General features: G+C 40.5%; 1 protein-coding gene across 2 annotated transcripts; it reads left to right on the top strand.

The window, feature by feature from the left end:
• Positions 1-35,793: 35,793 nt before the first annotated feature.
• On the top strand, positions 35,794-70,059 carry SCAF11 (SR-related CTD associated factor 11). 2 transcript variants are annotated; one of them, XM_086610801.1, is made up of 14 exons: positions 35,794-35,860; positions 36,682-36,836; positions 45,045-45,122; positions 46,817-46,914; positions 47,998-48,065; positions 48,702-48,757; positions 51,146-51,252; positions 53,401-53,490; positions 55,322-55,425; positions 60,972-63,485; positions 65,302-65,645; positions 68,151-68,369; positions 68,816-68,935; positions 69,312-70,059. In XM_086610801.1, exons 1-14 carry the CDS (start codon positions 35,800-35,802, stop codon positions 69,438-69,440), a joined length of 4,143 nt encoding a protein of 1,380 aa, XP_086466927.1. In that variant the 5' UTR covers positions 35,794-35,799; the 3' UTR covers positions 69,441-70,059. The 2 variants fall into 2 exon arrangements, with proteins under 2 accessions (XP_086466927.1, XP_086466929.1); XM_086610803.1 differs by lacking the exons at positions 35,794-35,860; positions 36,682-36,836; positions 45,045-45,122; ... (1 more) ...; positions 47,998-48,065; positions 48,702-48,757 and having other exon boundaries at positions 51,150-51,252; positions 53,406-53,490.
• Positions 70,060-72,089: the final 2,030 nt, after the last annotated feature.

The raw sequence follows: 72,089 nt of genomic DNA, 5'->3' as shown, positions 1-72,089 counted from the left end.
TGCATGTGGGTCTGCAGCGTCCCAGAGACATGTCCTTCAGAGACACTGGGCCTCTGAGGTGCTCCAGGTGTTTGCCTTAAGAAAGCCGGAAGAGGCATTGCCTGGAATTGCTGTGGCTTCACCACTTCATGAGGTGGTTGCAGCATGGTCCTCTTGCTGCTCCCTCTGTCCCCTATGCCGGCCATCCTGCCCTTCCCCACACCTTGGATAGGTTGCAACTGCGAAAGCATCTGCGACAGTGTGAGCTGCCACATGGAAAGCCACCCACCGAGGACTCAGCTGGTACCTTCCCCACTGCTGGAAGGTGTCTGCCCCCTTTCCTTATTTAAAGAGTGAAAAAGGAGTTTTGTTTTTCATTGTTTTTTGTTTTGAGCTTGACAACCAGACTGTTCACAGGAACAGAGTTAGGTACACAGATTAATGTGTTTCTATCATCAGGACTAATGTCTGACTCCACAAAGTTATTTAAGCTCCTAATAATAAACACAAGCACCAGGCTTGCTCTATAATTTCCAATTGAAATGCCTCTGAAGATCTGAGTCTAAGTGGTCACATCAGTAAAACCATGAAACTAATTGTACACAGGAGGCTAATTAGCTAAAAAATAGAGATTGCTTTTGCTGATCGCTTTCATTAAAAATTATTTTGCTGTTATTGGTAATAACAGTTCAAAATATTTTTCTCCTGATGGGAGAACTTAAACATTCCAATGCAATGCTCGATACAAATACAGTGCACCAGTACTGTGCTTCTGCAAGAACTCCAGAAAGTAAAACTGACACAAAAATGAGAATTTTTTTTTCTAAACTAGTTCACTGTGATAAAACAAGCAAGCAAAGTACCTACAAATACTGAATTTTAAAAAGGGTTATTGCTTCACATAATCTACAATATTATTGTTTTAGCAATCTTACCTTCAAAGGTATAGACCCGTTTTTAAATACACAGGATCAGATAGTACACTGAGGTAAATAATAATTTCACTGATTTGATCAAAGTGGCTTTAATTTTTGTTAAGTGACAAACAGACCCAGTAGTATCTGTCAGCTCTATTTTTAGCTTTACTCCAGAACTCCACATTGTCCCTGGCAGAGTCGAATGACACCTTCCACAAAGACAAGAAATTCATTGACTTCATATTCTAAATAAGCCATTGTTAAAATAAATGGAAGTCTCTTAACTCTTAACAATAGCGAGTCAGATGGATCTGACCTCTGCGGGTGGGACTTAATTATGCCCACTATGTTTAAGAAAGTACAGTATTGTAATAATATTATTCATTGCATACCAAGAGTTCCATCAAAGTCTTGACAATCCCAGGAAATGATGCACATCCTCACAGTACTGCTAAAAGGCTAAATATGTCCGGTCATATAAAGCCTGATCCTGTGAAGTTTTGGCATCGCTGCTTAATATGAACTAACATCTCCAGCCGTCCCTTTCCCTAAGGGACTGTCATTGTGCTCAATCACTGCTTGCCACCTTTAGCCCTCTCTAAAAAAAGGATAACTGGGATAAAACTCTAACAAAACCAAGTGGTATTGCTGCTGTTCAATGAAGTGTTTGTGAGGGAAGGGAAGGAAGGGGCTGAAAAAACGGTTATCTGGAGGCGAAAGGGGAGGACAGGTAATTTATAGCCCGTAGACAGAAGGACTGCTGGAGGGAGGGAGGGAGGGAGGGAGGGAGGGAGGGAGGGAGATCTCAATGTGACGTAAAGCGGCGTATCTGCAGAGCCTGCGGTCCCTCCTAACCAGCTCGGTTACGAATTGGAGGTCCCAGCCACCAAACCGTCCTCTCGAAGGGTGACCTGCTGCCACCTACTGCTTCGGGGTACGATACAGAGCCGGGGGCAGCCCGACGGGCTCTCCTGCCCAGCTGGTGGAAAGACCTATTGGGAACGATAAATCCCAGCATCGCCTTCAAATGATGTGGCTAATCAATACCTGCTTGATAATTAATTTTGAATCTATTTCATAGCGGTGAACAGAAAAGTTATCTGAAAGGAGTTACTGCAGCAGACCTTTTTTTTTTTTTTTTTGTGAAAATACAGGATGCTGCTTCTCAGTTATACATCTCGTTCATGGCTAGTAGTGTTCATAGAAATAATCACAGGCTTATTCTGAGTCACAGGCTGTGGTTTAGATCCTGCTGGAATACTTTTTCAGGTGGAAATTAGCCATGATGTTCAAGCATCTATAAAATTAAACTTTTTTCCCTTATCTTAGGTTTTTGTTGCAGCAGTTGGACCTGTAGCTGGCTTCCCATGCCTGCTAGCATTCAACCCCACTATTTAGCTTTGCTGAACAGCTTGCTAAATCTCTTCCCTGTCGAGAACTGCCTTTTTTGTGTTTTCTCTCTATCTGAAGGTCTAGTGATCACTTTTGCCTGGAAGATACCAAGCAGGAAACTTGCCAGCAGTTTGGGAGGCAGCATCTCTTCTCCCAAAGCCAGGAGGACCATGTCTCGGGATGCCTTGACCTTCTTCTCCTCAAACTTAGCTCCACCATGTGGTCACTTCAGTTACTTTGCACCATCTGCAACTCCAGTCGTATAATTAGCTGCTCAGTGGCTGCTTTGCAGGAGCTGCCCCAGGAAGGTTGTCTGAAGAGAGTTGCCAACTGTTCATCCTGACTTTCATTTGGAGAAAAGGCCATATTCAAAGAGGATTTTGCATCTTTTCCAACAATTTTCTAATTGAAGCTTAAGAAAACGTGGGCAGTTGTAGCTATCATATACACAGGTTTTGTTTCCATTTAAAATTTTCAAGAATTATTAGCCAGTCCAGAATTGATTGAAAATCCACATTTTCCCTCTAAAAATTAGAAATCTACCTTACTAAAACTAGTGTAGAAATCCCCACAAACTACTGCCCCAGGCAGTGCTCCCAGGAGCCGGGCAAGGGGGCAGGGGAGGAGGTCATGTACAAGCTGGCTGAATGGAGTTGTTCCCCTGCCACATGCAAGCCTAAGGGCTCAACTCGCCCCAGGGCTACCTCAGGGACAGCCTCTCCAGAGAGCAAGCTGCACAGCTTTGAGGAGCAACATGAGAGGGCTGTCCACTTCTCCCATCACAAAAAAGGGAGCACTCAGAAGCCAGCAAGTGCCATCTGATAAATTCATTCCACCCTTGAAAAGGCTCCCTACCTTGAAATGGTTCCCTACCTCGAAATGGTTCCCTGCCTTGAAGACCTTTTGGAAAGAGGGTCAGCAAGCGGAGGGAGCAGAATAATTGCTACCATGGGCAGCAGTGCCCTCCAGGCCAACACACCACCAGCCCCCCATGTGAACTGCTATGTTGATGCTGTGATAGGGAAGATGGCATCAGGGAAATTGATTCTAATTAGGATTTGAGAAATAATATAAATTTAATGTTCAAGTCCTGTGTCTACTATTTTCTTACCGTAAAAGGAAAAAAGAAATTATTTTAAAAACACAAATTATTAGATTTCTAAGAGGCCTTCTGAAGCCATGGAACAGAACCGGAATATACTTTTTCTAATTTTTGCTGCACTCATGAACCTTCATGAGGCTTCAAGTGAGGGGGATACAATCTGAGACAATGCTCCCATTTCCAGCAGGGTCTACAGAAACAGTATCAGAAAAAAATGTTTCTACCAAACCCAAAAGGGCAGGTAAAGTGTCTGTAGTAATCATACTAGTCATCTCAAGACGTTTCTTATAGTATGCAGTGTCCTGGAGAATTCTGGGGGATCCAGCAGAGTTCCTGTGCAAGAACATATCAGCTGCTGCAGCTCCCTGTGGAAACTGGTAACCCCATTTTCAGGCTGTTAACACAACAAGACTCTGAGGGATTGTTCTGTGCCCAATAGCAGAATTGCAGGGCAATGATTGTCAGTTCAGCATCTGGCATACACCCAGATGCCTGAACTGTTGTACAGTTGAAGCCCGACAGCAAGACTGTTGTATTCCTCTCCCCGGCTGTTTCCAGTCTTGTCCCCAGCTTCTCCTGACTGGACCTCCTCAGCTCCCAGCTAGTTCTTCACAAAGCTGCCCCAAAAGATGATCCGAGGGCTGGAGCACCTCTGCTATGAAGGCAGGCTGAGAGAGTTGGGGCTGTTCAGCCTGGAGAAGAGAAGGCTCCGGGGTGATCTTATTGCAGCCTTCTAGTACTTAAAGGTGGTCTACAGGAAAGCTGGAGAAGAGAAGCCAGAGAAGTTTTAGATGCCCCATTCCTAGAAGTGTTCAAGGCCAGGCTGGATGAGGCTTTGGGCAACCTGGTGTAGTGGAGGGTTTCCCTGCCCTTGGCAGGGGGGTTGGAACTAGATGATCTTTGAGGTCCCTTCCAACTCTAACCATTCTATGATTCTATGATTCTATGAAATGCTGCCTTTGTAGGACTAAAAAATGTTCAACCTTTCCAACTTATTCTGAAGGGGATGGTTGAACACAGAACACCCATCACATCTCTGCTGGAGGCCTGCACTCTCAGTGGTGGATCTCATTTTTGTTAAAAGGGTACAATATGGTATTTGGAGTCTCTTTAGCACTTCTATTATAAATTTTAAAGCCGCTGGAAGAGGCTGGTAGGCAAAGATAAACACCCTTTTACTATGTGCTTAAAATGTTCCTTTTGAGCAGTGTACCCCAATACTTGAAACACAAGGTCTGTCACACCTCAGGCATGGACTCAGCCATACATTTAATGTCAAATTAAGCAGGTCACTACTGACTCCCCCGTAACAGCTTAGTGTTATTAGTAGCTACAAAATATATAATGCGCTCCCTCAGCAGAAATGTGGTTTTCTGTTTTATTAGAACTTCATAACATTTCCTTCTCACTAACCTGGGAGGATGGCATTTATATGAGCTACTCAGCTCTCTAGCCTACCAATGCAGAAACTTATAAAGCAGCTCATCTAATTTTATAGCATTTTCTTTTCTTTTTTTCCTGTACTTGCTCAAAAGCAGCTTAGCAGAAAAGGCCCTGGAGGTTCTAGTGGAAATCCAGTTGAATGTGAGGCAGCAAAGTGCCCTTGAAGCAAAGAAGGCGAATGGTACCCCGGGCTGCATTAGGCAAAGTATTGCCAGAAGGTTGAGAAAGAAGGGCTCCTTCCCCTCTGCTCAGCACTGGGGAGGCTACACCTGGAGTGATAGGTCCAGTTCTGGGCTCCCCAGTACAAGAGAGATATAGAGCTACTGGAGATAGTCCAGCAAAAGGCCACACAGATGATGAACTGAAGCACCTCATATATGAAGAGAGGGTGAGAGAGTAGGGACTGTTCAGCCTGGAGTAGAAGAGGCTCAGGGAAGATCTCATCAGTGTGTACAAACACCTGAAGGGAAGGTGCAAAGAGGACAGAGCCAGGCTCTTTTCAGTGGTGCCCAGAAACAGGACCAGAAGCAATGGGCACAAATTGAAACACGAGGTTCCCTCTGCACATCAGGAAACACTTCTTCACTGTGAGAGGTGACCAAGTACTGGCACAGGTTGCCCAGGGAGGCTATGGAGTCTCCATCCTTGGAAACATTCAAAAGCCATCTGGATATGGTCCTGGCTGTAGGTGGCCCTTCCTGAGCAAGGCAGGGTATGATCAGATGACCTCCAGAGGTCCCTTCCAACCTCAACCATTCTGTGATTCTGTGAATTCTGGCTGATGAGCAAATGGATACACAGCCATCCTATATGAGTCACAAGGATATATCCAGTGTGAAAAGCACACACAGATCGTGAAGGGCAATAGCTCACTATGGAGTTGCTGTGGGCAGCTACCGGCAGGCACTCCACCTAAACAGGTCCGTGGTAACAGCAAGGTGTTGGGGGAAAGAAGATAACTAAGACAGTTTTGGTTCCTTTGACAGATGGCTAATTGGATTTGATAGTTCAGATTCCTCCTGATTTTTGACACTACATGACAGTTGCAACCAAGTCACTCTTTTTATCTCCTGGGGCCATTGAAGAGATGGTGGCTTTCTTTTCAGACACTACTCCAAAACTTGCCTTCCACCTCTGAGTCTTGGGAGCCTAGCTTGGATGACAGGTTCATATTGTGGCAGTCCTGCTGTTCTGCCACGCAGAGCTGAGAGCAGCAGGGATGGAGACCCCCACAGCACATGGAGTGTCCCACAGCTTGGGGACCCCAGGACTGCAGCAGAGGGCGTGTCAGAAGGTGCCCAACTCACTGAATTCCTATTAAGAAGGTTACTTAACTACTTTTAGTTATTATTTACAGGTGTGAAGGTGCTTACAGCTTTGGTTAGATTTTATTTTAACATTTTAAATCCAAAGGACTAAGAAAAAGGTGGAAAAAGGTGGAAAAAGTCCCCCTGGAAAAAAACCTAGCTTAACTGCTGAAAATCCTTTTTTAGTGTAACCATAGGAGAACAAAACAAAACAAAACAGCCTAGAAAAACCCTGAGGCATGTGATGATGGACCTAGGAAATAATTACATAGGTGCTTAATTTTATATCCTGTGAGTAATCTCAGCGATTCAACAAAAGTCTCCCCCAGTCCAGTCCCATAAAGCTAAGCGCCTCCCCAGTCCATCCCGGACGCTGGCTGCATTAGCTTGAGCACTGTAACATTAACTAAACTCCTCCACCTAGCTGCCTTTTTCCATCATGTCAACCCAGGCAGCTGCTGACAAGCAGAGGCTCGTTGAAGTGTTATTTTGGGGGAAGTGCCAGAAATTATTTATTTCAACAGACTTTTGAACATACTGTACTGTTACACTTAGAGTGTATTAAGTGAGATGTACTTTTAGTAGTGCGGATGCTTAACTTTTGTTTTGGGTAAAAAGATTGTTTATTACGCACTAAAAATACACCAGCGGTATTATATATGATTAAGGGATGTTCTTTTTAGTGATGCCCTTACTAGCAAGTCTGCTATGAAAAACGTGTTTATTAGGTAAGAGCACTTCAGTTTGTATTGGACCATTAGCTAGCAACCTCATGGGTGACTCTACTGCTGTTTCTCGGTGATCAGCTATGGATTATTGCCTAGGGACTGTAATAACAAAGCCCAGTTTGGAGGCAGTAAATCACTAATGTCCAAATTGTGTTATCAACATAAAGTATTTGATAATAACACAAAGCTAAATGACTGTTTGGAAAAGCTGATGACAGTGGCGTTGGCGTTGATGTAGTTCATGTGAGCTATACAGCAAATAACCTGAAGTCTGAAATGACTTTTTTAGAAGTTATGGCCAACTTTTGTTCTTATTTTAGTCACTTGGATTATTGCCTGCTGTGCTTAGAACCTGACATTTGCTGAATGCATTTAAAGAAAGCATTTAAAGTAACGTACGTAACTCTAAAACTAGTTAATAGAAATTAATAGAAGAAATGACCTGAAAGTCCTCTGAGAAGGTGCCTGGCCCCTCAGAGCAACTCCTCTTTCCAGTTGTGTGACACCGAACCACATTTCTGTTGTCTGCCATCTCTGTGGAAAACCCGTGCAGCCAACACGAGGAATCAACAAACTTATTTGGCAGACTCAGGCTTACCAAAAAGATGAAATGAACCATCTCAAAAGAGAAGCAGTCGAGTAGAATTTTCTTTCCTTTTCACCAACTCCACCAGCACCATAAAAAGCAGGGACTAGATGATCATTGTAGGTTCATTCCAACTAAGCCATTCTGTTCTGTAAAAGTGAATGTGGATCATCTCCCGCCCCATCTGGGTACTTCCAGACAAGCTTGGCTGACTCATGTGGACCAATCAAAGAGGATATTACCACCTCTAGTTAGCTGCTTTTCCCTTTTGCTGATGGCTATCACCCCACAACAGGCAGCAGAATCAACGTTTCAAACTGCACAGCTCATCATCCTGCGTATTACTGTAAACTACCATTAGTTTGGGATCTGTTTGTTGGGTTTTTCTTGTGTTTGTTGTTGTTTTTTTTTTTTTCCTCCTGGAATAGAAACCTTCAGGAGAGGGACAGCTTAGACAAGAGTAGAAGGTAATGTCTCTTGGTATGAACAGACTGATGTTTTCTGGAGACACTGTTCTGCATCATGTTCTTTAACTTCTCTTGGATTATGACTAGATGGTAATGGTAAATCGGATTTCAGAGACTCCTATTCATAGTCCAGTTACTGTCATTGCTAAACCACAGAGATACGGATAGAGAGTTCCTCAACAGGGGGAACAGTAACTGCAGGAAATTTTGAGAAGTCTGGTGTATTCAAAACCTCAAGGAAGGGCAAATGATACTGCAAGATCCAAATGTTGGACAACTGAGGAAAAAAATATTTCAAGCCAGATTATTATTAATTTGTTTTTCTGAGCACCTTTGAGCTGTAGTGGTTAATCAATACTTTGGAAAAGGTAAGTCTGTGCTATAGATTCAGCATTTTGAATGAAACATATGGGGCTCTTCTATAGTAGAACCAGCAAAGGCCAAAGAGTGTTTCTAACCTCTCAAGGTTAAATAAGGAAGATTAGACAAATTGATCCACCCTTATTTGTCATGTAAAAAAAATCAACTAATAGGCCTTTTGCATCTGTTTAAAAAATAAAAATATTTTAGATATTCATATGAGTACAAAAATATTGATTCTCGTGAAATGAAGCTATTAAACTGCAGTGTTATAGTACTCTCCAGTACGGTTCAAACTGCATAAGCTCCTGATAGATTGAATGCTTTCATTCCTTAGGGTAAACAAAAAGAAGAAACAAGATAGGGAAGGAACACTGTTTTATAAGTTTATTGATGGAGGAGAGTGCTAGTATGCAACAGGAGCAGTACGTCCATCCATGGGGTCCAGCTGTACAGTACAAATTAGAAGTCGACATGTAAATAAAATACCAATCAATTCTCCTATGTGACAGGTCTCAGAACAGTCTAATTTCATAGGGTTCCTTCAGTTCCTCAATAACACGTAGGTACTCTTAATTTACTACTCATTTGTAATAAAGACATGAGCTAAAGAAGTCAAACTGATGAATTTGCAGTTAACAATTGCTTTAGCTGAAATATTGTAAAATAACCAGAAAGGTGCAGTTTACCCATCTCCTCATTAATCATGAATATTAATGGGTATATTCCTATGTCAAAAGGAAAGAAGAGACGAGACCTTACATGAAGTACATTAAGAATTAGTCATTTAAGAATTCAGCATATAATTTTAAATGTTCTTCTTCCTACTGCTACACAGGAAACATAAATTATTTTCATTTACATACTCTCTATATCAAGAGGATTACAGTAGAGTTTCCCAAGTAGATGGCTGAATCTACAGCAGGCACAGGCTGACACATTTCCAGTGCTGGCCGAGAAGGAGGTATAAAAAGTTGAGTCTTGTCAAGCTGCATATTTAGATAATATTAAATGATAAAGCTAAGACCACTGATCTATCTTAAAAACACTAATCAGCCACTATTTAAGTAAATAATATGCAGAGAGTAACGGAAAAAAAAATCAAGAAACGAGAAATATAAAACATAAACTAGTACTTTTAGAAAGACGAGTATCAAAAATCAGAAATGGATACTGGTTTTTGCCATTCCTCGGTCTTTTGAGACTGCAAAGTTTTTGAAGGAATGTCATACTCAGCTGCAATCACGTAGCACATCCTTGGGCAGTATCTGAAAGTAATCATAACCACAGTTAGATCCTGAAACACGCAATCCCTGGCCGTGGCTCATAGGGCCACCAGCTCCTAGTAAATGCCATACTTTCACAATGTACAGCTTGCGTGTGTGTTTCATGCTGGGGTTGTCCCAGGCATTGGTGAAGCACGTGTGTCTGGCTGACTCACATACATTATGCACCGTTATGCCACTTGATGGAAGCAGGTGGCTAGCAGTGCGGGACCCTCCAGCTCGGCCTGAGAAAAGGTTGACAGAGGAGTAAGGAATCTTTCGTCGTATTTTTCTTATTCTGGTTATTTGTGCAAATGTAAAAGACTCTGCTTCCCGAAATATTTCAGCTGTATTCTCAGTTTTTTCTTGGTGTTATCAGTTAACTCCGCTCCCTCCCATCGCCCTCTCACTCTGTCACATCCCCACCCCGTCCCCAGCAAAACCTCTCCACACAAAGAGTTCAAGTCTTCATATAGCTTTGATTCGAGTTTAACTTGGCTTTTACTTAACTATCTCCTATAGTTCTTCTAAGATGAAGGGCGGTAGTTACACCCAACGCTTTCAAGAATATTTATCACAACCTGTTACAGCAAGTTGGAGTGAAACCAGTAAGCCTGTTCAGGGTGGCAAAGAGGACCATTGCATAATGTGGTTCAGTTTAAGTCCAATGTGCTAAATTGGTTAGACAGGTCACCATCCCACAAATCAGAACACATAATTTGGAACAAGAAAAGAATGGGGGCTATTTTTGCTAAGGAGGGTACTGTTGGATTTTTGTTAGAAATCGCAAGGTATGCACATACTACATGCTGGTGTTAAAAGCTCCAAGCATTTTTTCATCTTGAGACTGTGAATAAACGTTGTTGGTCACAGCTGATTGGTAGAATATTTGTTAAATGTTCATGAGAACTCTTGGAATAACTAAAGAACAGTGTCTCCATGACAGGATAACACCCATCCTATTTCTTGCTGAGGAAACAATATGGTTATATACTATAAATTATGGGTAATTATCTCACATCCTGTTTCCTCATAGCCCTAAACACAGGAAGCCTTTTCTTTTTCATGATATTCAATCTTGCTGTTATTAACATCTTTCATTTCTACAGTGGGACATATTCCAGAGGATTCCAGCCTATCTCCACAGAGCACAGTCAAAGTGTGACCACGACCTGGCATGGCAAGAGGAAAATTCCAGCCAAGATCATTACAAAATTCCTCTGATCCTATATAAAAGGGTTGCTGCTATCCACAAAGAACTGAGAAAGTCTGATTTCCTAGGGTTTTGTCCAACATCTTCAGCTTCAGAGCCAGAACATTAATTGAACAGGAAACTCGCAGGAACTGACGCATGGTTCCTGGATATGGAAATACTGTGAATCTGAAATGTGTGCTGCCAAATTTTATCTGATCTGATCCCACCCATTGGATTCTTTTGAAGGTGAGTTTTGCCAAAGATTAAGCCTATGGGATTTTTGTGTTTAGTTTATGAAATGGTAAACGTGGCTGGTTCAAACATCAATAGTAGAACAAATAGAAGCTGATTGATCTCTTCTAATGAGTTAGAAGACCAAAAAAAACAACCAATCAAACAAGCAAATAAACAAAAATCCAATTAGAGGTTTGGTAACATTTAATAAATGCCCTTAGCCTTTATTATAACAAATACAAGGAAAAAAAAAAATAGAAAAGAAAAAGAAAAAAAAAAAGGAAAAGAAAAAAAACACACATTTGTCTATACTCTGACTGACCATACCTTCAAAAAAAGACATTTTTAGATGTTTATATCAACCTTTTGCATTCCCTTTGGCTAAAAAGCAGAAGTCTTGAATTCCTCATTAGTGTGTGTTAACTTATCCTGCGCACTTCTATGTATAGAGTATCATGCTATATTTCCAAACAATGATGCTTGCAAGCAGAAACATACTGCATGTAAATAAAACAAATATCTCAATCAAACAGATTTTTAAAACAAGGAAAGAATGAAAAGCTCTAACACTGAAACAATGTTCTCAGTGCAGCCAAGTATCCAAGGCATCTTGACATACAAAACAACCTACTTACTTGGATAGATATACATATGGCAGAACTCCAAAATTAAAAATTCCCTAAAAAGCAATGAGAACACAAGTACCAAAGACAGAGACTTCAGAATACTATGTTATTAGGTGACTGGTGACAGCCAACATGGCTTCAGTAAGTAAATCCTGCCTGAAAAATTTGGTGGCCTTCTATGACAAACTTGCGGTGTTGGCGGATAAGGGAAGAGAAACTGACATCATCTACTTGGACTTGTCCAAAGCATTTGATATTGTCCCACATGACATCCTTGTTTCTAAACTGGAGAGAAACGGATTTGATGGATGGACCACTCGGCAGATAAGGAATTGACTGGATGGTCGCACTCAAAGTGTTGTGGTCAACGGTTCAATGTCCAAGTGGAGACGAGTGACAAGTGGCATTCCTCAGGGGTTGGTATTGGGACCAGCGCTGTTTAACGTCTTTGTTGGTGACACGGACAGTAGGATTGAGTGCACTCTCTGCAAGGTTGCTGATGACACCAAGCTGTGTGGTGTGGTTGACATGCTGGAGGGAAGGGATGCCATCCAGAGAGGCCTTGACAGGCTGGAGAGTGGACCCATGCAAACCTCATGAAGTTCAACAAGGCCAAGTGCAAGGTCCTGCACATGGGTCAGGGCAATCCCAAGCACAAATCCAGGCTGGGTGGAGAATGGATTGAGAGCAGCATGGAGGAAAAGGACTTGGGGGTGTTGGTTGATGAGACGCTCAACAAGAGCTGGCAATGTGTGCTTGCAGCCCAGAAAGCCAACCATGTCCTGGGCTGCATCAAAAAAAGCGTGGCCAGCGAGTTGAGAGAGGTGATTCTGCCCCCCTACTCTGCTCTCGTGAGACCCCACCTGGAGTACTGCATTCATCTCTGGAGAACCCAACATAAGAAGAACATGGAGCTGTTGGAGCAGGTCCAGAGGAGGGACATAAAGATGATACGAGGGCTGGAGCACCTCTGCTATGAAGACAGGCTGAGACAGTTGGGGTTATTCAGCCCAGAGAAGAGAAGGCTCCAGGGAGACCTTCTAGCAGCCTTCCAGTCCTTAAAGGGGGCCTACAGGAAAGCTGGAGAGGGACTTTTTGCAAGGGCATGTAGTGATAGGACAAGGGGCAATGGCTTTAATCGGAAAGAAGGTAGATTTCTATTAGATCTAAGGAAGAAATTCTTCCCTCTGAGGGTAGTGAGTCACTGGAACAGGTTGCCCAGAGAAGTTGTGGATGCCCCATCCCTGGAAGTGTTCAAGGCCAGGTTGGATGAGGCTTTGAGCAACCTGGTGTAATGGAGGGTTTCCCTGCCCATGGCAGCGGGGTTGGAACTAAATGATCTTTGAGGTCCCTTCCAATCCAAACCATTCTATGATTCTACGATCAGAAAAATGAGCTAAGCCACTTAATTTATTGCCAGGTTTTGGGTTTCTTTGCATAATATATAAACACAGGCAAAAGTTGAATTTTAAATAAAAGCACTAATCAAAATTCATTGCTGGAAAGAGGGGGAGAGAGATCCCCAGAAGAAATCTGGAAAAATAATAAAGCAACTGATTTGTAAGTACTTCAAAGATGAGAAGATAAAGACCAGTACTAATTTTTCAAGAACAGCTGATGCCAAACCAATCTCATTTCCTTTTATAGCAGAGTAAGAGGTCCCTTTGACAGGACAGACTGAGCCGTTATTGTATATTTGATTTTAGTAGGCCTTTCAATGCTCTTTAACCTAAGAAGAAGATTGAGAAGGAATTTAAAAGGTTAAAAGCAGATAAAAATCTGTTGCAAAGAGAAAGTGGACAATCTGATCCCAATGTTCATAGTGGACAGGACCAAACGTACAGGCTTCTGATGCAGCAGGAAGGATCCCAGTTACGGATCAGAACAGCTTTGCAAAAGTATAAATTTTAAACCAGAGAAATAGACTGCTTGAGGAGGCTTTGGAAGAGAGTCCACCACCAGACATCTTGAAGAACAGACTGAAGGAAGGAGCAACATATGCATGACTGACCCTGCATGGGTGATTAAACTTTGAATAAACCCTCAGAGTTCAGACTTTTTTAATGCCGTTTGACTATATTTATGTTCTTTAAAAGCCCAGAATCCAAGAGCCAAATAGATGAATCATTCATTACTCAAACAAGCATCTGAAACCAGACAGCAAAAATATTATATCATCAGTGCTTCTTTTGTTCCCTGGGCATGGGATATTTTGGTGGCTTTAATCGATCACTCCCAACAGTGTCACGCTAAGAAGAACAACCCACTATGCTAAAATTTTTTCATCTTATCTCTTCCAGAGACAGAATGTAGCACTAGCAGCTTCAAGCCTCAAAAAATAACCCTTCAGGCTCATTCAGGTAATAATAATAAAGTCACTTGCCTGTGCCTTTGTTGCAATGTTGTGTAGACGGTAGATGGCACAGGATCGTTTCGATGGTGCAGGGTACTTCAGAGTTAAGAATTCAAATTCACAGCACAAAACCACAAGTATCTCAATCTCCCCCCCTGTCCTCTATGCCAAACCTAATTCCTGCATTCATGAACAACTACCATGTTGTCCTCCAGGAGTCCCACTCTGTACCATGTCCTGCCTCATACCTGCTTTCTTCTCCCACCACCTCTCCTTCTACAGTCTGTCTACCATATTATGATCAAAATTTATGGTCTGTCCTGCCATCATTTCCCCTCCCCTCCCCTCCACTCCCCTCTCCTCCCCCTAATACCACTTTTATTTCTAATGTCACACCCCCTGTTGCTTCCCTCTCCAACCAGCCATGTTCTCATTCACACCATTCTCCCCACACGTCTTCTACTTTCCTTCTGGCACATCTGGCTTCTGCTTGTCCTCACAGCTGGACCACAAGTACTGCTCTGCTTCTGCTTTCACACAACGCTGTCCTCTCGAAAGACACACAAGTCAGCAAGAGGCTCAGCTTCAGGGAAGTTACCAGTTCTCGTGGCTTTAGGGAAACTCTGAAAATGTGGGCAGAGTACGTCCCCCAAACAAAACATGGGGCACACAGAAAGGAACTTGAAAGCGCTGCTAAAAATCATCTGCCTCCTACAGCTTGAGGTTTACTCATGATCTTTTAAGTATAACATTCTGGAGCTAGCTGGAAAATGAAGAAACAGTCCTACTTACCCCTAGCTACAAAAGATAACAGGCAATTAACTGTCTTCATTAGTTCTTCATCTACAAAGGACTTATGGGTTGTGGTGTCCACCTTCACTCAGGACAACCTCTGCCATCCATCACTTTAAGAACATTTGAAGCTAAACACTTTAGAACAGGTAAAAACAGACTAAAGAAATGGTGGTTTTACCATCCTAAAGCATGAAAAAGAAAACTAAATGTCAAAAATCACAATCTTGGCTCTCAAATCGTAAGATTTTGGAAGTAAAAAAAGTTCTCTTGTCAGCAAACTGGCTGGTGCTCTCAGCTCCTCCACTAATCCAGAAATTGTAAACAAATTATTTCTGTAACCATTCACATCGACTTTGTCCCAGTTTAATACCTCTCTTCCTGTCATCTTCATCTCAATTCCGAATGATATTTCATCTATCTCTTCAGGCCAAACCGCTCTCCCTTCCCAATTTTTGAGAAAAATACTAATGGGTACCTGAACGCGTGGAGCCCGATAAATTTACGAATGTGCCTATATCATAGGGTTTGCAAAGGTTAGTAGAACATCAGAGTTCACGACCCACTACTTCTATATCCCTGTACAAAACCTGAACTCCTCATTCCTCCTTTCACCAGGCACACAGCAGACAGAAGAAGCTACATCTCATGCTGCCCTCCTCCTTTGACAGAACTGACCGACTGGTCATCCTTGACGGGCTGGTTCCAGGAGCAGACATCCAACTGGACAGCACTGCCCTTCAGCCCTGGTCAGACTGGCAACCTCTGAGGGCTGGAACTTCATGTACACACAGGAAAACTCAACACATATTTGCCAGAGCTGACAGCAGTGAAGTTGCAGGTTTCTCCCTCCATCATAAACAGTGTACAGTACATGCCCATCTCAAAAAGTGGATGAGAAAGGCCAAAAGCCGTTCTTCTGTTACTACATATCTTGAAGTTGTGTGAGTAGCTATAAAGGTCAGTGCTGGAATGGATGTAAGATGTACAATCAGAGGATCAAATGAAAGTACAGACAGCACCTCAGAAGTGATGAGTGTTTCTCTTTGAATTCTTCTCTCACAGACACCTCTCTTCAGCTTCCCTGGCTCCTCTGCACAACGCGATCTGTGCAGCATGACCGGATGACAGCAGTGCCTTCATGATTTGCGATAGAAACAGTCAACATCGAGGCTTTCTCTGCATCTGTGAGTCCCAAGTGACTCAGCAGTCATTTTAATTAAAAGATTCAACAGTAACAATAAAAACATAGCAGTTCTGTATAGTATGCCTTCCTTGCAACAAAACCTTACCTCTGAGTCCAGCTAGTCAAACATACAGCTGTTCTTCTGCTAACTTTCTCCCTTCTTAACTGCTTCAGTGTCTCATTCTAGGGTCATTCAAGATTTCAGTCTATTTAAAACACAGCACTGAAAGTCATCTTTCTTACTTTATAATAGGGCTTTCTTTAATCCCAGCCTTCAAAACAGCTTATTCCTTTCATTAGATGATGCCACTGAAGATTTGGGGAGTTCATTAATAACCTTAATAACATTAAAGTCAGACTTGACTTACCTTAAACATTTCATCTCCATTCTTAAGTCTGCGCTTTCCTACCTATGGCCATAGTGCTGCTTCTTACATTTCCCTGCAGCCTGCTAACGAATCCAGTCTCTTCCTTTCTTCCTGTAACTCCTTACACGCTCTCCCTACAGGCTGCTCTTACTCAATTCAAGTTCTTCTGAGTTAATCCTAAATTAATATTCTGTCGGTAACGGTGGCAACTTGTAAGGAATCATAATTCTTCACGGACTGACACTGACACACACCTCACTCCACTCAGGCCGTAACAACGTCATTCCGGCCGTGAGGAGACACGCCACCAAGCCCGCGTGCTCGGGGCAGCCGGTTACCCCTCCGCGTTCTCCGTTGCGATGGCAGGTGCGTTGCCCTGAGCGCTCGGCGGGGGTGCGACGCTCCACGGCTGCCCCCGGCTCCTCCCTGCCGCTGAGCTGGGGTGGAAGCGCTGCGGGCAGGCGCACGGAGCCCGGCGGTGCCGTGACCGAGAAGCGCAGGCAGGACGGGCCCGCAACAGGCGCTGCTGCGTCGAACGGCTTTTCCGTCTGCTGTAGCCGGGAGAGGTGACAACGCGGCAAACGGCTCTGGAAAAAAGAAAATGCTTGTACAAACACGTCAGGATTAAATCTCGCTACGTCTGTGAGGCCCACGAGAACGAGCCAGCACCCACGGCCACTGACCCCACCGGCAGCCGGCGGCACTCGGGGCGCTGGCGGCAGCGTCGCCGCCCCTTCCCGCGCAGCTGCGGGGCGGCACCCGCGCTGCCCCCCGGCCCCGCACCACGCACGGTGGTGCCGGGCGGGCATTCGGGGACACCGAGCTGGAAGCTCCACGTCTCTCCGCGAGAGCTGCCTCCCAGACCCCGCCTGCCCCGGCTGCTCACCCCACCGCCGCCAGCGCCCCATCGATCGTCAGCCCCCACTGCCTTATCAAGGCGGCCGCGCTCCTGCAGTCACAGGGCTCTGTTAACAGCTCCTTTTGGGCAATTTTATTAAAATAATAATAGAAGAAAAAAAAAAAAGGGCACTGACGCGCCCCGCGTCGCAGCCAGATGACGTTACGCCCACGCGTCCCTCGGCTGCGCCCCGCCGCCGCGACGCCACCAGGGGGCGCCCCCGCCCGCGACGCGCGGCCCTGCTCCCCCCCACAATCAACCCCGGCCCCGCGTGCCCGCCCGCCCTCATCCCATTGGCTCCTCGCCGCGGCGGGTCACGTGCCCTCCGCTTCCCGCCTACCTTCGGCCTCCGGCCACCCCCCCCCGACCCTCCCCCCGTCAAGAAGAACGCTGGAGGACCTATCCCACAATGCTCCCGCTGGCGGCGCGGGGCGGTTCGGAGGCGTCTCGCTGGCGGGCCGTGCCCCCCGCCCACCGCCACGCCACCGTCCTCCGCCCCGCCCCTCCGCTCCCCCTCCGTCCCCCCCGCGGCGGAAGGCGGCGGAGCAGCGCCCCCCCGCGGCCCCCGCCGGCGCTGCGCGCTCCTGGCCGCGCGCGGACATGTGGCCCGGCGGCCGCTGAGCCGGGCCCCCGCCGAGCCGAGCCCAGCCGAGCCCGCCCTCCCGCCGCGCCTCCCCTCCCGCCCGGGCGGACGCTCCTCGGCGGCAGCGGGCGCCTCTCCCGGAAGCCCCGAGGCTGCGGACGTGCGGGGAAGCGGAGCTTCTGCTTCATGCAGGTGGTGGCGGAGCGGTGACCGCGCGAGGGGACGCCGCGGCGCCAGGTGAGCACCGGCGGTTGGGGCTGGGGGGGGCGGCGGCGGGGCGGGCGCCTCCCTCGGGAGTTTCCGTGAGGAAGGTGCTCGGGGCTGTTCCCCGGCGTGGGGTGGCGGGCCGGGGCAGGGTGCCGGCAGGAGGGAGGGGAGGCGGGCGGTGCTGCCGTCCCGCTCTGGCCGGGGCCTTCGCCTCCGCTCGGAGCCCGCCGGGCACGGGTGCTCCCTCCCTCCCTCCCTCCGGTCGGCCGGCCGGGTAGAAGGCGGGGCTTGCTGCCGGCTCCGGCCGCGCGTTTTCCCCCTTTCCCTCCTCTTGCTGCCCACGTCGTGGCGCCGGCCGAGAGGCTTGACCGGTGCTGCCGCTCGGCCGCCGTGACAGGCCGCTGCGGGGCGAGGCGGCTGTCGGCCGCCCCCCTCGTCCCCTGGGGCGACAGGGGGAACAAAGGGGGGCGGCCGGGGCGATCCACCGCTCCCCGGAGACCGCTGGCCCGCTCCGCGCCCAAAGCTTTTGTGAAGGCACAACGGGAGGAGCAGCAGCCCTGCCCGGTGATCCGTGAGCGGGGCTGGCGCGGGGACCAACCCGCCCTGGCGCTGGCCTGAACAAAGATCCCGGTCTGGGGAGGCACCGCCGTCCCTTTTCTTCCCGGGAGCGGCGGGCTCGAGGCGGGCGCTGGACCGGCTGCCTGGAGTTGTAAATACCGGCAGCGTTTGCTGGAAGAGCGTCTTGCAGTAGCAGGAGTTACTGGAAGACTTCGCAGTCGTGGAGGAAATTGCACGGAGAGGCTCGACTTAAAGCCCAGCTCTGCTTTTGTGGAGTCGCGAGTGATTTAAACGTCAGGGAAGTTGCACAGAGTAACGCTGGAGCCTGGAGGTGATACAGTTACCAAGCCAGTGAGAGACTCTCCAGTTCTGCTTGTGGTTTAGAGTACACTGTGTCCTAATTTTTTTTTTCTCTTTGGTGACTGTTAAAGAATATTATTAGCCTGAGCCCCAAAGGCAACTCATCTTTGTTTGACAACCTATCTCCACGTTTGTAACTTGAAAACAATTTTGGCAGGACTGAAATTGGTCCCCTTCTGCTGACGGTGTTTTTATTTTAGACTACTAATTACTTTTAAATTTTTAGGAAGAATGAGATAACAGAGAGAAAGGTCCAGGTAGTTACTGTCTGTTTAGTATCAGTAACTAGGTACTGTTGGCAAAGAATCGTTTATTTAAAGTGTCAAGAGACTGTTAAAGCTGTTCACATCTAAGTAATAATTATCTAATGGGTGGAATGCCCCTGATTATTGAACAGCTATTTTAAGATCTTAATTTTATAGTTTTTTAGGGCTTTTATAACCTTAAAGGGAGATCTAGCTAACTTAGTGTCTGATGTTAATGTTTGTATATCACTAATGTGTTGGAGGCTTTTAATTCTCTTTCAGTGGATCACAGTTTTAAGTGAAGTGTAATCTAAATTAGAGTTTTACTGTGTGGGTATTCAGACTGTCTTACACATGGGAGAAGAGGAATGGGGGAAGTCTTTAGTCATTTTGTCATGGTTTCTTTCGATGTTAGAAACAAATAGTAGACTTCTTAAGTGTCAGTGACAAAAATTTGCTTTATTTGGTTGAGTTTATGTAGTAATCCATGTCTCTTCTCTTTTAACTGAAAAGCTGTATTTAGAGATTCACAAGGTTAAAAAAAATGGATAGCGTCCTCTTTAGTGACATGGGAAAGACTTGGAAATGATCCTGAGTACTTTTTGAAATGTTTCCTTTAAAATTTCTAGGAGTATAATGTTTGTTCTGTTTTCCTCAGATGAGAGGAGAAATAGTTGAGGGGGGAGGAGGCTATTTAGACTTTTATCCACAGTGTTAAATCTTTTGCAGCTTTCCCTTCAGTAGTTTACATTTGCTGATATGTCAGCTTCCAGAGTGATAAATGGCCCAAATAAGAAATACATCAATTTTCTTTCATGTTCCACTGCCTTAAAGTCTGCTTGTGAATAAGCAGAGTGGACAACAGCTTTGTGGCCCGGGGGGGAGTGTGTGTGTGTGTGTGTGGAATTTCTTTTCCAAAGGGTCTTGAAAGATAATGTTTTTCAGACCTTTAATAGCAGTAAAACTGGGTTCACTAGTTTATCTTGTATTCAGATTATCTTTAAGATTGGAAACACTTCTCCAGAAATTTGGTGAGTCTTTTGAATATGGATTTATAGTACTCAAACATAGTGTCTGAAGGCTGTTGAGTTTGACTCGACAGGGAGATGTTGGTTTTCTTATTCTCCAGTTATTCAGCTGTTGCTTTTGAAACATTGACATGATAAAGGGTTTCTTTGTGCTCTCGACTGACTGTAGTTTGATACAGTTGATGCATGACTTCTAGCCTCTGGTTTTATAAAACTTGTAGATGGTTCTGCTCGTGATACGTGATAGTTCTGCCCCGGTTACAAATATCTGTGGGGTGTTTTTTTTCCTGTTACAGGGATTCTTTGCAGAATCTTCTTCATTTTCCACTGTTCTGAGTATTAAAAAAAAACTGTGCAAAAAGTTTAAGTTATTTAACGTTGGCTCTATTTAACAATTATTTTAGCAGTGATTTTATTTCAATTAATGCTATGTTTAAACATACATTATATTAATGGGGAGGGGGGAAACACTGCTGGAAAAAGTTTGATGGTCTGACTTGCCATGCCAACACTAGAATTTTTGAAGCCTGGTCTTCTGTTTATCCACTGTTCAGCATTGGAATTTTCTTTGCCAGCAATCTAAGGTGAGGTAGAAAAGATGACCCTCCAGTTAATAGTAACGTACACATGTAGTCCAGTTTCTGCTGATAGCAAAACTGATTATTCAGTGCTGTCAACCATTGTTAGCAATTTGTCTGAATGAATTCTGAAATAGTTACAGGTAATATACTAAAACATTTAAAATTAAAGTAGATTTTGTAAGTCTCAATATGGCTTGGGGTTTTTTGCCTTTTTTTGGAAGTTGGAGATGTACAGTGTTAAACAGGTTTTTACCCTAACCTTACTTCTGTAGTCATAAATACCAAAGGTCTCTAACGTGCATATTCTGTAGAGTACTTCAAAACAAAGGCTACTTCGTGGCTTTTTAGCAGCGTAGGCACGTTTTGTTTCATCTCTGTGTACTAATGCATCTTGCCCTGAAGGGCAGTGACCTTCATCTGAGAGGATACCAGGACAGTGACATTGTATCTTCTGTTCCCTGCTTGTTTCATCCCTCTATGCTACAGTTGAGGATATCGGCGCAGTTTGCAAGCAGAAGGCTGTGCACTTTGTCTCTCTTGGATTTGAAAGTTGCTTGGGTTTGGTGCCCTGAACCACTTGAGTAGGGTGATTCTCTTGTGTGGGACTGTAGTCCCCTGTGCAGTCATGAAATAATAACTGGAGGACTGCAGCTGCTGGAAGATGGAAGGTGAATGCACATCTGCCTTTCTGTGCCCTAAAGCTGCACGCACATCTGCTGTCCTGAACAGTTGTGCATCACCCCTGTACATCTGGGTCTGGTGGGGCGCCAGAGGCAGGGTGACTGCATTGGAAGGGCTCTCAAAGGTTGAATATGCATATTCTGTACTTCAGTGGCCTACACCAGATTCAACAAGTAGTTTTTCTCTGTCAGGAATTTAAAAAAAAAAACCCAACACCAAAAAAACCCTGAAAAAACCCCAACCAAACATGCTAAGGAAGTTGCCTCCTGCTTTCAGAAACATTCTGCTTTCCTACAGCTTATTTTTGTGGCACATCAGGTGGTTTCTCCAACTAAAAGTCTAAAGGAAAGCTAATTAAATTTAACCAAATGTGGAAGTTATCGCTTGTAGGCTGGGAAAATTGTTAACAGACTTGATAAAAGATGTTCAAAATACTGCATTTAATTATGTATGGGTAGGCAAGATTAAAATAAACTTTGTATAAGATGCATTTATTCAGGTAACAAATTATATATACACACACACTTGTAGGCATGTATGCACCTATGCCTTACATTTGTGTATGTTGCGCTAAAATGAATATTTTCACCCATTAATTTTTTACCAAATAATGCTGTCTCACAAATTATCTTGATGAAACAGTCGAATTACTCATTCTTTTTTCTCTGTGAGTACATAAAGTTTGAGTTTTAACCAAAAAATACTCCATCACAGCGAACGTGGAAAAGTAACATTTTAATTTGATGGTTCTGTGGCCGGTGGTATTTCTTCTTAACTTTCTGAGATTATTTCATGTGCGGATACATTTTTAAAAAAAAGAATGGATATAGAGAGAATTGGGAAGAAGGAGAAATACGTCTTCCAGAAGCTATTTTCTACAATCTAATACTGTGGTAAATTGCAGTGTCTGATCACTTTTTCTGATAGACACTAATAATAATATCTGTCTTAATGCAGATTTTACTTAAGGATTGGTGAACTCCCATTAAAATGCAATCTTTGTTCCTCTGTTATTAGGTCTGTAAGTACTGCTTAACTGTGGTCTGCCTTCAAAGGTACAATCTGTGAGTAAACCTGAGTGATGCATTTAATGATGTTTGGAACTTTTCCAAGCTAGTATGAAGTTGCTTGGAAACATCAAGTGAGTTAACACTTGTCTCTCTACTTACTACCTGGCTTTTGTTAGACTGCCCGCAGTAATAAGGGACGTGAGATTCCTTGCAATCAGTGTCTGATAAAAGTCTTCATGTATGTCTATACCTTCAGTTAGCAACACAGGCCAAAACTGTGAACACAGGCCAAGGTGAAGACTTCTACCTTTCTTGGTGTGCCACAGGAGAGATGGAGACCTTTACATGAAATTGAGCTGTGCTGATACTCAAAACTTAAAACTCAGGGTAGAATCTGAGTGTAGATGATGGTGTTAGTTGGACCGCTTGCTATCTAGAGCAAATAAATTCAGCAATTCGGGACCTAGGAGGGACAATGAAATTCTTCTCCACTTTCTATACAGCCACTAAATAAGTATGCAGTTTTGCTTTTTTTAAACATTCTTAGTTTGTTACTTGTGATGCAACAGGTAGTGACTACTGTGAATAGATAGATGTAACGAAAAGTAATCGGAAGTAATCAACCATGAAACAGTTGGAGAAAAGCAGTGTGTTAGAACTACTTGGAGCTTATTGGAGTTTTGTTTTAGAGGTGTTTCCAAATAAAGATACCTATAACAACAAAGTATATCCTTCTCTCTGAATCCATGCAGTTGTGTTTTTTGAAATGTACTTGCCCAAGCAGGAAAGGCGACTTAACCGACTCTGAGATAAGTCGGTTGGTACCAGTAGTTACTTAGTGGTTGTTACTGTGGCAAGAAACTTTGAATGCAAATGAAGTTCATCATCGTAAGGAGCTTCTAGTCTTGTTGATGTGTGAAACCTAAGTTCTTTTTGAAGCTTTGCAGTGAAATAGAATAATCAATCATAACAGAAACTAGGTTGGTTACTTAAGAATTCACAGTGAAGTACTGTTTTGTTATAGGTGATCTCTTGATGCTGTCTATATGGTGAAAGTAACCCAAAATGATGATTAGCATGTTTTTCTGTTAGTAGACTGTTCTCACACATTGAAAGGAGAGGTGATGGAGTTCAGGTTATATTTTTCAAGATCAGGTCTGGCTTTTGTCTCTTGCATGGTTTATAGTTTCTACTACCTTTATGTGTTGCTGGTGGTGCTAAGGAAACCTTCTCTGATATACCTGTCTTCCATTCCTGGCCATGTTTTTCTAGCTTTATTTTAGCTGCCTTGAAAGCTGTTGCTGAGTAAGGACTGTGGAAGCAAGATCAACACTGATTGAAACTGCTTACTCCTCATCTATCTGCTACTTCTGAAGTGATGTCTAATGCATTGTTATTTTACAAATATTGTAGGACATTTTGTGCAAAATCAGTTGAGTTGTCACAAATGCTTTGCAAACTCTTTATTTTTTCACCATTTTCCAAAAACATAGCCTTTCTTTTTGTCTGAGATTTGTAAGAGGTTAGTCTAGGTCTTTGACCTGAGCTTATAAAATACTGTTATTCAAAGTCAAAAGGAGCTTCAGGGCCATGTTTTTGACACCATAGCTTTCATCTAGTGCTTTTTTAAAACAGTATGCCTCAGAGAAGCAAAATATACTTTTAAATAGCTGTGTTATTTTCTTTCTTTTGTCTTTGAATGAATGTCTGTATATTTTACGTGTAAGCTGAAATTACTTTTAATGGAAGACATTTTTCTTTTAATACCAAAATAATATGTTATAGCACTAAACTCTTGATTTGATCTCTAAAATGAAAGAACAGCGTGATTTTAATAGAGGACTCAAATTCAGTATATTTTTATCAAGCATGTGTATATGGTTCCATGCAATCTTCTGTACTGTGTTTTTCTATTTAAGTAAAACCATAAAATTATAGAGGAGCCTATACATTACATACATTTCATTAGAGGGATGCCTTCAGTTTGCAGGGTTTCAACATTCAAGAGCTGAGAAATAAGACTACTGTGATGTAGGTGAAAGAAAAAATAATGGTAGTCTTTAATTGGACAATTGCAGGCTATTTCTTCCTTTGCTGGATTCAGCCTGTTCTTCTTTGGCTCAGTATACTTTTCTAAACACCTACCACTTTGGTTTTGTTTCCCCATTAATTTTCTACCTTTTAAATATGCTTCTTTGCCATTGCTGCTGCCCCTGAGCTTTTCATTTGAGTTCGGTCTTACTCCATCAGTTTTACCCATTGTTTTTCCTTCCACTGTTAAAAGGTCTTAGCTTTTCCACTTCCGTTTTTGCAAGGTCTTTTGGTTCAAGTCCTGCATCCCCCTGGTGTTTAAGTCCAGCTATTTGGGCGTGTTTAGGATGGTATTAAGAAAAATAAAGATGGTCTTCCTAGTTTCTTTAGCATCAGAGAAATGATTGCAGCAAGTCCTGCTGTGTTGCCATAGTGCTGGCTGAAGTATGCTCATTCATCTTCTGGGAATGTTGCATGTGCAGTGTAGCAATGGGATAGGAACTTCAAATTATTAGTGTATGCTGAGCACAGATCAAGTTTATGGGAAAAAATTAAATGCAACAACTAGCAAAGATTTCTTAAGTGCAAACTTTGTTTTCCTAGATCTACGACATGGCTAGATTTGGAAGGGCTGCTTGTGTGGAAAGCATATTCTTGATCTCAGTGACCCACTGCCTAATATCTGTTCTTTGGTGGAAAGCATGAAAATACTAGTGCTTCCAAGGGACTAGAAAAAAGTCCTTTTTTTAAAAAAAAAAAAAACAAACACTGTTCTTGGAAATGGCTGAGCCATTTTTGCTGACTTTGGTATGTAACGCTATCCCTTCCAGCTGCAAAAGTATGCATGTGACTAAGGACCCTCAGCAACAGAAGGCAAGGTCATGAGTTTATGCTGATTTGACGTAGTTGCTTGAACCATGTGTACCATGACAATAGTACCTAATCCCTAATTAGTTCCTGTTATTTCTAAATCTCAATTTCACCCAGTTTAGTCGCAGACTGCTTAGAAGAAACACCTAAGTACTGAATTGTGCATTTTGTGAGAGAATGTTGTGTACACTATTTTCTTTTTCATGTTTCTTTGTATTATGTTAATCACTATGATACTTCAGTGTTTTGTCAGCAGTTTATGGAACAACAAGACTTAGCCCCTGGCATACATGCATGTTCTCCCTGCAGGAGTGGTTGTGGTATAGTGCTTCTTCTGTTGGGAGTCTCATCATACACATGCACGCGTGAAGCAACAGCACAAGTGCATGTTGCCTTCTATTGAAAATACTGTTTTGAAAAGCAAAATAGGGTGGTCTCTTATTTTCTGAGAAGATACACTTCATCATTTTATATCAGTCTTTAGAAGGTTCCATTCATTCTATCTTCTGAATGAAGCTTTTTTTTCTGGAGAGTTAACATGGCTCCAACAAGTGTTCCTTATGGCTGTCCTGGGCCCAGCTGTGAACTTCGGTAAAGATTAGGTCTGGGATTGTCTTGTATAATTCAGAACATCTTTGGGAAGCAGTGTTGAGTGGCAGCCTTACTGAGGAGCTACCCTGCAAAATCACTTTACTGCAGTACATAGGGAAACTGCACAGCTTTGTCCTTGCTGGCTTTGAATTGTTGATAGCTGGCGGAAGCTTGAGTAACCTAGTTTGTCCTCTGGCAGAGCAGAGGGAGTTTTCTCACAGACTTGAGAAATGTCACTAAAAAGCCAGTAGGGAGACAAGCATAGCTTTAAGTTACAGGTTAGTTTGATCGGCTATGAAATATATACTTTGAATCGAATGAGACTGCACTGTGACAACTAACTCCTCAAAGTGCGCTTTTTCCCTTGCTATGTGACAAGTTTAGCTTCATCTAGTTCTTGGTCTGCAAACTGAGTTCGCCTAAGCACTGGGCCGTCTTGGTTGTTGGTGGTAACCCTGAACATATACTGATAGTACAGAGCTGTCATTTTGCTGTGCTTCAGCGTGTAATTTCATGTGGTCTGATGAGCTGACCTCACAGCCACTGGCAGATACTGAAAACGTGTGATTTAGATTGACTCGTGGAGGGGATCTGCTGAGGTACAGTTTCTCATTGCTGCTTACTAAGTATGAGCCCTCAGTATGAGTTCAGGAGGCATCCTAAACTTCTACCACCTATACTAGTGGAACAAAGTGGTTTACGGTTGACAGGGCAGAAAGATGAGGAATGATACTTGTCTTCTGTAGATAATTACCCATCAGTGCCAGCATGGTAACTGTACTTCAGTACCAAACTCGAATTTGTCGTGTCTAAAAGCTGCTAACAGCTGCGCAAGCTTGTAATCAGTTTTCCTTCACCTTTCCATGAGCTTCCTCAGAAAATGAGGCTCAGCCTTGTGTGCTAGCACAGTGAGAAGTGACGGATACAGGGAGCTTTCTTCCGTGTGTTTTTTGACAAAGCATTAATATCCCTTTGATGCTTTAACTGTTTTGGTCAAACATCATATCTTTTCTGGCTTGTGGAAGTATGAGTCTTTGTGTGGATTGTCCCAGTAGTTATGTGGATGCTTATGATTCTGATGAGCAGATCAGCCCTTATGTATGTGTCATCTTTGCGAGGGGTGATGTAAGTGTTTCACAAACCTTGGTGCTTGTGTTGTCTTATCTACTATTTAAGCCTGGTAAAATGGGTTGCTCTTTTTCATGATTTCTCGGGATGAGATTTGGAATTTCACTGAAGACTATGATAGCTTTATTATCAGTTGAATTTTAGCACAAGACTTTTGAGTTTGTCGTTTTGTTAGTACTTCTTTTCCAGTGCTAATGGTTCTTCTGTAGCCCACATCCTTATTTTACTTTATTACTAGATAAGAACCAATGAGAACTGGTTACTTTGGGAAGGAAAGGAACATGAAGGCTGGTAGATCAGGAGGCCAGCTGCATGACTGGGATTCTGAGGTGAAGGGATGCTTGTTGCATGCACGAGTTTTCCCATTACAGAGAGAAAGAGATGGGAAGTTCCTTGATACATGCCTGTTGGTGATACTTACTTTGCTATTATCTTCAGTCTCTCGTATGTGTAGATCTGTTGAGTTTGGGGTTTCTTTTGACTTTGATAGCAACTCTTACTTAAGAGCATTAAATCTGTGCCCTGCTGTTGTTAGGGGTATTAACAGCAAAGTACAAGTTCCATGATGTAAGTATGTTGCCCTTTTCTTCAAGATGGTAGTCTGTCTGGTTTAGTTCTGCATTGTACTGAAGCTTTTTGGATAGTGACTTTTCTAAGTAGAGCTTGAACATGGTTTACACATGTGAATAACATATGGTGAGTAAAGTATTTTTTGGTTGCTGTTAGTAATTGTGGAATACTAAGGAAACTTGTGGATCAGCATGACTTGTCAAGGCACATAAACGTGAAATGGTACTGCTGATGTTGTTTGGCTACCTCCTTTTGCTGTCCAGTAAACTGAACTGTTTTAAATGGTAGGCAGCAGAGTTCAATCTGATTCGAAGCAGCACTTTAAACCCTAACATTCTGTGAAAGACATGGTGCGTCCCCCACCGTTCATAGATTTTCTCAAATTTGTGAGGTCTTATAAAATGACATCTTTCTTACTGCCCTGATGTTTTGCCTATGTCTTGCAGGTGGTCTTTTGTTAAAGTTCAGTGAGGAACACTGCCTACTCCCTTGACTTAACATGAAAAGGTCTGTATGGCAGGTTTTAAGCCAGTTATGATTATAAGCTTTATAAGGAAGGAGTTTACCTTGTGTGTGTGTGTGTGTCCACCATAAGGTTCTAAATCTTTCTGGAAACTCTTGGCTCTTCAGATATCGGACAGGTTACTAGAGGATAATCGCTGCATCTGAGCCACTGCAGCAGTTCCTCAAGCTATATTTGCACATTTCCATTGAGTTCTGTGTTCCTTCCTTGATTAGGAGGCAGTTATGATGCTGTCCTATACACTTCTGGGACTGCTGGCTGGATGAGTGAATGCCTGCAGCTGCTATTCGGTTTGTTATTGTTGGGATGGCTACAAAAACGAAAGCGTTGAATCTAGCAGGGATGTACCTGTAGCCACAGCATCTGCAACAGGTGTGCTTGTCAGTGTCTTGCTGCTAGACTGTGGAAAAAGAAATCCTGACGAGGATGTCCACTGCATTGTTTTGGGGTTGTTTTTCTGCTGTGCAAGGAAGGGGAAAGTCATCGGAAGGCGATGTGATGTTTAGGGTGGTATAATTCTAGCCGTTTGGCTTTGACAGTTTTCTCCTGTGACTTCACCTGGCATTTTCATGGACTTGGCATGTAATCTAAGTATTGCTATGCCCTTGAAAGGGAGGAAGTTTGACAACAAATTCCTAGCTATTCTAGCACCTTGCCACTGCCAAAAGGGGCAATCCTGTTTTATGTCTTCCCTCTGCTGTTCTGTCACTTGCAGTTTTTTTGGCACACGTGTGGCTCTTAGCTGAGCCTGTTCTGAGAAATAGAGCTGTTTCTTCTGGTGGCAGCAAGCTGTTAGATTAGATTAGCTCTCTTGGGTAATTGCATCCTTAGAAGGTCTGGAGTCTTTAAATCAGTGGTGTTTCCTTGCCTGAATAGCACTGATTCTTCCCAAGACACTGGATCTAAATGAATAGGCTTAAACCACCTATAGAAAAAGGTTTCTCTTTCTATTCCCCAAAGCATAGCACTGGTCTCTTTCTTTCTCTTCATCGGTGTTGGTTCCATGGCATTCCATTTGGGAAGAAAGACAAGGTGCAATTTGAGCATACAAAGAGTAAAGATCCTCTTTAAAAGCCCTCCTTTGAGTGTGCCTGTTGGTTCTATTCTCACTAATGTTCTGGGGCATGAGATTTTACTACACAAAGGAGCAAATCCAGGGTAAGTGCTTCCAGATCCTTGGTTTAGCCTTCATTTATTGGAAGGCAAACAACATTACTGAATTGTCACTTGAAACAAGTCTACCTTCCAGGCTCTTCAGACAAATTAAAAGTTTTTCCAAATAAAAAGAACTGTAAAGGTTCTTGACATACTGTTGCAAATAGCCAGTAGTGTCTTTTTTTTTTTTTTTTCTTGGAGTATGTGTTGCGTTAGATTTAGCCATACAAGTAAGTCAAAAGCTTTTCAAATGTTCTGTCAATGGAAATACTAAGTGTTTCCTCAGCCCATCTCCAAAATGGCACAGGACTTCTGGCAAAACTTGTAAACATTTCCAGCAGCAGCTGGACAATTGCCCAGTAATGGTGCAGAGGCTATGGTGAGCCCATATGGGGAGCTCCAGAGGACACTCCATGTTCTGCCATTAATTACTAAAAAATTACCTGTTTTTTCTAAATGTGGCTAATTGCTGAGATCTGTTTTCCTTAAAAACATGCTTGCTGAGGGACAGTCTTAAACCTCCTTCTGAGGTTTCTTAAAGACCGTCAAAACGCATAGGTCAAAATAAAGTCCTATTTATTGCTGCACAAATTTTTGATGGAAGTAAAGGATGTTATTGTTTTATTAAGCAAATAAACTCTGTACACTGAATATATGGCTGACCTGTTTCCGATTTGAAACTGTTTCTTGAGTTAGTAAAGAAATCAAAACACAACTAAGTGCCACAAATCCTTTTCAAAAGAAAATATTTTAGTAGAAACGGAACAGTCAAAGTAAGTTGCTACTATGAGTGTTGATGCAATGTGTATCTATGAAGTTGAAAGGTTAATTACAAATGTTTTCCTAAGTTAAGTCTGTTAAGGGAACTAGAATAAGCCAATCGTGGACATCATTTTGCACTTGCTTACTGGAGATCTTGTTGCATGTGTTCTTGGCTTCCATCCCCCTTTCCAATTGAGCAAGTGTGCTCCTGTGTAGACAGGTCTCTAGACGGTTTCTGTGTTGGAGGAGGAATGTATTTAGCTGTAGTGTTTTGTTTGCAAGGCATGAAGAATGCTTGTAAAGACTTTGTCTTGTAGTTAGTCAGAAAGGAGGCATATGCTAATTTCATGTGTCACTTTAAATTAGACTACAATGAATTTTCACTGGTGATATTTTTTTCTGCACCTGTTTAATTTTAAGACTTTAATGTAATAGATTTTAGTTAAGAAGTTCCATTGCATGACTTTGAACAGACCGAGTCTTTTCTTTCTGCATGCACAGTGAATTAGCGCTGAAATACATCTGTATTTTTAGGTTATGAATTGTATGAAGTAGTTTGTGTTAATATAAAAGGTAAATCATGCTTAGATTTTTGTGATATTGTCGTGGGTTAGGCCGATCCAGCAACTAAACTCCACGCAGCTCTCCCACTCCAGTAAAGTGGAGAGGAGAAAAATATAGTAAAAGAGCTGAGGGTCGAGACAGGAACAGAGCACCCACCAACCACGGTCACAGGCAAAAGAGGCTGTTTTCTTAAAGCAAAACAGTTTATTAACAGCTACCTACAAAGAGAAAAGCAAACAAAAATGGTTACTTGAGAGGATAACAAGAAAACAAGGCCAGATCTTAAAAAAAACAACACCACTCCCCCCCTTTGCCTTTTCTTCCCGGCTCTACCTCCTCCCCCCAGCAGCGCAGGGGACAGGGAATGGGGGAGTGCAGGTCAGTTCATTCCATGCTGTTACTGCCGCTTCTCTTAAAGGAGAAGGAGTCCTTACACCATTGTCCCTTGCTCCAGTGGATCCCCTACTCACGGGGAAAGCGTGAGGTCCTACCTGTGGGAGGCAAATCCTTACCCCATCGGATTGCCCCAAGTGCGGGCTTTACCACAGTCTCAGACTTTTAAGGATTTGTTGCCACTCGCTCTGGCATGGGTCATCATATCAACCTTAAATGCGTCTCCATACAGACTTTCAATGCATAAATGCTTAAATGCGCCCAGACTTAGATGCGTAAAGGCATAAATGCGCCTCGACCTGTGCCCATGATTCACAATAGTCTCAGGCTCAGGCATCTCCTTTAAACAAAACACCTCCGCATCGGCGGGGGTTGTCCCACGGACTTTAGATGCGTACCGTGCTTAGGCTCTGGCGTCTCTTCTCGACGTGGATCTTCCACGGGCTGCGAGTGGGTCTCTGCTTGCTCCACCGAGGAATGGTTGTAAAGGGGCCGCTTGTAAGGGGGACTCAGCTGCAGCACGCGTTGTTCCGTTCCATCTTCACTGACCTGGATGATCTGTGTGGCCATTTGTCTCAGATCTCAGTCTTTTCTGGGTGAACTCGGTCTGGTGGGCACCCTGGGAGCAGGTCTCTCCCCGAGTTCCCCAAGCGGCTCTGTCGCGGCCATCCCCAGCGGATGGCCCCAGCCCGGCCCGGGCCACCGGCCCGGCTGGGCACCGGGTAGCAGGGGCAGCACCCCCCTCCCTTCTCCTCGCTCCTGGGCAAGGGTACCCCTTTCTGGTTGCTTTGTCCCAACGTAAATAGGGCAATTCGCAGAGGCACCGATTGGCTCAGGCCCGAAGGGGGATGGGAGTCCGGTCTGATGGGCAGCTTCTGCCACCCGGACCTCCCGCCCCGACATCAAACCATGACAGATATAGAAAATTGCTTAGTGTGTAAATGACACTTGTATCAGTCTGCTTTATGGAGTTAAGTACATCATGAAGCTACATTTTGCAGACAGTGATGAATCTATTCCCACATTCTACAGTTAACTCAGTTTAAGCACTTTTGTTGGCAGATGTCTTTGGCATCCACATTCCATGAAGACAAGAACAAGAATTTCCTCTGAGGAATAACCTAAAATTTAAGTTTCTAAGTCATTTTAAAAATAGCGAGGGGATGGGGTGGTGATGTGTACTTGTGGTAATGCTCTTATTCACTGCTTTCGGTTTAATATACTAGAGTATTCTTGCCTTTATCTCAAATATGAAATTAAATAGGGTATTTATCTTACAAAGTAATTCCAGTGAAAATTTAGAAGCACCAGAAAAGTACCATCTTGGCTGTAATGCTATGCTGTCTTTAGACATTCTTAGAAAGTATTTTAACTGGAATGAGGGGACTTGACTTTGGTTTTCCCAGCACCAACATAGTATAATAGTGCTTGTTGCTGTCTTGAGTGCCTTGCATGTGTGGTGGGTTTTGGGGTATTTTCCAATATTTCACATCAACAACTGAATGATCATAACTAAAATGTGTTGGTCATGAGTCAATGGAATCTCATAGAAGCACTCTTTGGATATTTGCATTCTTCAAATACATATTAGCCAGATCGGACATGATTAGCCATGGATATGGACATGATAACGATCTTCACGTGAGCTCATACAATTTGGTAGCTGGCAGAATGACAGATTTATCTCGCTGCTTTCACTGTCTCCACCCCAGCCAAGACTACAGATTTCTTGTATGGCATGCAGCTGGAATAGCAAAGTCTGAGAAATACTTCCAAGTCTTCTTGAAGTTTAAAAGAATCTAAAGGAATATGTCACATTTTGTGACAAAGAAGAGTTCTGTTTTCTGTGCTATCTGCTCCTCCTAAGCCACTATGTTCTCTTTTCCTAACTCGTGGTTATAATTTTATAAATTTAACAACAGTATTTAGTGTTAACTCTTCCGCTATTCCAATGCCTGTGATGCCCCTTTTAAAGTAAGTAGCAGAGAAAGTAGTCTTTCCAAAGTTAATTTGTTAAATAGTGTGTAAATTTTGATGATGTCATTTATTTATAAATATTTATATTTCAGTAGTATTAAACACAGCTCTGCTGTGTTGTGCAAAATGTACAGTGTCAAGCTGACAAAAAGTTGTGCTGTGCAGAGTGATCTGTGAAATGCATTAGCAGCACTCAGTATCTGTTTAAATAATAAGATTGTGAGAAGAACGATGTAACACCAAATAAATGTTCTCAGTTGCTGCACATCTTGGATTTACTGATGTTCTGTCAAAATTTTAGGAGGTCTGTTTTTCTAATTATTAGAATCGTGCAAGAATTTCTAGGATGTCTTTGTGTCTAGAAAGAGTACAATGGAGAAAAGGTTTCTTTTTCTGGGATAAACAAATCTAAAGGGCTTCTATGGGTTCTATTTCTGCAATCTGCCTTAGCGAACTCAAGAACTCTGTTATAATAAGCATGAACTCTACACCTACTGCTTAAGTTACGATTTGGTATCTAAATTGTGTCTATTTAAAACTTGTTCTGTGGATGGATGCAGAGTGCAGAATTCTTAATGTCGTCTTTAAACTGTCTCAGCTGTGAAATGTCCTGGGACTTTCAGAGTTGAGAGAGGTCTGAGTGCAGTTTGTGGTTTTTTTTCTGCTTCTGTAAAGCATTGCTTGCTGAGGTTTTATTAAGACGTAGAGCAGAAGGAATGCCCTTATGTTTTATATATAAAGCATGTATACCACGCACCACCACATGATTTAAACTTTTTGGGACCAAAGCCACTGAAGTCCTTTTGCAAATCAGAGTGAAAACAACAGACCTCGATCTCATATTCTAAGTTCAAATGTGTTCTTGATGGCCTCACCTGTCCTGATTAGATGCAGATTTTGCTTGTTTAAGGCATTAAATTTTAAAGTAGTGGTTTGGCTTTTCTTGGATTTCATCTTGCCTAGCCTGCAAGGGATATAGGTGGTGGTCTGGTCAGCAGTGGTTCTGCTAACAACTTGCATACAACCTATGGCATTCACAGCAACACAGTCTGTATTAATATTAATGCTAGTAGCTGCTCTGCAGTTGATGGCATTTATCCTAATGATACCTCTTAGAGTCATATTTTGTATCAAAATAAGATAGCAGCGTAGGGGGAAAATTACCATATAACTAGGTGTTTGATTCCTTTTCCCTTCCCTTTCCCCCACCTTCAGTTGACTTAATTCACATGTTCCTTTTGAGGGATTAAAAAGTAGTTTCTAGTAGGAACATTGAAGCCATTTAGAATTCCAATTACATATTTCTAATTAGTTTCACAATTTTGACCATTTCTTTAATGAACTGTCTGTGTTCGAGACTCACAGATCAGAGTCCTGCTTCCTTGGATTCCCTAAGAAAGTGGGAAGTGTGTTTTATGATGGATATTTGTGGGAAAGTTTCTTTTCTTGGTAAAAATGAAATTATCATTAAAACACTTCCTGCTGCCAAGATTAAGCAGTAGAGACTTGATCAGAAGAAAAGTTTTGGGAGGCAAATTCTGTCTCTCCCCCTCCTGGATATCCAGGTGGTAAAGGGAAACTAGTGTAATTTGTAAGTGACAAAGTTTAAGAGGAAGTTTAGTTGAGTGTGATTGCGATGTTCTCAGCTCTGTCCTGCTGCTTTTTCTAGTAAAGGCATTGAAGAGTAAGGGGTTTGAAACCTCGGTTGGTTTACTTCAGGTTTGAATGCTTAAGTAGCAGATCTTGATAATTTCTGATTTCTTCAATCTCTTGGGAAGTTTTAATTTGTCCTTTTAAATAATAATTTTTAGAGCTTTATATAGTTCTGAAGAAAACTGCCAGTCCCTCTTGGGCTGTTGGGTTGGAGCTTTAGGTGCTTATACCATCTCTGCTGTGACTACAGGAGTTTGAAATGCAGGAGATTGTCCTTGATGTAGATAGTTGTTTTGTTTTGTTTTTTTTTCAAGTGTTTATCATTTTACATGTAAGTAGGTAAGCCTCCAAAGAGCATACACCTGCTGTTTCTTATGTGAGATCAAATAATTTCAAGCTATGTGATGTGGATCACAAGGATATTCTCTATGCATGTTATTCTTATTTCATACTTCTCTTTTGCAAAAGTTACAAGGTGCATCCTCCCCATTCGTGGTACTCCACTGCACCTGTGCTTGGGACCTGTCCATTGTTTGGTGATATAATTTTCCCCGCGTTTTTTTCTGAGTGCTAATAGTTCTAATTGTATGGCAAAAGCGATAAGCAAGTAAATGTAAGCTGCTCTCGTTTTTCTCACTTGCTACTACTATGATGGTGCTAGGTGTGGAAAGCAACTGACTCTTCTGGTGCTTGTGTGTTTGACTTTGTTGCTTCAACCATTTGTGAAGGGCGATTTGCAGATGTTAATTACTGCAGTGTTAGGTGGGGTGGTTTGCATATGAATTAGCAACGCGTTTAACTTTTAAAAATAAAAGCACCATTGGTGATCTTAAAAAAAAAAAAAAAAAACCACTGCAAAAACTTTTCATTTGTTGAATGAAAACAATTTTCAAGTTGGAAGTATCTGTTACTAGACAACACTCATGATGCTTGTAAATTGCAAACAGATTGTAAATTATCTATATCTAACTCTTAATGTCATGTGTTTCTACTCTACAAAGGTGTAATGAAATGGGAGAAAGTTGGAGAGCACTCATTAAATCCACAGCGGTCATTTTTATTTTCAAGTTGCAGTCTAAATGAGCTGTGTAAACTGTTTCTATGTTTTTCCAGACTGTATTTTTTAAGAAGATGAAGAACAGAAAGCAATGTATTCAAGATACTGAGGGTCAGAAGCATGAAGGCATGGAAGGTAAAGTCTGTGTGTGTGAAATTATTCAAGTATGTTATTTGGGTTCAAGCTGTGAAGGTCAGATTTTACATTTGCTCTCTCAATTAGTATGCTGCTTGTTTTGAAAGAAGTTGTGTAAACATAACCACTATCTCTGCATAATATTTTTCTTTGGCCTGTGGGGTTCCCAAATCCGTTCTTGTGTCTTTTTACTTGTTGACTTCTAGTAGCAGAACAAAAATGGGGATAGCAATTGTTAGTCAGAAAAAATAATTAATTTAGAGTAAAATTCCTTGAAGAAAAGTTCTTGCATTTTTATATTCTGAAAACAATTTCTAACTTTAACAAAACTGGGAGCATTTTTTATTTAATATACATGATTAGGTAAATATTTGAGGATGTTCAGATTAAAATAGTTCTAAGACTGGAAAACTAAAATAAAGGTAGACCATGTGTATATAAGATAATATAGAATATGTTGGTCTAATTTATTTTATGGGGAGAAAGTGCAAACATCTGAGAGAAAGAACTCAGGAGAACAGTGTCTAAATGACTACATGGCCAACAGGAAACACTGTGAACCTTGCTTTCTTTAAATAGTAGTAGAGCTAACTTTCCTTTGTTTTAATGGCAAATATTGGTACAGTAATCTATGAAATATGTTGCGTAGTATTTGTCACCTGAAATACATTCTTTTAACTACTCCTCTGGCCAGTGTCTCGACTGCATTGGTTTGCTTTTAGCTACAGAAAGTTCTATCTTATTGCTTTGTGATTCAAATTTAGAAAGACTTTGTTTCAAAAACTGTCAAAAATTTTAAGTGTCAATGTTAATAATACCAGGTGAAGAAAATGAAGGAAGCTGTTCCTGTTCTACTTCATTATGTGACGGTGACACATGCCCCATCTGTCTGAACTGCCTTCTAGAACAAGAGATTGGTTTTCCTGAGAACTGCAGTCATACCTTCTGCATGACTTGTATTCTTAAATGGGCTGAGGTAAGACTGAGAACCAAGGTGTATGCTTATTTTTCAGTGAGGTCTATTGCATCTAATACCTACAGATACATATTTTTTGAAGAAAATAAGTTATGCTTTCTGACTCTGCACAGAAGTGTTTCAATGACCAGTTTATAAATAGATCGTAGGAAACTTTCTCCTTACTGCGATAAAGTACTTTGTGTTTTCTTTCACCAGACATCCTGACTTACTAATGGCTACTAGAGATTAGAGATCAGTGAAAAAAGTGGTGTTAGCTGTTGGGAAGATCAGGCAGTATTATATACATGTTGTAATATTGCAGGGTCATTAGCTTAATCTTATTGTTATCCCTTACACTATTTGTCATACTGTCAACTCTCACGCCTGGGACCAATATGTTTTCATGTTAGTCTGCAAAATGAGTCTGATAAAACCTTAGTTTTCTAACTCTGAAGAGAATTCAGCTAAAAGGTTTAATGCTATTCTGAATCAAAAATTTTCATTTTAATTATGGCAATTATTTGATCTACTTCAATACCTTTGTAGATAGTTCTGGAACCTTAAAAATGACTTGTTGAAAAATTCTTGATGATCTTGTTCTACTTAGTCCCTTTTTCCTCACATATATTCTGTAATAATTGCATTAAGTCTTTAGTATCTTTACCTTTCCTGTAACTCTTTCAATTGTCAATATAAAATGCCAAATTAAAATTGCTTTGTACTGTATTGAGGGGGTGCTCAAATGAGATACTGGTTTTAGTCCTGCTTCTGTGCACTTGAAGTGGTTGCTCATTGTAGTAGAGACCACCAGTTGGTTTCTTGCAATTACTTTCTTTTGAAATAATGGTGATTTTGGTTTCAGTATATCCTTTAGAAGGTTGATACCACTTATACGTATGTGTATATACAATATACTCATTGTGTATTTTTTACTCAATATATTTTTAACCTTAATTTTTGTGTTATTTATTACTGAAGGCAGACAGTAACAAAAATCACTTCTTTCTGAAGATTTTTTTGTGAACTTCAGAGTGTTAAAAAAAGGTTATTAGATGAAACTTGCTTTAGATTCTCAAACCAGATAATAAACCAAGTCTCCTGATGCCAGATTTTCTGTTCTGCAAATGATTAATTGCAGTGCTTTTTTTCATAAGGGAACCAGAAAGTCTCATCCGCAATTTTATCCTGACTTCCTCAGCTGGTTGTTATAATAGCAGCTGAAAGGCAATAAATAGTGACTTGCACAAGGAAGCAGTGTGGATTGGGGACTTGCTGATGAATTTGAATTTGTTCACATTGTCTAACATGCTTTTAAACTCAATGAGGAAGGGAAATTTTCTTGTTTTAAAGAGGCAAATGAATGATACAACATTTTTTTTTAACTATCCAAATAGAATAAGAGCAACTTCTGCCCTTAAGAGTTTACAGGTGAAATAGATGATGCCATAAAAATGGTAAGGAGTTGTTTTTAAAGCTACTTAAGACTTCTACTGCTTCTTGCCATTAGTGACATCTGATGAGTAAAACCAGCCAGCCTTGCTTTTCTGAGGATACTTGACAGTTGGACCTGTTGAGTTTATGAAACTCAAATGCCTAATCTAGTAGTTTAATTAAAAGTAAAGGAGGAAAAAAAAAAAGTGTTGAAAACTAGCTGACAGATGTTCAGAGGCTTCAGCTGTGAGAAGCAGATGAGGTTTTTATAGCTTGGAATGATAGAAACATATTATAAGCACATGGCTATTTGAAGCATGCTGATGCCATGTGGATTTTGTGTGCACTATTAATATTTAATAAGTAAATATTTTTGTTCCTTTTTGAGAAGTGTTGCATGAGGTTTAGGTTTCTCTGCTAGTTTTTGATTGATCGTAATAAAGAACACTAAGTAATTGACAAGTAGTTAAATTTAAGTCACACTGAATAATGAAGATATAAAAATTACCTGCTCTTTAAAAAATATGCTACTAGATTCTGTTTAAAGATTAAGTATTTTTATTAGGTATAAATAAATTGGTTTTAAGAACACTGTTTTCCTGTTTAAACACTGGAGAATAACAAAACTGAGAATAAGGTTATCAAGCAAAGTCTTAAATTAAAAAAAAGGCGCTTAGTGTTCACATTACTTGAAGTGTTCTTTTGTGTATCTACAGTAATGCTCCATACACTTAAAGGCTTTGCCAGCAGTCCGTGTTCAAGTTGGATATTTCCTCTATCTTTGTGTTGCATCTGGATTTCAAAATATAACAGGAGCAACTATTTCTTTAAACTGTTGTTTTAAAATTGTACGTAATGATTGTTTTTCTGAGAGTTTATGGCTTTTATATAAAGCTCTGTAGATTCTAATTAAAACCAGGGTCGTTTAGGCAGAAGGTAAGAGTTTGTTCACTGTTCTGCTTCCTCTTCTGTCTGTGGGAGATTTTCAACATTGCAACTGCAGTTGTGTCCTGTACCAGCAGGTTTTCTGTCTGCAAGCAGCAGCCATAACACTTTGAAGATCTCACTTTTTAAGAAGAGGGAGAGAGAGACAGTAAGATATGTGAACTCAAAAGCAGTATATAAAAATTGCTTTTAAGTGAGTATTCTGTTTCATTCCATGAAGGGCTAAAAAGCGATAGGAAATTTGCCACAGAACATCTAATATATTAGATCTTGATGGCTAAATGTAAGCATTTAGTTTCAGAATTAAGTAGCATCACAGTTGAATCAGTGCTGTATTTTTTTTCCCCTTTGAGGAAAGATGTCCAACTCCTAAAAGAAGAATGGGAGGGAGACCAGAATCCCCACTAAGAAACTAGTCTTCAGATTAATTTTTTTAAAATGTCCCTTAACTACAGTAAACATAGACAAAGAGAGTGGAACAATTTAACTGCGGCATCTGAGCGCATCGTTGTGCACTACATTCAGTTGCCTACACTATTGAACCCTGCTGTACTATTAGACTGTCATCTTGTGTGCCTTTGGCCAAGCTAACCAGTGCCCTCCCAAGAACTGCTGGGCAGCACTGAGCAGGCAGACTGGGGACTGTTTCCAGTAGGCAGGCGAAGATTAACATAAACGTCATTCATCCTATTCTTGCTGTCATCTGCTTCTGTAAGCCAACATTTTGTGATTTACTAATGGAGACTTTCAAGCTTGAGACTTATTCAGTGAGGCTGCGTTGGAAGATCGTAAAAAGTAAAAGGCACTAAATCTGGAGCTGAGGTTATTGGACACACCCTTCAATGGGAATGCTGAAGGATAGTGTAAGTGAAGGGTCGCTTTCAGTATAAAGAACGTGGATGTGATAACATTATTCTGCCCACATAAAAGAGAGGGAGCTTTGGCTATTGTTTTGTGTGTAGAAAAAGGGGAGCGGACAAACAACAAAAACTTTAAAAACCAAACCAAAACAAAAAAACAGCTATCTAGAGTCTTCAGACACCATGGATACTGTTGTGTTATACCAAGGAAGTAATTACATTATGTTGTTCTCTTGTCTGTAATACCACCAGTAGATTAAAACCAGTTGGGTCAAAACTATAAATTTTTTTTAACATTTTTCTAGTATACTTGTATTTTGTATTTCAGTTGGCAAGCACATGTGTTCTAGGTTATAATAATCAGTTCTGAAAGCATTTAAGTCAAGCTAATGTGAAGGGAGGTTAATTAGGTATATCTGGCAAGCAGATATGCGAAGTAGCCAAAACCACCTCAGCTAAGGCAACTGCTTTAGCAGCAACTTTATCTTGCTTGCATGCATTAGAGGAAAACTCTCTACTTTTTTGTGTTCTAGGCAAAGAAAACAGTCTTAAATTAGAGGAGATAAATACTTACTCTGCTTTACTGTAGGCTTTTTAACTTCTCTTGTGTTCTTCGTAGTGCTAGTAAATATACTGGAGATTTCTATCCTTGCTACTTGTATTAATTCCTCTTACGAACCATCATGAGAGACGAGCACTAAAGAAAAGACTCAGTGTCTTGTCTGCATTATCACAATGATAGTGTAAGAGGCATTTATTTCAGTGACCCTCCCCTACTAAGCTTGTGTCTCTCAGTCTCTGCGCCTGGTTTCCTTCATTCATTTTTCCTCATCTGGAGGATTTCAGAGCGGCATATGTTCAGCTCAGTAAATTCTCCAAAGCATTGGGGTATATTTAGGCACACTCTTTGCAGTATTAGTGATTAATTTAATAAAACCAAGCAGCTGACACAAAGAGCTGTCTTGTGTTATGTTTCTTGCAGATGTTCTGTTCTTAGAATCGTAGTTGTTTTCTTTGTGCTGGCATAAGGTTTGGATCATTGATTATGTAGAGTATACTGCACATGTAAGTTCTTCTGAGGGTAAAGACTGTTGCCTGTGTGGTAGCTGGAATTCTTAATGTGTATTCTTTCTGATCTGGATTTCTTTTGTCCTAAAGGATATAGGAAGTAATCAGCTTATGTGACAGTAAGATATACACAGTGATCTGCAGTACAGAGCACTGTGAGCAGATTAAGATACATTCATGAACCAAATATGCAGTGTGTTCAAAGAAACAATAAACCTAAAAACCAAAACAAGGGTAAAAAAAGATTTTTCTAGAGGGTCATCGAAATATACACATGCATATACTTGTGTGTTTTATGAAGAGTGTTCTCAGAGTATTACAGGATAAGTGAAAGAAAGAATCACTACAGAGTTACCAGTTTTAACATGAGAACTATGAGTTTCATGTGGAGAGTGAAACAAAGGCATTTTGAAGTGTGCTGAGCTACTATTCTGTGTTTTTCCAAGAAAAGCACTGTTGGGAAGAAAAGCAAACCAACTCACAAATACCAGCTGTGAGGTTCTAATGATTTTGTTGATTCCATTAAATACTACATGTTCTGATTTTTAAACAGCTATGTTAAAGATATTGTATGAAGCTGTGGTTCTTCTAAGGTTGTGACAACGCATCCCACACTCCTCCTCCCTTGTACACAATAAAAGCGATAGCTGCTGCTTGGACTCATTCAATCTCGATGGCTTTTTTGTTGTTTCAATTATTTTTTTCGCCCAAAAGGACAGTGTATGTTCACTATTACTTATGACACTACCTGAACAGACACTTCAGAAGAGAGGAATTGCCTTGAAAGAAAGAAGACTCAACACTTTCTTTGGTTAATGAACCATATTCTCAAAAAAGACGAGAGAGATGAGTAAAAGGCCACCACTCCTCATGACTGATTCTTATAAATATGTAGTCAGCTTTTACCCTTACTCTTTTCTATAGCAGCACAAATTCATTCTTACTGTTGGGAAAAGGGACAGCAGAAACTTTTTACTTCCATTTCCACTTTAAAGTCTTGTTCTTATATGTTAGTGGACAGATGAGAGCTGATGTATGTTTAGACAAAAGTGTTATACACATATCTATCTATATAGTGTTATACTTAAATATATATATATACAATATACAACGATTTTACTGCGCTGGGGGTTGTGTAGGTGCATAAGGGACTGTCCTGTCTTTACCAGAATTTCTTCTGAGATCAGTTGCGAGCTATCAGATAATGCTAGGGCTATGAAAAGCAACTGAGTAGGAATGGAAAGAACATAGAATCATAGAATTGTTTGGGTTGGAAGGGACCTCAAAGATCATCTAGTTCCAACCCACCTGCCACGAGCTGTTTCTGAACGTATCTGAACCTGACGGTAGCTTTTGATTCTTCCAGAATGTTTTCCTCTTTTTCTACTGCTGTATGTAATTGTATGTCATTGTTAAACATTTGCCTAGAAGAACTGAACATGTAACAGTGAACATTTTTTCTAATGGAGCGAAAGCACTTGTCATTTGGTTTGCTGCTAGTAACAGTGTTCTATGATACTTCATTGCAAAGAATAAACATAATGTACTGTGACTAAACTTAAAAACATAACTTAATATTCATGTCTAAATTTAATGTAGAAATAGATTGTATTCTTGGAAGAACTTACTTTTCAGCTAAGGTAAATCCTGAAATGAGACTGAAAATGAATTAAGAAAATCAACTTCCTCCTAGCTATCTTTGATGGTCTGGTATATCTAGGAATCAAAGTATTTATCTTGATGTTTGCAGCTGATTCAGCAGTTACAGTGCATTGCATACTATCAAATATCCCAATTGAACAATGCACTGCAATGTTACTGTGGGTTAGCTTTACCTTGACTGCAGAACAAAAACTGTCTTCATGATCTGAGTCCTTAGGGAACTGGCTTAATTACCCAATACACTTTTCTTAACCAAGGTGATGACACTGCAGGGAACAATGGTATCCCCCAACGGGGAAAGTTTTTTGTTAGGATAAAATAGCAGAGCATCAAAGGGAGAGGTAATGGCTTTAACTTACGTTCGTGTTGAACAACTTGTTCATGAAACTACTCCTGGGGTTTTTTGGGTTTGTTTGGGGGTGTGTTTTTTTTTTTAATGTCTAACTTTTTTCAGTCTACTTCAATTGAAATCAGAAGCTGCCTGAATGCTTGAGGTTTGGGGGCTATGTACATGAAAAAGCCATTGAACACTCTTTGAAATCAAGAAAAGAACAGAATCAACTGGAAAATTAAAAGCCCCAGTGAAAGGACAAGGATGAAGTTCACTGAATTTCAGGGCAGAGTTCGTACACAAATTGCTCATAGCTGCTTATGCAATTCTAATACTGTGTCTTGCTTCCATAAATAAAAAGTGTAATACCCTGACAGTTCTCTTAAGGGCAGAAATTGCATGACACTTCAGGGCATACTATTCATATACTGGTTCTTGTTCAGTGAATGAATTAGGGTTGGAGACTGGGTGGGGAGTGTGGTGGTTTTTTTTTGTTTTGTAAGAGTTCTGAAGTGTGCCTGTGAAGGCCAGTGGGATGAAGGGAGGGAGGATAAAAAAAACAAGCCAAACAAAGCAAGCCCTGCAAACTCTGCACAAACACATATGGAATTAAAATGAGTAAACAGTTGTCTAGCAGGAAAAACTAATATCTAATATGGATTTCTCTGAAAGCTGATTCACTTTATGATCCAGTTGGGCGGAGCTTCAGTTAAAGCTTCCCTATTCTATGGGTTAATAATATTTTATTGTTCTGTGTGTGCATTTTGGGCCCCTCACTTCAAGAAGGACATTGAGGTGCTGGAGCGGGTTCAAAGAAGGGCAACAAAACTAGTGAAGGGTTTAGAGAACTTGTCTTATGAGGAGCGGCTGAGGGAGCTGGGACTGTTTAGTCTGGAGAAGAGGAGGCTCAGGGGGGACCTTATCGCTCTCTACAACTATGTGAAAGGAAGTTGTAGGGAGATGGGGGTCGGTCTCTTCTCCCACGTTATGAATGACAGGACAAGAGGGAATGGCCTCAAGTTGTGCCAAGGGAAAGTTAGGTTAGATATCAGGAAGAATTTCTTTACAGAGAGGGCTGTGAAGTATTGGAACAGGCTGCCTAGGGACGTGGTGGAGTCCCCATCCCTGGAGGTGTTTAAAAACCGTGTAGATTTGGTGTTGCGCAACACGGTTTAGGGACCCTGACAGTGCAGGGTGAATGGTTGGACTCGATGATCTTGAAGGTCTCTTCCAACCAGACGGTTCTATGTTACCCTCTTATTGAGGTTGCACTACATCTGGTATTTAGTGATTGGGGAAGAAAAACATTAAATCTGTATTCCCATCAAACTGTAGGGTAAAATAACCTTCTTCAGTTCCATTCTTTTGCAAAGTCATTTGTAAAACTTCAGATGTCTTGAACATGGGAGTCTGTTCTCTCTGCTGACTGCAAAAAAGAGGTGTGGTATAATCAAATAGATAAGCAAGATGAGGGAAGGTGTTACCCTGTTTGCTGTTGGCCTTCCCAGTTTTATGTTTTAGGGGATGTACAACTCAACACACTTTCTTTTGAAAAGAACATTAAGAAATAAAACACTGCAATAATAAGAAATAAAAAGGATATTTGTGTATTAGTGTAAAATCAGAGTAACCTAACAGGGATGAAAAAAATCTAAAAACACAGGTAATGATGTAAAATTATTTTCATTTTTTTGAACACAGCTTCTGAGTTACATTCTTGTTTCTTTTAGATTTTCCCCTAAGGAGGAATCCACTTATATGAAACAAGTTACTGAGTGTATGCATAATGTATGCAAATACATTCTTATTGTGAACAAGTTGTAATTCTGTATATTTCTGTAAGCTTCTATAATAACAAATAAAAGTTTAGGAAATTGAGACTTCTCCTAACTTATTACAAATTTTATAATAAGAAAAATAATTTTTCAGACACAAGCTTCATGTCCTATTGATCGCAGACCATTTCAAGCAGTATGCAGGCTTGATGCATTAGAACAGCAGATAAAGGTAAGTTCTAGACTTATTTTCTTAAATAACTTCAGTTGTAGGAACAGCCGGGTTATGCTGCAGCCTTTTATTCATACATCTGTGTTAAATAAGCTTTCCTAGCAAAATAATTATTGTTTTAATGTCTCTATTACATATTTGATGCTAGGAATTATTCTTAATTATTTTTTTTAAGCAAACATTTACAGTAATAATAATGACAAAGCTGCTATAACTACTTTATAGTATCCTTGATATATCCAAGAATAGAAATATAGTAATTGGCCTCAAAGTGTTTTTTCAACCAGGTTTTGTAAACACGTACTCTATCAAGTGCAATCTTGCCTTTTTTTTTCAGCTGAGGTGAATCTTGTATGTTCACAGCCTCCAGTTCACAGGCAAAAACACATGAAGGCGAGAGGAATCAATGCAAAGCCTTATTCAACCTAAATTTTGGCATTTTTTTTTTCAGTGTTCGGCTCTTCTGAATAATACTGCTGTGGAGAGTAGTTTATCAAGTAGGAAAATAAAACTTATTCTGATAATGATCTTGAAAAATTATAGAGAAAGATGTTGATAATTCTGTGTACGTTTTGAAATTCTGTGGTGAAATTATGGCTATAAGTAGTTCCTAAACTGTTGGTTTTGCATTTTGCTACATTTAGAAAATATGCTCCCGCTACCTGTTTCTTGTGCTTCTAGAGGCCCAGGTAGTCAACTGCAAAGAAGCCAGACTGACAGCCACAGATACTTCCTTCCTGTAGAAAACCATGCTAGCATATTTTATTTTTTTTATTTCTCATTAATCAAGGAAGCAGCTGAAACAAGATAATCTGAAGTTTTTATTGGGAAGAGTATAAAGGCTGTATCAAAATATAGTTTTAAAGGTTCTTTGTTCATAGAACTGCAGTCTAAACAGGTGGGCAGAGAACTAGGGTCCTGCTCTGAAAAAGAGCCTCTGGAGCAGTAGGGACAGATGGAATGCGTATAGAAATGCTGACACGGTGGTCAGTATTAGCAGGGGCACTATCTGGACATTGGCAGCTTTCCCTTTGTGATATTCATAATTAGACTGCTAATAGCTTAAGGAGTTGCATATAAAGCCAAGATTCTAGAACAAAGAAATACAAAGTGTCCAATGCAAACAATTGCAATGTAGCCATTGAAATAACTTCATACTATGTTATGAAAGTTGTATTGCTTTCTTAGGATTTTGGAGATGCTGAAAAAAAAGTTATATGAAATCCATAAGTTATTTTACTATAGAAGAAAATTGTGTGTTTTTTAATTATGAGGAAGCATTTGAAATTGAGTGGTAGTTCAGCATTTTCCCAATCTGAACCTTGTGTATTCAGATCAACCAACTTTCTTTTATAAAACTTAGTTTCCAAATTCTCAATGGAAGATAGTGCATAGCTTTGAGATACTTGCCATGGCAGAATGAATGTTCAGGAATTCTTTTGTCTTGTGGAATTGTTACGCATCTCTGGCATAGCCAATATATACATATCAAGGTGGGTTTTTTCCATTTCATGAAAAACAAATGAAAAGCCTCAAATCTGCAAACTGTGACATTAAAGAAGTAATTATTTGAAATGGTTTTGAGTCCTTCCGTTTGAGCTTATTTTCTCTGTAGACCTTAAAAGTCTTTGAATGTATTTAAAGCCAATGTGTGTTGAGATTTTAGTTTGGATTGACTTTATTTTTCAACACAGGTTCAGGTTAAAAAACAACTAAGGAGAAAGGAAGAAGAGGAAAACTGTGCCTGCAACAAGGGAAAATATAGCCATGCGAAGATAAGGAGTTTTGTGAGGTTGGTCATCCACTTAATTTCAAGTATTCTAATTGGAATATTCAAAATATATATTCAACTGTTTTAAAATGAACACCTTGAAAATTTGTTTTAAATTAAGGGTTTTTTTTAAATAAACTATTTTTTGTCAGTGGTAGTTTAGCTTTACTTTTATCACTGATGTCATTCCCACTTGAATGTTTTTTACAGTAGCAAGCAAGAAGTAAGGAGCAAGGTATTTCTTGCATTGAGCTCTGTGAAAGTTGCATTTTTCAAGCAATTCTAAGAGATTTTTTATTAATTTGAAATAAGATTTTATGGCTCCATCATATTTTAACAATAGAAATTTTTTTCTTTGGTTATCTAAACAGATATCCCTTTCCTTGCATGTTGTGATAGACACTGGTAGTGTTCCTCTTGTACTATAAAGCATAGTTGTAGTCAGGAACTGATTTTATTCTAGTGAGTTTGAAAGGGAACTGTGGAAATACCATTCCTGTTTTGAGGAGCTTTGTCTTGTCACATTTTCTGCATTGTATAAAGGGAAGCTCAGTATTACACAGACAAATTTCACTAAATAGTGATAATCTAAAGTCAGGGTTTAATGGAATGTATGATATATACAGAGCTCTTGAGATTGAATTTGAAGCAGACTTCACTACAGAAAAGATAACTGGAAGTAAATTACCTTTTTTGACTCTCATTAGAAAACAAATAAGATTGTTCTTTGCACCTGACCATTCTGAATCACTATTGACTTTGATCTTCTTCAGAGTATTTATGCAAGCAAGTTATAACATCTTTCACATGTTGCCATGAAATCAAGCAAAATTAGCATTCAAATTTAATACAGGATATTAACTTTTCTTGTGTAAATGGATTTTCTGTTTTTCTGTCTATGAGCTTTTTGAAGCTCTGTGACTTTTAACATATGGAAGGTGATACAAATGATGCAAGTTCAGGTTTTAATATCAGTCAGACCTTACTTTGTGTGCACAAAATAAAAATTCCTAAAATAGGAGCTGACTTTGGTTTAAAGTATTGTACTGTTAGCTTAACTATGCCCAGAAGTAACTTTTGTAATATCTTTTGTTAATCTTGCAGAAGAGCTGTATGTCCAGACAGAGGGCCATTAAAAGCAAAATTAAGCAAAATTGTGAAGAAAAAATACAGTAAGTTGGTATTTGTCCTCCATTTGCTAGAATGGCTGGTTTTTATTAACTCTAGAATTTCTTTTCTTGATAAGCCAATTTAATATTTTTTTAATTACTTACATTTGCATATGAAAACCAAATACCAAGCAATAGAAGTGTGGAACTTAAAAAATTGCAGTATGTGAAACTACTGTTCTTACTGCACTGAAGAGAGTGCCTCTTCAATTTCAGTCACAAGTGAAATAGATTTGGTTTCAACCTAAAGTCGTTTTCTGCATCAGACAGTTGGTGCACAGCTAATAACTAGCTTTTATTCACAGGAAATTTTTTGTGACAGTTCATACACAAGAAGCACTTAGCTGTATTTTGAGGCTGCCATTTTGAGAGGCTTGTTTAATAGATACTGTTCAGTAAGTGTGTTCATAACTTATGAAACTAAGCAGGTATCTGAAGAGGTGAAAACCGATATGTAAAAAGCTATAGTGAAGGTGCATGCATTTTAATTTTACTCAGTTTGTATGTAAACACATTGTAAATACACTTTTTTCATTATATATTTTTCATTAACCTCTCATTGCATTGGTGATTTTGACAAACAATTAAAAACTAATATGCTAAAGTTAAGATCAAAGTTTTGTTTCTTATTCCATACAGGTAATATTTTTTATGGCAAACAAAACAAGAAGGCTTTGTCTGTGAAAACAAACAAGGTTGGTTCTGATAATGAAACATTTTGTAAACATTTTTTTCATGAAAACGTTTCTAAAACTGCCTTTGTACTTTTTCTTAAGGTTAACTACTTCTGTTGGTTGAGTTTAGTATGATCCAAACTTTGTTCCTTTTTGTCTTGAAGGAAGTAATTAGAATATATTGCTAGGTTATATGAGCTTCTCTCTCAGATTAAACTTAGTTTTGTGGTGGTAAATATTTTCATTTACATTAGGATGTTACGTTATAAGATACTGTAACTACCCTGTTTTCCTCTTTTTTTCACCAGAAGAAGGTGATATCAGCTACAAGCTGTTAGCCAAGTACCATTATATGAAGGTTTTCATGAAAATACATAGTTCTAATCAACCAAGCAATTTGTTACATGAATAAGCCATGGACATTATAGTTTGTGTCAAGTTGTTTTTTTTAATGGGAGATTACTCCAAAGAATGTTTGTGTTTCCAAGTTTCTTTTTTAGTTCATAAATTTTAGCCCATAACACAGGCTTATAATGTGCAGAATTTATAAGGAGCTATAAAGGCTCAGTTATTTGATTTCTGCCTTCCCTCCTTTCAAAAACATTTCTTGTGTCTGGGACACAAGTTTGTGATCAGTGGTTTCTTACTCATAGTTGTACCTGTAAATATATTTGCATGAAATAGTTTTAGGTCATAAATTTCATTCTGAAGTGTAAATGTCATCATTCTTCATCATTCTGTCTTACCTGAAGATTAAAAATTTGGAGGAAAAACTGTCTTCAAGTCCCTGTTTTGCCTGCTGCCTTGCTCCATGTAGTATATGGGCACATACTACATTATGTGTCTTTTCAGTAGCTGGTGGCCTGAGTTGTCACTTTCATTTGGTGCTTATACACCATAGTTCTCAGGGATATCTTTAGCTCCAACCTTCCCGTTCTAAGTCAGGTATTTGGAAATTTTGGTTGTGGTACCATGTAAAGTTGAAGATACCTTTCATTGAATTGAAGAGGTTTTGAACTGGAAGGATAGGACTTACTCATATATAAACCTCTAATTTGACTTCAAGGTTGGTGAGTGCTTTCGTATCTAGTTTCACTGATTTATTGTGCACTATTTAATAGCATTAATGTCTCAAATGGTACCTGTTGCAAAAAGGGTCCATAAACAAAAGTAGAGCTATTAAAAACCTTCAGGAGGAGGAATAGGACTCAATTATCCAACAAACATTCACAATTTAAAAGAATTTAAAAGAAAGCATTGATTTACAAACAACAACTTCATAAGGATATTTGTGGAACATCTGGATAGCTTTTCTAGAGGGAGGGAGAAGTGTTCATGTTCAAAATGATACTATTTTTAAAATAAAATTTAAAACCAGAAGCTTTTTAGAAGAAACTTACGATTTGCACACTGGTGAAGTAGAACATGTTCCCATCAAAACCAGCTCTCTGTGCCAAAGTTTGATGGAGCATATGGATAATGACTGCATGCTTGAGACATATGTTTATATGCATCCCATTACGAAGCTTATTTTTCTTCAGACTAAATACATTCTGAAAGAAAATGGCGGGAAGGCTCTACAAATTCCCATTTTAAAATACCGGTCACAAGGAATGAACAAGAATGGTTTAATCACGTTTGAGGTGGTGTTAACCCTTTAGGTGGCAGGATATAAATGGCAAAAATGGTTCAGCGTAGCTAAGTGTGTCAGTCTGGTGGTCTGGGAAAAGTGTCTGGAGAATTGTTGTTTGGCTTTTTTTTCCATGCCGCCAGCCCGGTACACAGCAGCAGAGTTTACTGCAAAAGGCAATATGCTAGCAAATGGCGGGTGGCTAGGCGTTGTTAACAACTGAAATGGAAGGTGGTGTTTGAGGTATGAAGTGGATTCTGAGTAGCTCGCCTTTGTGTGAGGGTCTAGTAAACATGCGCACCAGTCAGTCTTCGATTTTGTAATTCTATCTGAAGGCGAAGGAGAATCCCAGCTACTTACAAGAGGTTTTCTTGTTAGTCTGAAACCAAACATTCAGTGAACTGCTGTGAAGGGGTCTGTCTGAAGGTGCTAACGCTGTACGTACTTTGGTTCATTAGGCAGCAGAAATGGGAATTGTGAAATAGTAAAGATCAGGCTCATTAATTCATAATTTCTGTATGGAGCGTTAAAGATTTTGCTGTGGAAAGCCTGTATAAACTATAAAGTTTATCTGCAAAGAGCAGGTGTTGAAAATTTAGAGACTGAATAAAGAAAATTTGTTTGCTGTGACTGCAAATCTTAGCATGTAACTAGCTACTTGTGCTGCCTGCTTTGCGTGAGGTGTCTTGCTGACATGATTTAATTTCAGTGCAACTGAAATTCATGTATTAAATTTTAATTATTTTTAATGCCTTTAATTCATAATTTTTTTTCTGTAGCCCAGAACACAGACCTGCTGGAATGAGTGCTTCAGAACTAATTTCTTCAGCACGCTTCCGGCTGGTGGTAGCAATGAACAATCCTTTTTCAGCTGTAGAAATGACTGGTTAGTATATACTAGTGCCTAATATAACCTGATGGGTTAGTGTATCGTAGATGCTATGGTTCTGTCTGTTTCTAACTGAATATACTGCCTTGAAATATTTTGAAGATTGGCTGGGTTTATATTCATTGATGAAGAGCAGTTAAAGGCTAAACACAAACATATTAAAATCAGTATTTAGAATCATAGAATGGTTTGGATTGGAAGGGACCTCAAAGGTATCTAGTTCCAACCCTGCTGCCATGGGCAGGGACACCCTCCACTACACCAGGTTGCTCAAAGCTTCATCCAACCTGGCCTTGAACACTTCCAGGGATGGGGCATCCACAACTTCTCTGGGTAACCTGTTCCAGTGTCTCGCCACTCTGAGTGAAGAATTTCTTCCTTATATCTAATCTAAATCTGCCCTCTTTCAATTTAAAGCCATTGCTCCTTGTCCTGTCACTACATGCCCTTGTAAAAAGTCCCTCCCCAGCTTTCCTGTAGGCCCCTTTAAGTACTGGAAGGCTGCAATAAGATCACCCCAAAGCCTTCTCTTCTCCAGGCTGAACAGCCCCAACTCTCTCAACCTGTCTTCATAGCAGAGATGCTCCAGCCCTCGGATCATCTTCATGGCCCTCTTCTGGACTCACTCCAGCAGCTCCATGCCCTTCTTGTTTTGGGGACTCCAGAGCTGAATGCAGTATTCCAGGTGGGGTCTCACGAGAGCAGACTAGAGGGGCAGAATCACCTCCCTCAACCTGCTAGCCACATTTATTTGGATGCAGCCCAGGATACAGTTGGGCTGCCAGCGCACATTGCCGGCTCATGTTGAGCTTCTCATCGACCAGCACTCCCAAGTCCTTTTCTCAGGGCTGCTCTCAATCCATTCTCCGCCCAGCCTGGATTTGTGCTTGGGATTGCCCCAACCCATGCGCAGGACCTTGCATTTGGCCTTGTTGAACTTCATGAGGTTCTCACAAGCCGACCTCTCCAGCCTGTTGAGGTCCCTCTGGATGGCATCCCTTCCCTCCAGAGTGTCCACAACACCACACAACTTGGTGTCATCTGCAAACTTGCTGAGGGTGCACTTGATCCCACTGTCTGTGTCTCCAACAAAGATGTTAAATAGCACTGGCCCAAGTACTGACCCCTGAGGAACACCACTCGTCACTGGCCTCCACCTGGACATTAAACTGTTGGCCACAACTCTTTGAGTGTGACCATCCAGCCAATTCTTTATCCACCGAGTGGTCCATCTGTCAAATCCATGTCTCTCCAATTTAGAGACAAGGATGTCGTGTGATACTGTGTGGGACAGTATCAAATGCTTTGGACAAGTCCAGGTACATGATGTCAGTTGCTCTTCCCTTATCAACGCTGTAATCTCATTGTAAAAAGCCACCAAACTTTTCAGGCAGGATTTGCCTGTACTGAAGCCATGTTGGCTGTCACCAGTCACCTCCTTATTTGTTAAGGGCACACCCCAATTTCTGTTATGTCTTCAGCATTAAAATACTTAAATGTGTGCTTTTAATCTTGTTGATTGAATAGGTGTTAATAAGTTTTATTTTTAGCTGATATTTAAACTCCTTGCTGAATTGAAGCCTTGGATACGAAAGGGTTAGTCCTGTTATTAAAACAGCAGTTAGCAAAACAGTTAACAGTAAATATCCTTTTTTGTATCAGAAGCAATCTTCTTAGTTGATGTTCCTTGACTCCAAGAGGAATACTTTCAAACATACATGAAGCAATTTTGCCTAATGTGCCTAATACTTAAGAACGGGTGTTTAAAAAAAAAAAAAAGAAAAAAATGACTTAACCAAAAATTATTCTGTTTGTATGTTTTCAGCAGCCTGTAAATGAAAAAAACTTTTTGCCATGCATGCAACTGTGTTAATTTGTCAAGAATGCAAAGTTTCTCCATCTTTCAGCTCCCCAGAAAACACATTTCTTCTTTTTTCCATTCTGCCTGCCTCATTTATTTAGGACTTTTGTTGTTTTTACTATGACTGCTTTTTCCCTCTAAACAATAACCATGCATAGCTTCATCACGACTGTTGAAAGTTCTAATACAGTTGAATTTTTAAAAAGTCACTGATAGAAACGATTCTTGAAATACAAAATTGTCATAGTACAAAGTTAACTTTTTGTATGAAATTTATATTTCAGTACAGAATTCACAGAAGTCAATGCAGCCATCAGGCAGAAGAGACAAGAACTGGAGTTGTCCTGTTCATCTGCTCTTGCTAGAGTTGAAAGGTATGTGTTTTGTATTCATGGTGCAAAGGATCTCCATATAATACTTCAAGTTTGGAATTTGATTAATTGAAATTGCTCTTTAGATAGAATATCATTTGATCATAAAACTAAATAATGTTTGCATGTAACTTGCTAACTTGTATTTGCTACATGCTATTTTAGATTATATTCTGTATACCTTCATGCTTTTTGATACTCATGACAAGCATAGAACCCCACTGACTTGTGCATCTTCATTTGTCACTTTTTCACAGAAATGCAAGTTTAAATATATTTTCTATTTGGAAGTTAGTGTTTTAAAATTATTTCTATCATTAGAAATTAGACTGCATTTGCTTTAACATCAATCTGATTTTGATCCCCCCCCCCCTTCATGGGTTGATTCTAACACTTTCTGTAGTTGTTTATAAAACAACTGCGTCTAGAAAGAGTTAAGAGGAATTCTATCACTACTTGCCCTCGTGAGACCTCACTTGGAGTACTGCGTCCAGTTCTGGAGTCCCCAACATAAGAAGGACATGGACCAGTTGGAGAGGGTCCAGAGGAGGGCCACGAAGATGATAAGAGGCCTGGAGCACCTTTCCTATGAGGACAGGCTGAAAGAGTTGGGGCTGTTCAGCCTGGAGAAGAGGAGGCTCTGGGGTGACCTTATAGCGGTCTTCCAGTACCTCAAGGGGGCCTACAGGAAAGATGGGGAGAGGCTGTTCAGGAGGGCCAGTTATGATAGGACAAGGGGTAATGGTTTTAAAATAGAGGGAGGTAGGTTCAGGTTGGATATTAGGAAAAAATTTTTTACTATGAGAGTGGTAGAACACTGGAACAGGTTGCCCAGAGAGGTGGTGGATGCTCCATCCCTGGAGACGTTCAAGGCCAGGTTGGACGAGGCCCTGAGCAACCTGATCTAGTTGGAGATATCCCTGTTCCTTGCAGGGGGGTTGGACTAGATGACCTTTGAAGGTCCCTTCCAGCCCTAACCATTCTATGATTCTATGATTCTATCAAATGAAACAAGAGAACATGAATAATTTTTTGTCAGAGAGCAGATGCATGTTAAAACATATCCTAAAGATGTTTTGTTGAATGTAAAGTAGAAGCATAAAAATAGCTGATTTTAAAATGACACAGTAAGAAATTGGTTCTGTCTGTGATCTTAATTTCAGTACATATCTCTTTACTGTCTTTGGCGTAAAACAAAGGCTAAAGACAAAAGAACAAGTAAAGGGATTTTAAATTATAACTAAAAGTTGCACCTAGGATTTAAAGAATGAGTTTGTTGTGGGTTTTTTTTTTACATTTACTTTTCCATATGGAAAGTTTCATTCCAACTCAGTGATAACTTAAAAATTGTAATCTATAAGTAAATTCTGTTTTTTCCCAAGGTTTGCTGAGGGAGTCTGAATAAGTATATATTTTGTATGTTAAAAAAAAAAGAAGCCTTCACTAATCTATGTAGGCTGTTTCTCATTTTTCTGCAGAAAAGACTGTTCTGCTGAAGAGCTAAATCAGTGTTCAGACACTTATTTTCAGTAGTATAGCCTTTTAGTTTGGAGTAGGCCGTTCATTAGAATTCTATGTTTGGCTTTGAAGAAAGCTAAATGTGTATTGCTTTAAAGTAACATACCTTGTTCAAACTGTTTTACTAGATTAGGCCTTAATATAAGCCTGAAATTAAATAAGAGAAGGAAGATGTTGTTCTTTGTCAGCTTTGCCTTTCTCTCCAACTGTGATGAGGTTGGAATCCTCATGGTTGCCTAATGTTTTGGTTTTGTGCAGTTTCCAAAGTTACTACGAACAGCTAAAACAGCTAATGTTAATGCTTTTGCTTTTCCAGAATTCCTTTAATGTCTCATGGAGCTGAAGCCGAGACCTTTCTTCTCACTACTACAATGGCAGGGACAATTCTTCCAACAACTATCAGGCCTTTGGAAAACTTTGGTAAACTTTTTTTTTGTAAGTTTTATTTATAGCTCATGTGGAGTATTGTTAAAACATTCTCAGAAATCAAAGCGGACTATATAGTTAGAGTTAATAGAAAAAGAAAAAAATCTGTTTTGATGCAGCTTGGTACTATTTCAAAACCAGCTGGTTTATTTCTGAAATTAGAATATAGAAGATAAACCAGCCACCCCAAAACTGGCATAACTGTTCTTCATTTAAAAATTAGTTCCATTTCTAAATTCAACGCTTTCTTTCATGTTATTTTCCTATTGTTCAAGGAGAAATCTTATTTTGATAAATTATTAATTGCTTAACAATATTTAAATGGTATATTGTGCAGTGTGAGGAACAAACTATTTCCTAACAGAGGAGAGGAGTAGTCAGGAAACAGTGCTGTGTATGGATCTCTTTCAGTATGCCTACAAGCCCTACAGGGCAAAAGCTTGCAAAGGTACTAAAGCTCAGGATCTGACAGGAATTTAGTAGAAGACAAAGACATGGAAGGAATTACCTTCCTCCAGTTGCTTTAACAGCCTCTCCATACTCAGCAAGAATGTAGTTTCCCTTCTAACAGGCTGCACGAGTTCAAAGAAGTGAAAACAAAGGAGTGCTGTTTTTTAAGGCTAGAGATAATACCTTCTTTGAATTGGGAATTATATTACTTTCACTTGACTAGTAGGCAAAGACATGGGAGAGATTTGGGTCTCTTGGCTTACAAAAATTGCTGGAAGGAGTTAAGTAGTAGAAGTAGTAGAAGGATCATGAAAAAGATGCTTTATTTATTCATTTTCTGCATTCTTGTTAAAAGTACTTATTTCACCTCTGTGTTCTCCAGAGAAAAATTGATAGGTTCCTTTCTCAGGCCTCTGATGTTTGGCAGTACCTCTTAACTGATGCTTAACCATTTCTGCTTCTAGTAGTAATTGAGTATACATGCTAGCTCATATCTCTCTTCTTCCTTTCACCTTTCTACTTTCGCAGTCAGGCTTCTGTGTTAATATGCACCAGAAATATTAAAAAAAAAAAAACAAACCCGAAACCAAACACATCTTTTTTTTCCTCTCATGAGAAGGACGAAGAATATTTAAATAAGCTCAACATTTATTTTTCAGCATTAGATTATTTAGAGCATGTGAGTAATTGCTGCTGATACTATCAGCAACTGATATACAAATACTGATAATATTGTTAAATCCTAAGGCAGAACTTGGAAATAAATCCCTTATACTACCTTTTGGGAGAGGCAGGAGATTTTGAGTTTGAGTCTTGACAGCAAAAGGAAAGGAAATTTTTTTCAGATATTTTTGTTTTAAAATTTATATTCAGAACAAAATGTTCTTACTTGTTGTCTTGATTATATAAGTATTTTACTTGCTCTCTTAAAGGTGTGACTTCAAAATGTGAAATTATCGAGCTAACAAGACATAGCAAATAAATTCTTAAGTTTTTTTTTTTGTATTCCCGTATGTTCTTGCCAAACCTGAACTAAAGTTTAGATGTTTAATTTAATATATTACTTATACTGTGGACAAAGTGGAAGACAGTCATCAAGATTGAATCTTAAAACATTGTAGTACTTTCACACTAAAGTTTTAAGTCCTCTTCAAGTTTGACTTAAAGACTTCCTACTGGTAAGAAGCATGCAGGAAGTAAGACACAGAGTTCGAATTTCCGAGTGAAACTAGGGGATGTTGGATGTGAAGATGTCTCTTGAGGATTTTGATCACGTTGAGTGAGTGTTCCTTCCCCATTCAGTTTTTATATAGTAACTGAGGAAAAGACAGACACCCACAAGAAACGTAAGGACAAAAGCAAGGAGAAACCTACCCTGAATACCGTTAGAGAGTCATGGCAAATATATATAAAGGAGAAGGGAGCAAGACCGCCTTACAGGAAGTATGGGAGATGAAGGAAAAGGCAGAAGATAGAGGGGACACTGGGACTTTCTGCAAAGGTGGAGGACAGGAGAAAAATGAGAAAATACTGAAAATGCACACATACAAAAAAAATGCAAACTGGATCTCGTGATTCTTACTAAATTATGCCTGAAAGATAATCGCATAAGCAGTTTTTTTTATTATTTCTGCATACCCCCTACCATCTCTTGGTCACACCTAAAGTATACAGTTTTGCATCAGAGTAGTAGTTGACAGTTGCTTCCAGGGTTGTGTAAGGAGACATACAGGTATCAATGATGGTCATGTAGCTGTACTGCCTGAATCTTCCCTGTAGATGCTGCAGTTTTTTGGATTTTCTTACCATTAAATAGTCTTTTTTCAACAATGTGACCTGAAAATGTGTTATTGAATCTACAAATAGGGTTATGCTTTAGGCTCACATTGTGCAGGTCTTTTGTGTGATGAAAATATTTTTAAATAAAAATTCAATTAACTGAAAAGCTTGTATTTGATCCAAGTACAAAGCTTGTGAAGTTTGTCTGGTAAAATTTTACAAGTAGTAAGGAATGCTAAGAAGAGGCTTGTGTTTCACAAGTAGACTTTGAAAGTGCCACAAAAATAACTTGTCTTTTAATTCTGTCAGGATTTTCACATTCCATTTGTATTCTGAATTTTTATTATTGCAGGGCGATTTCTTCCCCATTGAAGAAAATCATCATGAATGTTATATGTCATTACAGATTTTTAATATTTGACTTGTTTTCCTGGCTATTGCAATGGGTTTGAAGGCGTAGTTAATCTGACAGCCACATGTGGCTGAATAACTGCTGGTTAACCACTGTGAAGTCACTTCCTAAGAAAATTACTGGGGAGACTGTTACAGTAGATACCTCAAATACTGCCAGTCGTCTAAAACTCCTTTGGAAGTTCTTTACCATGCATGTTGTTTTGTTTTAAATATGTGGTGCCTTCTATACAATTGATACTATTGATTTTCATTATCCTAAGTGATGATTTGATCAATGGATGTTAAAAACCAAACCAGATTCTTTTTTCATGTTCAAGCAAATTACTGTGTGTTTTTAAGGGAAGTCAGAGGAGGTGATTATAGTCCTGTGCTTTGCTTTAGCCTTTTAAAGGCTAGCAAGGTGCTTGGGGAGGGCAAGGTGCTTGCAGAGGTACTGTCCTAAGGTTATCCGATAGTGAGTTTTCAATTGACGTTTTCAATTGCTAACAAAAGTAGTAAGTGATAGAGGATTTTGTGCTGTTATATACTTGTCTTATTCCTTTTTTAATATATAATTTGTTGAAGAATATATTCAACATATTTTTAATGGAGTAAAAGCATGGGAAACAACTACATTATCAGAGAGTTAGAATCAGACTTCGTGTGATGTGATTAATACTTTGCAAAATCCATAGAAATTAATCTTTCTTGACAAGTTTCTACTATTGTGTATGAAAGTGAAGCTGTAAAAAGAACTAATTTGCACGCCAAATTCTTGATGCTTTCTGAAGTCTGCACCAAGTATGAAACAAATTAATGGACATCTCAAGAAATTAGTTCTGAAGTGCCTGTTACATTTGTGGCAGGTTGACCCTGGCTGGATGCCAGGTGCCCACCAAAGCTGCTCTATCACTTCCCTCCTCAGCTGGACAGGGGAGAGAAAATACGATGAAAGGCTGGTGGATCAAGAAAAGGACAGGGAGAGATCGCTCACTAATTACTGTCACAGGCAAAACAGACTCGATTTGGGGAAAATTATTGTAATTTAATACTAATCAAATCAGAGTAATGAGAAATAAAAACTAAATCTTAAAACACCTTCCCCCCACCCATTCCTTCTTCCCAGGCTTAACTTTTCTCCCAATTTTCTCTACCTCCTGCCCACCAGCGGTGCAGGGGGATGTGGAATGGGGGTTGCAGTCCGTCCATCACCTGTTGTCTCTACTGCTCCTTCCTCCTCAGTGGGAGGACCCCTCACACTCTTCCCTTGTTTCAGTGTGGGGTCCCTCCCACAGGAGACAGTCCTCCATGAACTTCTCCAATGTGAGTCCTTCCTACTGACTACAATTCTACACTACCTGCGGCAGTGTGGGTCTGTCCGTTTCATGGGGTGCAGTACTTCAGGAACAGACTGCTTCAACGCAGGCTTTCGCATGGGGTCATAAGTCCAACCAAACCTGCTTCAGTATGGGTTCCTCTCTCTCTCCATGGGTCCACAGGTCCTGCTAAGAGCCTGTTCCACTGTGGGGTCACAGCCTCCTTTGGGTGCATCCACCTGCTCCAGCGTGGGGCCTTCCACAGGCTGCAGGTGGATCTCTGCTCTACCATGGACCTCTGTGGGCTGCAGGACAACGGCCTGCTTCACGGGCTGCAGGAGAATCTCTGCTCCAGCACCTGGAGCACGTCCTCACCCTCCTTCTTCACTGACCTTGGTGTCTGCAGGGATGTTTCACATTCTCACTCCTCTCTCTGGCTGCAGTTGCTGTTGCACAGCAACTTTTCCCCCTTCTTAAACATGCTATCACAGAGGCACTACCACCATCGCTGATAGGCTCGGCCTTTGCCAACAGCGAGTCCATCTTGGAGCTGGCTGGTACTGGCCCTGTTGGACACAGGGGACACTTCCAGCAGCTTCTTACAGAAGCCATCCCTGTCACCCCCCCCCCCCCAACTATGAAAACCGTGCCATGCAAACCCAATACGACATTCAAATATGCTTACTTACTGATAATTAATCTTGAATTCCCGAGCTGTCCCTCATAAGCTATCTCAGGAATCAAGAGTACAGTCTGTTCCCTTTGCAGTGACTATAACCCTTGGCCTCTCTACAAAGACTTTTGTCAAATTGTGGATTACATGAAATAAATTAATACAGTATCAACACAAGAAGTCATGTGCTGCTGTGTGCGATTTACAGTCATTCTTCTTATAGCTTTAGGGGTTTTGTGCACCTTAGGCTGCCTCAGAACTTGCTCTCCTTATTCAGTTTGTTAGGTGCTGCAGGCATCCTGAGGACCTTGCAGCAGAATTTAAGTCCAGTTTGCTGTGGAGCATGCAGGGTCTGTCTTACAACTGGTGAATAAGTTTGCAGCACCGTCTGAAATTAAATTTTGTTGAGAGGTATGCTGTCATTGCTGCTTCTGATCAGCTGCTTCCCATGTGATCATGCACTGATGTCCGTTTAAAAATGTCAGTAGTCCTGACATTAACATAAAAATGTTCTGTAGTATTGAGGCTTTGCTGCCAACAGACCTGCGTTTTAGAATGACAGGAGCTGCTATATGCCAACAATGTTGTGTGGTTAATTCGTTACTTTTCTAACAGCTTAAATGCTGACTATCTTTGACCAGCAATATCGATAGTGGTTTCATCATGAATGCCGTTTACTGTCCGTGTAGCCGTGCCGGCACTTCTTCCAAAATGTGTTTGGATGTCTGTGACACTGTTAACTTGATTCTTTTCTTTAAAGAAGAAATCTGCGCTGAAAAAAAGAAAAAATGCTGTGGCAGCATTTCATACTAAACCTTAAATTGTATTATTTGAGGATATCTGTTAAACAAGAGAAGGTAATTTTATGTTCTTAACTGTGTTTGAATAAATGGTTATTATCAAACTTTAATGTATTCTGCTTTTATTAGAATCTTTAGGCAAAGAATATGCTGTTGCGTGTACCCAAGAAGGAGAAGAGAAAAAGCAAGCTTCTGGTTCATCTGGCACTAGAGGAACTAGAAGGAAATCAGTTAATACTACTCCTAGAAGAAGGTCTGCACGAAATAGCAAAAACGAGACTCTGGGTCCATCTCGGAGCTCACCTCGGTCAAGCAGTTCTGCCTGCAGTGCCCCTGATGGCAATAACCCATCTCTGAATAAATCTTCAGAATCAGAGAAGGCTCCTCCAAAACGAAAATCTAAAAGAGTAGTTAAAAAACAAACACCTGTGCTTAAAAAGAAACTGAGAAGTTCTGCACGTTCTGAAAAATCGTCCAGTGATTCAGTGGAAGATGATGACATTGGTGAGTCTGAAGCAGTTCTAACATTAGATAAAGACCAGCAGTCAGATACTGAAAGCAATAACACAAGCCTTCCACAGAAAAACAATGTGGAAGCAGAATCTGCTAATGGATTGGAAAGCTGTAGTGAACATGCAGAAATTGAGGAAACTACAGGAGAATGTGACGAAGATGAAGATACTTCAGGCAACATGGATGTAAGTTTTCCTGTCCAAGAACCTCCAGTACTAACTTCGGGGGGTGAAAGTCAGGAATTTGAAGTTAAAGGAGTTACTGAAAAAAACGTACATCTGAAGGATCAGGACATCTGTGAAAATACTCTTGAACAAATGGAAGCAGTAGCTAGTCCCAGAGATGAAGTGTGCGACCATGCAACTTCTGAAAAAGTAGATCAGATGTGTCGTCCTCAAAATGAATTGGTGGAGAATGTAGAAACTTTGACAAAAGTAAATCAACCCGTGCCTAGTCCAGAAAATAAATTGTTGGAACATCCAGAACCTTTGAGAAAAGATCAGCCATCAGAGAGCCCCAGAAGCAAATTGCCTGAGCATCCAGAAGCCATAGAAATAGATGATTCCAAGGTTGAAGAAAATACAGTAGTAGACTGTGCAAGTACAAATACTCAAAACTTAAAAACTGTTCAAGACGAAGAACCAGACACATTAATACATAGTGTTTCTATGGACAGTACATCAGAACAATCCTTAAAAGAGAACACCATGCCAGAAAGTGAGGAGGGCAGAACTTCAGAGTCACCCCAGGTAAATGCTGAACATAAACATTTTGGTGAGGATAACAATGAAATGATACCAATGGATTGTGACTCATTTTGCAGTGACCAGAACGATCCTCAGATTAAGCAGTTACCACCAGTTGAAAGTATAGAGCAAGGAGAAGTTAACTCTTTACAGTGTGATGTGGGAAACTGTACATCAGTCTCAGGACTTTCTGATGAAAAAGGTGAAACTATTCCTCAAGAAAGGGAGTGCCAGTCAGAACTCAAAAAAGATAAAAAGCCTCGAACTAGAAAGTCTAGATTTCACTCTCCGTCAACAACTTGGTCTCCTTCTAGGAGAGAGGGCAGGAAGTCTCAGTCACCATCCCCTAAAAGGGAGATGACCAGAGACAGGAGCTCACGATCACCCAAGAAGGAAACTGTCAGGGAGGGAAGGAGATCCTTATCTCGGTCTCCGAAGAGAGAGACGCTCACAGATGAGAAAAAAACACCACCTCGATCTCCCAAAAGGGAAACTGTCAGGGAAAGCAGGAGATCGTCATCTCGGTCAAGAACTAAGGATTCATCTCCGAGACAAAAATCTAGATCTCGAAGCAGTGATAGAGATAGTCAAAGAAGAGATCGTAACAGAGAAAGAAGAAATAGGAGGTGGTCTAGGTCACGGTCACGATCTAGGTCAAGATCACGATCTAGGACAAGAAATAAAGGTTCTTCGTTCTCTAGAAACGAGAGGGACAGTCATTCACCTCGATGGAAAGAGAGATGGGCAAATGACAGCTGGAGGAGTCCCAGAGGAAATGATCGATACAGAAGAAGCGATCAAGAAAAACAGAATGAAAGTCTTAAAAAAGAGAAGGACAATACAGAAAAAAACAATGATGATCAGTGTTCTTCAGACAAGCGGAGGAATGATTGTCCAGACTGGGTAATGGAAAGGATAAACTCTGTTCCAGAAGTCAGGAACAGAGAGAGAGAGAAACCACATTGGGAAGACAGCAGGCATGATAATTCAGGACAGTCTTGGAATAAAAACTTTGGTTCAGGTTGGATGCCAAATCGAGGGAGAGGTCAGCGTGGCCGAGGTGGGCGTGGAAGAGGTGGTTTCATGTATGGAGACCAGAGTGAAAATCACTGGCAAAACAGAAAACCTCTCTCAGGGAATTCAAATGGTTCTGGGAATGAAATGTCAAGGTTCCCAGAACATCAGCCATACAAGCGTAAGAATGAACAAGATTATTCTTTCGATACGCCTGCTGACAGATCTGGATGGACATCTGCATCCAGCTGGGCTGTAAGAAAGACTTTACCGGCTGATGTGCAGAATTATTATTCAAGAAGAGGACGCAATTCACCAAGCCCACAGTCTGGATGGGGAATGAGGCAAGAAGAGGAGACACCTGAACAAGGTATTCATAGTTTTGAAGCACAAAAGCTGAGTCACAGCTGCAGTAGCCAAGTAGAATCCTAGTCACGTTGACCTATCTCGAGCTGATTAATTCTTCAGAGTAATTCAGAGTGAATCCATAGTCTTTCGCAATATGGAGGTTTGTAGGTGTGGAGTTTAGGGATTTCTTGTGTTTTGATGGCATTTTGGTGGCTTCCTGGTTTTGCTTGAAGTTAGATATAATTTAAGGACTATTCATCTAAAGAGTGCCACTCAGGTTAATTGATTTGCCAAAGAGAAAGCATATCCTCTTCATGGTTATTTTAGGCATCTGCACACCTTTTAAATAGGGTAATTTTTTTCAAGGAGATTTGCATTTGCCTGTGCAAATGATTCTGCACAGTAGATTCTAAAGACGACAAATCATTATATTGGGGTTTATCTTACTTCTAAATAAGATTTTTCCTCTTTATGTGCTTAAAAAATCTAGGGAGATTTATGAAAGCAAAACCTGCACTTTTATTGTACTTCAGCATTAAAATTCCTCTAAAGCCTCCACAGAAGTCTAATATTTTTGAGTATTTTATGTCTAAAAGTTAACGCCCTGACAGAAATAAACTTTTGGGTAGAAAGTGAGTTCACTATGGATGAGATAGATTCGGAATAGCTAAGAAGTCATCCACAGATTATCAATGCTCTGAAGTAAGACAGATGTGAATTGTATTTAAAAACTGTAAAATCCAGTTCTGAGGGCAACCATGCTTGCTCTTTCCCATTGTCTCCTTATTTTGTCTTTCACTTTTATCTTCATCCTATATGCCAGCAGTTTTCTCCCTCTTTTCAGAGACAACTGCATCAGTGCAACTTTGTCGACCTTCAGTCTACTGCAGGCAAAATTTATGAAACCTTTTATTGAAAGTATTGTGTGATTTGCAGACTTTATTTCACATAGTTCAGGGACAATCATACTGTTACGTTCACTTTTGGAAAGTGAATTCCACTGAGAATAGTACAGTGATCTCTCAAAACTGGATAAACAGCCTAGGTTGGCATCAGGACCTGGCCCTGGGTGAAATGGACCCGAGCAACCTGCTTTTGCTGACCCTGCTTGAGCGGGGGGGGTTGGACTAGGTGGTCTCAATAGGTCCCTTTCCCACCTCAGTGATTCTACTATCCCATGATCTTTAAAAATGTGATTTGGGGCAAAACATAAGGACTTAAATCCCAATCCCTGTGAATTAGGTGACTAGGTTCCTCAAGGAAGGGCTTCTAAGGGAAGAACATCTGAATTATAACCTGTCAACTGTTTCTTAGGACTGAAGGTTTGCTGCTTGTGTCTAGGCTTTAACTTTTTGGCTTCTGTTGAAGACAGAGTGAGATAATAAAGTAATTTTTTAAAGAAGTGCCAGCCCGAGAGGTTATTTTTACTTCTAGGCTTTACCCGTTGCACCATTACAGGGTTTGTGATATGATTCACCTTCTGCAATTGCCGAAGCTGGCTAAGTTACGTTGTCTTTCTGCTCTTTGGGGGAGAATTGCTGTTTCATTGTGATGAAATAATTTATTAGCTGTGCTGTGGAAACAAGTAGAGAAACCAGAAATTCAAAATGTAGGCTTTCATAGTAACCTGATCTTTTTAAACTCAGAAACTAGCATTTGGCTCTGTGATGTGGCTGGTGATTAGTATAATAATGGAATGCGATATTTTTAAAATATTCAGATGATAGAAAGCTTTGTGATACTCCATATTGACAAAGAGTTTAGACACCTGGGTCCACATTTGCTTTATAAAGTGCAGATTTTCTACTTCATGTACTGTCTGTTTTTCCTTCTGATAGATCCAAACCTCAAAGACCAAGGCAACCAGCAAAGCGATGGTTCTCAGTTACCAATAAATATGATGCAGCAGCAAATGAATGTAATGCCACAAGTGAATGCACAGCACCAACCTATGAATATCTTTCCGTACCCAGTGGGTGTCCCTCCTCCCATGATGAATGTGCAACGAAATCCTTTCAACATCCACCCTCCAATGCCCATGCATCTCCCTACCGGAGTGCCTCTCATACAGGTAGCTGCTCCCACAAATTTGTCTCAGGGATTACCTCCGCCTCCACCTCCACCCCCACCATCTCAACAAGTCAACTACATTGCTCCACAGCAAGATGGAAAACAATTGCAGGTATGCTTTATCAGAAGCCATGGCAAGAGCAGTGCTCAAGTAGTATCAGTTAAGGGTTTCTTACGGTGAATACCATAGTCTTGATAAATTGATACTTGCAGTTTCTTTCTCTCTTGCCTGTCGTCTTCCATCCCACACCACATCTAAAGTGGAAGTATCCATGAGGATATGGGCTGTTTTGAGGCTGTAGCTTTTAAATAATAATAATACACAACACCATAACTGGGTTTTTGTGATAATGAGGTGTTCCAAGTTGTAATGGAACACTGATGAATTTCATCGATGTTGTCCATTACCTTTTTCTTCTAAGAAGTGCCTCATTTCCAAAACTTAAGTTTTCCCCTTCAAAATCTGATTTTGAAGCTTTAGGAAATGCCTGAATCCCCTTTCAGCAAAGTGTAGGAAGTGATCTCAACCTCTTCGTTGCAGTTCTTATCTCACAGTGTATGGCACTTGCTTGTTCCACACTTCCATTCTTCAGCTGTCACTGTCTCAGCAGCTTCCCCACACATGCACATTTTCTATTCTGCTTAATCCTTTGAGCCTTTTTGTTAAAAATTTCCAAGCTTTCTTTGGAGTGCTTTACTTTCTCCTTCTTGCCTGATTCTCCTGTTTTTGCATGCCTGATTTGAGACCTAACTCCCGCTTCATTTCTCCAGTTTCAAAAAGACTCTGCCATGCTTGGGGCAGGTCAGACCATCTTTGGTGCCTTTCAAGCTATCTTAAAACAGCCTTTGTGAATGTGAGCTCCTCCCGTAGCCAGCTGTTTATATTAAGAGCTTTTATATCGGGGAAAGGAATATGAACAACCTCCAGGAGAATGCATGGCCCTGCGAGAAGATGTGATGCAGCATCTGTGCTGTATAAAGGACCCTTCAGGGTTTCACTGAGGTTTGTGCTTTTCTTTTGTTGCAGGCTGCTTGCTCTAACCTAAAATGCTTTCCCCTGCATTCCAGGTTGAAAAAGGGATGTCCTAGAACAATGATTTCTAACCCTCTGTTTTCATGCATCATCTCTAAAGATTTGAAGGGAACGGATAAATGGCTGATGTTCTTTTCACTTTCAGCTGCTGTTGCCCATTCACATTCATTAACTTAGAACAAAAGCAGTTAAGTACTCTGGGAAATACTGAGTGGGGTTACCAGCCATATGAAATGCTTTAATACTCTGCAAGGTAAAACACTGAGGTGCTATTGGAACTAAAATGCTGATAAACTGCTTGTTGATTTGATTAATGCCTGCTGTCTGTAATGAAAATATTTTCACATTTGGTCATTCAGTGGGTTTAACCTCTAAAATGTAAGAAGTCAGAAGATAGGCTACAAACCTCTGTGAAATACAGTATCTAGTGCAGCAATAAATATGTTTCTATAAAGATTGTTTATTGCTCCAAAACACAGTTCTTTGTTAGTAAAGCTGGTGTTACATTTGTTGCTCTTACCGGCTCTTGTGGAATGGTGTCTGTGAACCTGAATGCTCTTGGGAGCTGCTGCTTTTTGTTTGAGCTTTCATTGAACAAGTCTTCGGTGGCAGCAGAACAGAAATTGCTGACTACTGCAGGACTCCGCCAGTCCTCCTGTTGAAAGGAAGATGAAGAGAGTGCACTGGCAAGTGTTAGCATCCTGATTATAACAACTCCGTATCTGTGTCCTTTCCAAGGAGCTCCAATTCTTGTTTCCTTATTTGCCATCTGCATAAACGCAGATGTGAAAAAAGTAATGGTGGTTACCTGCAAAAAAGTTAGCATTTAGGGCAGCCTGTCAGAAGCATGACGGGAGGGTGCGTTCTTGGCTTTTGCTAAAAATGACCTCTACCTGACGTCTGAGAGCTACGTGATTGCTCAGTTCCCAAGTATCAACAGTGCCCTTGTCTTTTGGCGATGTTTGGAAATGTACAGAAAATAGCTTTTCCTGAAGAACAGGTCCTGGTGCTTCAACCAGCATTTCACCTCTGCCTTGAGTAGACTTCTAGGTGTGTTTACATTTGAAATTCATTCACAAGTTCAATCTGACAACAAGCAGGAAAATAAATGTTTTCAAAGCAGCATCATTATGATGCAGGAATGCAAGTGTGGTTTAATGTAACTTTTTGTATGTATGTTTAGGTGCTGATTTAAAAAAAAAATAAATAAAAAAATCTGATGTTCAAAGCAGGACTTCCCTATGCAGCCCTGTGACAGGTAGAGTGGTTGGCAACCATAACCTTCCTTCCCATTGTGCTAACGCCCTCTGTGCCTGTGTGCAGGATACTTTGTTTGCTTTATCACTGGGATCAGAGCAAGAATCTAGCAACGGCACTGGTGACTTTACTTTTTAAGCTTTTTTTTTCCTTTGAGTAGATCTGATATAAAGTGTGTACCTTCCATAACAATGGACAGTATGGAAATTAGGTAATTAACAAAAGCATGTAATATTCACGCTCTTTCTGTAGCTGCTGAGACTTGTAGAAAGGCACATTGTCATACTGAAGGATAACATATTAACTGCTGATAACTTTTTAAAACAGGGAATTCCAAATGCTGCTCATGTAAGTAATAACATGAGTGCTCCAGCCGTGCCTGCTCCAACAGCAGTCCTGGGAAACGTGGGATCAGTTCAGGGACCAAGTTCGGGTAATGCAACGTCGTCAAGTCACATCAAGAGCTCTAATGCAGCTGTGAAATTGGGAGAAAATAAAGCAAGTGTAACGGTGGAAGCCAGTGCAGATAGCTCGAAGAAGGACCAGGCAAGTTCAAAGTTCAGAGTATATTTATATATACGTTTTTATATATATATAAAAATATATATAATTTTTATAGATTATATATATATAAATTTTTATATGCTAAAAAATAGCAAACTATGGCAATACCCCTTCTGCATAACACACTTTATACCATCGTGTATGTGATACTTTTGTGGCAGCTGTAGGACATAAACTAGCAAGCTGACTCTTTTTAATGTAGCCTTCCTTAAAGCAGCACTATTGTGAATATTAATTTAATTGCTGTGGGACAACATTCTGTTCTTAGCAAAACATGGGCAGCTCAGAGAAGAGCTGAAATGCGAGCGAGGGGAGCCTGGCTTTCTAGTCTTCTGTAGTAACTTTTCTGTGAAGTTTTAGTGTGTGATTGATAACAAGGCACATATGCAGGCAGTAAAAAATAACACTCAGGTTTGCTTTTTCATCAGAAACTGTTAATTCAAGAAAAAGCGGCACAAGAGGTCAAACTAGCCATTAAACCTTTCTACCAAAATAAAGACATCACTAAGGAAGAATATAAAGAAATTGTGCGGAAAGCTGTAGATAAAGTAAGTTGATCTAGTAATCTGATGCGCATGCGTTTCAGTTGAGGTAGGGCTTGGGGTGGATTCCTTCGCCTTGTGGGAACAACTGGTAGTTGTTGGGAGGGGGAACAGGAAAAGCAAAAAATACCTTTGGGTTTCTCTATCCACAAGAGCTGTCTCAGCTCCTCAGAACATAACTCATTTATTGTTCGAAGGAGCTGAATGGGAATTCAGAAGTATTTGGGAAGCGATTGGGACGTATTAGGAGTTTCCAGAGTTGTTCTGCCTGAGATGGAGAAACCTGGGATGTTGGGAAAATAATTAAATCATGTGGAACAGTGGTAAATCAACAGCAATGTTTCAGACTTTTTTTTTTTCCCCCCCCTTAAAACTGTTTTAGGTTTGTCATAGCAAGAGCGGAGAAGTTAATTCTGCAAAAGTGGCAAATCTAGTGAAAGCGTATGTAGACAAATACAAACATTCACGGAAGAAAAATCCTGAAGAGGCAGTCTCCTGTGAAAGGAAATAGAACATGTTTTCAGTTTTTAATTTTATTCTATCTGCAAAGTGCAATTTCAACGTGAACCATTAACTGAAAATTGTACATGACCATGATTTGAATCTGGTTTTGATAAAATTATTTTTCAATGTAGTATATCATGTTTTGTTCTAAAGAAATACAGATCTACAGGGCAACTTCTTTATTCCTTTTTAAAAACAGATGTCTAAGAAAAAAAGAAGGTGTAAAGAAGAATCATTAGGAATGTACGATTGTGTGCATACTTAGATGTACAGCATTTTGACTTGAATAACAGAGTGCATTAAATTAGAAATTCTGAGTACCTTGGTTTTGGAACAGGTATGTACAGTATGTGTAATCGGTCAGATTAAAGTAAAATTTTTCTTTTGATTTCTCCCTAATTATAGCAAAGATAAGATAATGTATTGCCTCGATGAATATTTCTAGCGTTAACTGGACAGGCTGAATGCAGGGGTCACAATGTGTATATAAAAAACCACAAGGAGTTGTCTGAACAGAAGAACTGTTTAGATTTTAAAAAGAAGAATCATAAACAGTAAAATGCAGTGCCCAAAACCATGGGCGCTGCACATCTGTTGTAACACCAAATAAAAATTATGCTGCTTGGTTTTGTTTGTGATGTTTTTCGATTCGTTTCAAGATAGTGGGATGAGCTTGAATAATTTTTATGTGCTGAAAGCCCTCAGCCACCACACAGGGACAACCTCACTTCGTGTCTAACCCTGCTTTTAGCTAGTAGGGAATTCGTGTGCTAGAGCTGGATGTTCAGAAACATAAACCAGTTTCTTCTTAAAGTAAAATCAAGAAAGATGGAATTTGTTACTAGGCTCCCAGTTGATCGGAGACCACCAGTTGTGCCAATCTCAGCCGCATCGTACTTCCCTTCGTTAACTAGGGACCGTAGCGTGGATCACCAGCCCGGTGTCATTGAACGTGCGCAATCTGCAGTCACGTGCTGCTGCAACAGCCTCTTGGCTTCCCTGAGCACTTTCGTGGAGAGAGGTTAGGAGAGGTACCACAAGCATTTCAAAAGCAGATGTGGCATCATTGAATGTGCTAGGGGAATGCTTGCACCCGTGGTAAAACCAGTTTTACTGAGGTGGCAGCAGGGAGGGCTGCTTGAAACAGAGATCACTTCATGCTCCTTAGGGAAAGAACAGCTTGGGTCCTTCTGGATTTGAGTGGAGAAGGAGCCTTACTCTGAGATTTACTCTGAGATAGAAATATTTGTTCCCTCACTCCCAGACAGCGCTGTTAAAGTTTCGGCACCTCCCCTCCTGTCCTGCCATGCGGTAACACCCTTTGGTGTTGGCTCAGCCTGGCTTCTGCTCCAGCCCAAGGTCTCTTGGCCCACCAACACCAGTAAACCATTTTGAAAGAAAGTATCAATTGTGCTTTCTGAGACATTATCTCTCTGTAGCCACGTAGTTCCCACTTCTCTGGGCAGAAAACACAGTCTTAACACTGTGAGTAGATTTTGCAGAAGCCTGAGGATGAAATAAGGGATTTATACCCCTATACACACAGGCGATAATATAGGGAGAGAGATGTGTGTAAAAAATGTGATGTTTGCCACAACAGTTGATCACTTGCGTTTTAACTATAACTTTCTGCAGACTTAATGAAGCATTTGACTGTCTATATTTATTTTTGTGTGCCTAAATACAAATACTGTGTAAATTAGAAACAGATATAATACATTTTCTACAGTCAAGCCAGGTTTTAGACTTTTCAAAGTACTCAGTTTTACACTGTAGTAGCAATTTGTATGACCTCTTGAACTATTTTGAGCTAAAGTTGGTTAGCACTTTTTGAAATACGTTGTAGCAAATTGCTATGTCTGTCCTGGTTTATCACGCCATGCGTACTTATTTTTATTACCTTTTTTCTTCTATGAATTTTTGGATTCTAATGACTTTTTATATCTTTTTACTCTATACAGTTGAGCCTTGCTATAAAGCTCCTTTCAGGAGCCAGATAAATCTTCCGTGGGGTTTGGTTTTTTTTTTTGCCTTTCAGAGGAGAGGTGGAAATTGGGTGGGAAGAAACAATAAAAGATTTAAACTGGGAAAGGGGAGGGGTCATTCATTTCTTGATTTTGCAGCTCCTGGGTGGAAGACAAGCTGTCACTTGTTGCCACGTTGTTGGGGCAGTGACCATAGTGATGCTCCACTGTATTTCAAAACGTAATGAAGAATATCAGATAGAGTAGCATATGATCAGTAACTTTATTTTTTACAATGAAATACTTCAGAACTTAACAGAAAATATGCAGTTTGTTGCAATTTCTATGTCAAATTTAAAAAAAAAAAAACAACATTGCCTTAATACATAGCTGATTGCTATTTTTCCCTGAAAAGCGGTAAGGTCTCCATTGGTGGGACTACCCCTGGTGGCATGTACTTTAACCTACAGTCTTGGTTTTGTTAAAATAGTATGAAAGCTGTATTTCTATTTATTGAAACTCCTTGTACTGAAAGTCCCAACATGCACTAGCACTGAAGGGAAAGTGATGGGGACATCAAGTCCCTCGATGCCTCCAGGGTGTAGGTAATTCATTCGATGCAAATTGCCTTGAGGAAAACAGTTAGGAAACTGTCTACCTTCTGTCAACTTATGCAAATCAAAAGGGTTTTC

Source organism: Tauraco erythrolophus, chromosome 4, assembly GCF_009769465.1.
Source record: "Tauraco erythrolophus isolate bTauEry1 chromosome 4, bTauEry1.pri, whole genome shotgun sequence".
Lineage (NCBI taxonomy): Eukaryota > Metazoa > Chordata > Aves > Musophagiformes > Musophagidae > Tauraco > Tauraco erythrolophus.
This window is presented reverse-complemented; position numbering and strand designations above follow the sequence as displayed.

Bases quoted from the DNA above. Each gene is read 5' to 3' on its own strand.
- SCAF11 (XM_086610801.1), top strand. From the start codon at position 35,800: ATGAAGAACAGAAAGCAATGTATTCAAGATACTGAGGGTCAGAAGCAT. The intron at 48,758-51,145 runs GTTGGTTCTGAT...TTTTTTCTGTAG, and splicing joins TGTCTGTGAAAACAAACAAG to CCCAGAACACAGACCTGCTG. The intron at 65,646-68,150 runs GTATGCTTTATC...TTTTTAAAACAG, and splicing joins AAGATGGAAAACAATTGCAG to GGAATTCCAAATGCTGCTCA.